The sequence below is a fragment of the Aphis gossypii genome, chromosome 1 (assembly GCF_020184175.1).
Source record: "Aphis gossypii isolate Hap1 chromosome 1, ASM2018417v2, whole genome shotgun sequence".
NCBI classification, from domain to species: Eukaryota; Metazoa; Arthropoda; class Insecta; order Hemiptera; family Aphididae; genus Aphis; species Aphis gossypii.
Genome location: NC_065530.1, coordinates 70,083,834 through 70,155,922, shown reverse-complemented (window position 1 = coordinate 70,155,922; position 72,089 = coordinate 70,083,834). Strand labels below are relative to the sequence as shown.

General features: G+C 29.1%; 3 protein-coding genes across 3 annotated transcripts; 1 reads left to right on the top strand and 2 right to left on the bottom strand.

The window, feature by feature from the left end:
- Positions 1 to 23,302: 23,302 nt before the first annotated feature.
- Positions 23,303 to 36,072, bottom strand: LOC114125143 (growth arrest-specific protein 1-like). Its single transcript, XM_027988659.2, has 3 exons — positions 35,710 to 36,072; positions 26,744 to 27,066; positions 23,303 to 24,654 (listed from the first exon to the last, which is right to left on the bottom strand). The coding sequence occupies exons 2-3, from the start codon at positions 27,050 to 27,052 to the stop codon at positions 23,989 to 23,991; spliced, it is 975 nt and encodes a 324-aa protein (XP_027844460.1). The 5' UTR covers positions 27,053 to 27,066; positions 35,710 to 36,072; the 3' UTR covers positions 23,303 to 23,988.
- A 13,054-nt stretch (positions 36,073 to 49,126) lies between these two features.
- Positions 49,127 to 50,771, bottom strand: LOC126549222 (uncharacterized). Its single transcript, XM_050197800.1, has 3 exons — positions 50,694 to 50,771; positions 50,481 to 50,630; positions 49,127 to 49,642 (listed from the first exon to the last, which is right to left on the bottom strand). Exons 1-3 carry the CDS (start codon positions 50,721 to 50,723, stop codon positions 49,457 to 49,459), a joined length of 366 nt encoding a protein of 121 aa, XP_050053757.1. The 5' UTR covers positions 50,724 to 50,771; the 3' UTR covers positions 49,127 to 49,456.
- Positions 50,772 to 65,345: 14,574 nt separating this feature from the next.
- LOC114125149 (cytochrome P450 4C1-like) lies at positions 65,346 to 71,804 on the top strand. The gene is made up of 13 exons (XM_050198664.1): positions 65,346 to 65,442; positions 66,920 to 67,146; positions 67,217 to 67,326; positions 67,545 to 67,635; positions 68,150 to 68,338; positions 68,436 to 68,505; positions 68,568 to 68,694; positions 70,111 to 70,186; positions 70,259 to 70,365; positions 70,433 to 70,501; positions 70,793 to 70,961; positions 71,026 to 71,211; positions 71,353 to 71,804. Exons 1-13 carry the CDS (start codon positions 65,414 to 65,416, stop codon positions 71,535 to 71,537), a joined length of 1,635 nt encoding a protein of 544 aa, XP_050054621.1. The 5' UTR covers positions 65,346 to 65,413; the 3' UTR covers positions 71,538 to 71,804.
- The last annotated feature ends 285 nt before the right edge of the window (positions 71,805 to 72,089 follow it).

Sequence of the window (72,089 nt, the reverse complement as noted above, 5' to 3'; positions counted from 1 at the left end):
ATTAATGTCCTAATTTGAATAATAAATCAAGAGACTGTTAAAAACGTTATATTATTTTACCTTATCTCGGATGTAGTAGTGATTTATTTGCAGAATTGTCTGTACAAAATAACATTAACATAATCAATCACGAATCAATATTAATTACATCTATTGAAATAACTAATTACTTTGTATTATAATATAGTAGTCACGTTAAAGTATAAAATACGTGAATTTATGTATTTTTTTTTTGTTATCAAATTAATAATTAATATTCTATTAAAAAAAAAAATTAAAAAATAAAATATGTTTATTGTATACAAGCTTGTATATATAAGCTTGTGGTTCCCTAAATATTCCTAATAATCAAAATTTGTGTATTACCACTGCTACGCATGTATTGAATCTGGTCTTTGTTAACTATAAAATATGTATTTAAATAGTTAAAAATTAATTACATAAATTATAACCTTATTTTAGATTGTGGAACAATGTGTGTATTGATTTCACAATTATGTATGTTTTTATTTCTATCTGATATAACCTTTGGAACAATAAAAATACTTTGATATTTAAAAAGGAAGATGGTTTCTGAGTTTCCGACAGAAAATGTAATCTAATTGGTATTTGGGGAGAGGGAGTCAAAAGTAAAAAATGTCCAATACTTTTATTATAATCGAGAAAAAAAACCTAAAAATAATTGAGAAAAAAACAGGAATTTTCACATAAAATCCATTCTTTAATAAAATTGATTATGTTTTTTTTGGACGTAATGCATAAAAAAAATAATTGTAGGTATTTAAAATTTTCATGAAATATTTATACATAATTTCCATTACACGATAAATGTTTGATTATTTTTTAATTATTTTTAGACAAGACAAATTTTTTAATTTTTATATGTTTTTATTTTAATGTTGTTTAAAATTATGAGTCAAAATTCTTTAAAATTGAGTACAAGATCTCACAAGAGTTTTTCTTATATCTACAATCGACATACAATAAAAAAATATAAAACATACGAACATTTACAAACTACAAGTTTAGTATTTTGTAATTAAATATTTTATAAAATCTATAATAATATTCCTCATATGTAGTTTATAATGAAACCATAAAATTTAAAAAAATATATATAAAAAGGCAATTATTTTTATAGACATTTTATTAGGTACTTATTTAATGATAAATAACCATGTTAATTATTTTGTTATAATTTAATAATATTATTCGTGGGAACCTATAAAACCTTTATCATATTGTTATACATTTTATTATATGTAATGGAATTTTCGATTTATTTTTTGATATACCTATCTATATGTTAGGTTAGGTTTTTATTTTAATTTTTTATGGTATTTACAGAAAGATGTTATTAAATTACGAATTGTAAGAATTATTACAGTATGAATCGTTTTTCGTATATAATGAATATTATTGAATTCAAATTTATCACATCGATAATAGTGACCCACTTGATACCTATAATGTACAATAGAGCGATTTTCACTTGTTTTAGGAATTAATACTGCGGAAATATGTATTATAAAAACAAATTTCGCATAACTATTTTTATACATATAATATTCGTGTAGGAATATTTCAATGATTGATAAAATAATATTACACTAAGTGTAATAACTAATAAGTAATAAGTATAATAATTTATACCTTATATTAAACAATATATTATTATTTATCGATAAAGGCGCTATACTTTATAATAGGATATCATATCAAAAATTATAATTTAATTTAATATACATATAGTTTTTAAAATACAATTCTTAACTATAATCTATTCGTTTTTATAACTTTAAAATTTTAGTTTTTAGGCAAAGCCTTATTATTTAAGTGGTTCATTTTAATACTGTAATATCTCAATATAATACGTAATACCTACCTATATATCTCTTGCATATTATGTAAGTATTCAATTTACACAGCTAATAAATCTGTAGGTTATAATTATAATTTATAAACCTTGTCATGCACGTAAGATAAAAAATCAATGGCGTAAGTAATTTGCCAATTATTTTTTCAATAATACAATAGAAGTTTTTTTTTAATATTACGATATTAGTCATTACCATTTACCATGTGTGGCGGTACATGTCATAAAAAGATTTTTTTTCTTTGACGGTAAATGTATTTAGCGACTCGGGTGTTGGAAGTTGTATTCCTAGACGATACCGTGTATAGTATTATAAATCTAGTCAAATGAACGTTTGCGTATTGCAGTGATAAAAAATAAAAAAAATAGGTCTATATGATTTAAGCACGTGCTATTTGCGATGATTTGAATTTGTCTTTTTATATTATTATAAATAAAATATATGGCATATTCAGAAAATCGTAAAACGTTTTTCTAATCGTTTTTAGTATATTACCTATAGATAGTGACGATTATAATATTGCACTTGTACCGAAACGGTGTAACGTCACTCACTCACCTCGGCGGTATTCGAACGAATTAAAATCTGAAACGTTCAAATTCTCTTCTATACGATCATATTATATGCGTCGTATGATGTGCTGTGAAATTTCACGTAGTCCTGCGGGTACTTATAACACGCCGTTATCGAGCTTATTACGGGTAGAGTATATTATTTTACGTACATTTTGTTTACCAACGGATCTCGGGCTGGGCGCGTTTATAATAATATGTGCCCAATAACGTATAGGTAACAATAATAATAATAATAATAATGACTTCATCACACGGCGGCGGCGGCGGCGGCCAAAACGAACGGCGGGAAACGTACACGTATATGCGTATGTGTATGATATATACATAATATATAATACGTATAGGTAATCGAACGGTCGGGGGATGTGCCCCACGAGCTGAGCGAGATAGGTGTTTGTAATAATGTCTTGATTAGTTAGAGTTCGGAGGCGGCGGCGGCGGCCGGTCGATCATCAAAGAGAGACGACCGCCATTTTGTTGCGTTCTGCCTTTTGGCGCCGACAAACATCGTTAACCAATATTTATTGTCGGCGTATACTTACACCGATATATGTAGGTACAGCACACACACACACACACACACACACACACCATTACACGTATTATAAGTATATTATAATATAGATAGTATTTTTCTCTCCACCCCGCACCGCAACCCTCGCTTGCGATCGTTCGCCCCCTTCCACGCGAGAACGCCCCTTCCGCCAGCGCTTAAACTAGGACGACGACGACGACGATAATAATATAAAACTAATATTATTGTCTATATATTATATTTTATAGTATCTACGCATGTTATAATTTATATACGACTGAAGCTCAGGCCTATACCTCAATAATATTATACGTCCGATACAGGCACTCTGTGGCAGCTGCGGGTTTTATGTATTTTAATAGCAGAATTATTATTATTCGTTTAAACAAATATACTATATACGTATATGATATGATGTATAATAAATTATCAAATCAATGATGTATATGGTATACGCGCGCACGTACATCACACATAAATTATAATAATAAACTTGTAAATTATGTTATCACGATATACGTACGGTATTTCGAATATGAGTATATAATATTTTTTTATAAGTAATTGCGTTTCGTGTGGAATCGAATTTATTTTTCTTCGAGATTTGATCTGCACGGAGCACGATATGCAACGGTTTTTTTTTTAAATTCTGATAAGTATATTAATAATAGTATAGGTATACCTAGACGCTTTGCATATCGATTTCGATCTACTTTCCGACCTCTGCAGTATAATGTAAACAGCCGGTTTTATTTGTTTTTAAATACTTTTGCTCTGCGTGTTTTTGAAACGATATATGAGTTGATTACATGTACGTCAGTTAGGAGTAGTTTTTTCTGAGTATTTAAAGTATCATTGTGAACAATAATTGTTCTCGTAGTTATCTTAACGTATTTCATGTAACAAAATAATAATGAAGAAAATACAGAAACTATTAGATTACATTAAAATAGTCATGCTATATACTTGTGAAAAAATATTTAGATGCTGAAGAAAAGCGTAATAACTTAAATAAAACACGGAAAGTACAACTCTTTAAAATTACTTTTTATTCAACATAATTATTATCTAGAACATTAGAGAAATAATTATACTAAATTTAAAGTTATATCTATATATTTTATCGTTTATTAAAGAAGTATTGTGTGAAAAATGTTTTACTTATGGCACATTCAATTATAGAACAAAGCAATTTTATGTGTAATTATCGAATTAAAAATATTTATTATGGATTGACGGATTTTTAAATAATTTAAACAGGTTATTGTCCGATGAAGTAGTTTCACTTGAAGATGGGTATTATTACCTATTGGTAATACACGCGCGTTAGTATTATAATAATATATAGGTGGACTTGCAAGTTAAGTAGAAGGTAATCAAGACTCGTTTTAACACTATACAATACTATACAGTATAGAGAGTTATTCACCTAGCATGAACTCTAATTTTATTCTTTAATAATAAATTAACCTAAATGTTGTATTTGGAATTGTATATCGTAGGTAAGTCTTAAATACAATATTTTTAAAATATTAAGAACTTTTGTTTTATCTAAGAATTAATATAATCCTATACGGTATTATAAACTTTTGTTTTTCAAACGAAAATTCTTCTTTTCAACTTTAAATTATTTAGCTGATATATATATATTTTAATGTTTATGTATTTAAGTCAAAATTAAAATTGGTAATTTTTTAGTTATTAAAATGTATATAATAAAGACAATAGTTCATACAAAAAATGTTATATACATTTTGATTTTGATACATAAAATGTATACGCAGTATTAATGTAAAGTTCTCAATAGAACAATAAAAATTTGTCCTGCCGCCGGACACTCCTTAAGGTAGTACAAAAAAATGCCAAATTTATATGAATATATAATATTTATATATTACCTACTTGTATATTATAAACATTGACAATTCCAAAAATTAGATTTTTTGATATTACTACATTAAAAAAAAAGAGGATAATTATTATGCTTGGTGAATTATTCTGTATTATAGTTGCAAATAAACATTAACGAACGGCTAGTGAAAATAGTTATTAATATGGATAATCAAGGTTCGGTCTGTTTGGGCCGTTTGGAATCCAAATTTTGTCACATCGCAGCACAACACTCGACACTGAACATATGCACTTGTGACGTGAAAAACAAAAAAAAGACTAGAAAATGCTGTGATCTATAGAATTGGACTATGTGAACGGATGTAAAGAACATACGACTGCGAAAAACAAATTTCATAAGACCGACCGACGAAAAACATCACGGATGCCGATTGACCGTAATATATCATAAACGACTTAAATATGCTAGTACTGGCTAGTCACTAGTGTTGTGTTTACCGTGGTCAAACTGTATTGATTTAGAAACTCACTCATTAATATTTATGACGACAAAATATGTCTACTAATCTACAGATCGTCGTTGAATGCCGTCAACCGTGGTAAGCTTGATTTCAAACCGCAATAATTATTATCTATATCATATTATTATATAGTTTTCAGTTTGTCATCAATAGGTTTCGGTATATTTTACTTACCACTTAAAACTTACTTAATACTTACTAGTATTTTTTATTGCGATTTGTTCCAAACACTACAGTAGTCATCAGTCTTTCTACGATTCACGACGATTTTTGATTGATTACTCAAATTATTATCGTTTTGCCGTCCGTAAGTACCTGACATATTTTTCTGAACTTTTGGCAGGACGGTCCTCTACATCATCGACGAAACTCTTCATCAGTGGATTCTGCATCAAATGGCTTATAAAAATAAAGTTTGGCATACATCAATCACTTTATATGTTATTCATATATATCTTTTAGTAATAATGACATTTGTAGTGTCTACAACGTTTATTAACGATGTATTATATATTTAAGTCTTAAGTATAGTGTGTATTTGGATTTGGAATATTATACAAGTACAGCCTTAGTAAAATAGTCACATGATAATTGACAGTATAATATTACAAGTATTAAAAATAATTATTGTAATTGTGCAATATCATCACTTCGTATTACTCATATCATATTATATAAGTATAGTCACATATTCACATGGTATTTAAATTGGTTACTTTTTAAACAAATACCCCAATAGGAAATTATGCATATGCACCATAATATATTGTTTTTACTATATAGTAGGTACCTATAATATACCTCATTAAATTGGTATTTAAAAGAGTAGCACTAATCGACATGTGTACATTACTTTTACGTTGATTTCAATAAAATAGGTAATATGATGTTTAATGTAGGTATATGTTTTACTGCACTTAAATATTACTTATTATGCAATTATACTGTTTAATAACCATAAAAACCACTCAGATTAGTCTATTGCATACTTTGAGAACTATAAAGTAATATCATATTTAATACAAACCAAGAAAATATTGGTAAAAATATGCATATTAATTGTATATACATATTTCTGGTTTTCCTTAGTCTATAATAATTTCCTGAAAATATATTTTTTTTAGCTAATAGTTGATAGTATATTTTTGTATACAATAACAGTGTATTACCTATATAGGTATTCAATACGAGAATTAGAAAAATATAAATACAAAGATACCAAATAGTAAATGTATACCTACCTTATACGTAATCCATCTGATGATGATTACGAATTACGATAATATTATATAGTAAATAGTTTAATATGCATATAATATGTCTATAAATTTCTGTAAACAGATAATAAATAAACATAATATATGTTAATCGGACATTTCCGGAATGCAAATCGACTAAAATAATCACGATACCATTTACGTTAAAAATATGCATTTTTTTTACCTAATAGTTTATGAACAATAAAATAGTAATTTGTAGGTTATTATAATATTTAATATACTTGGTTTAATACTAAATTGAAATTTAATAACTCGATGGCGTCGAGCGTCGGTGGCAAGTTTGTAATATTATGTACACGTCCGCGGGCGTCGGACGCGATTAAACAAAAGGCGTGCATGCTTATATACCGGTCAACGAAATCACGCATCAGTGTGGGTGTCGATAATGATAATTAGGAGGGTGTCACCCCACGCGGATACTGACTTAAAAGACTGGACGACCCAGTGTAAACTTTGACGTTTTTTTACGAGTTTCATATTGTAAGACGAAGTATAAAAAGGTTCACACTTTTTCATTAATTATACCTATAAAAAACATAATTTATAGTTTATAATAATAGATAACAACTTCTCGTATAAAGATACTTTATAATCCTTTTCCTTTTCAAATTATTTGTATTTTATAAATTAAGTTGAAAATTCCATATGTATATACATATCATCATGAAATTAAATTGAAATTAACCTAACGCAGCTATCTGCAGGTGGTCGCAGTACCGTTTAAGTTCTTGTTATTTGTATCGTTTTATCCACATCTAGTTTTCGATAAACCACCTGTCCGTCTTTACATTTTAATTTTTCAAATTCTGTGTTTTTGAATACAGAGTACACAAATAGGTGCAATAAATAATAATATGCGATGTGCTGCAGCATATCCCTGCAAAAATACGGATTAATAGGCACCTAAAATCTATAAGTGCCGATACGCGCGGTTGTGTCGCGGCGAGACTTGCTAGGTCACCTTGCTAGGACCAAGCGAAATGGAAAATAAAGTTACGCGTCGTCACCCGGCAGGGGTCGTGATGAGGACGCGCGCAAGTCCGTTAAAAGGACGCAGGTTCGCATGCGCGTATCCATTCAAAGGGTGGCACACTCATAAATGCACATTAAATACACACACACACACGCACAGCCACACACGACGGTATATAGTGCGACGACTACTACTACTTCTACTACTACGACGGCGACGACGACAACGGCGACGGTGCACGCGACCACCCAGGAGCACGGGCGCCCAATGGCCATTCACCATCCGTCGTCGCCTGCATGTGTGTATGTTTGTGTGTGTGGCAATGCTATGGTGATATAACTAACCCTCCCTGTATCGTCTCTACCGCCCCAAAAGCCTCGGAAAACGCTACTCGCGGTAACCTCGACGCAATAATTGTACTTACTAACTTTCGATTCGGTAGCTGCGGAAGCGCGGCGCTCGTATAGTGTTCATCTTCTCCTTTTCGTAGCCGCCGCTCCAGTCGGGTAAGGTGATGATCCGTTTCTCGTGTATAAGTCCCCACTCGAGATAAAACAGGTAAAAATTACCCATCGGTATATGCATACAAAAGTTCCCGCGTGAAAACAAATTATAACGTAGACGTACATTATTTTCCTCTTCTCTTTATATACTTGGAACTGACAACTCAAATCTTTACAGTTACCTATACTGACTCGGTTTGGTTAAAATTTGTTTGTTTTCGCGTTGCATAAAAATAAAATATTATCCAATTTTAAATTACATCAATCCCATATATATATACACAATTTAATCATATAGGTCCGGTTCACACATCATGTCGCGTTTAAAAGTCAATAACATTAATTATTGAATGTATATTGGTATACTTTTATAGGAACTTACATTATATATAATTGTATTTAATGATTTCTTTGAATTTATTCGGTAAAAATAGAAAACAGGCACTCTTAACGCCTTAAATACTTTTCCATATAATTTTTAACTGGTTGGTGGATTTTCCGCATGGTTATTGTTTTTTAAATTTTAATTCGGTTACACGTATTTTCAAAAACAGAAATTTTACCAAAATTATTCTAGATGACAAGTTTGGTTCTACAAATATTTTACCGTTGTGTAATAATATACACCCGTTTTTATGCTCACTTTACTGAAAAATCGATCACTTGGCAAGACGCGAACAATTACTCAAATTACCGCAACTCTTCTCCGCACACCGCTGTCCACTGCACATCACAAACCGCAATATTGTTATTTGCACACAGTAAACTAGTTAATAATACATTATGGTTATTTATACTTTATAGTCTTATGAATATTCAATTATTTTTCCGCACTAAAATTAATACTTATACTTATTATATTGTCATTGTCGTTATGTAGGAAAATAAATGATATATTAATATCTTTAGCAACTATTATTTTTGTGCAGTTGATGTGTGTTTCTTGTACTCGACTATACATTTTATCATTTATGTATGTATATATTGTATAAATACTTGTAGTTTTTGTCTTAACTAGATACACGAATATAGTGATGAAGGAATTCTCATTAGTATAATAGTATCACTCTTACTCTTTTTGAAACAATTATCCACGAAATAAGAAATACAAAACAGGATAATATCATAAAATTAATACAAATAACATAAACTTACCGACTTCATGAGTTAAAAACTATTTTATTTGTGGTTTAAAACTATTACTAATTAACTGATATGTTATTTTAATGTTACTAAATTTACATAGATTATTTCATCTTTATAATAGATTTTTAAAGCGGTTGAAGCTACAATTTAATAATATATGAGAAAAAAAATTTTAATAATGATATTTTGTAAGTTGAGAGAATGAAAAAAATTATTAACGCCATGTTTTTTTTTTTTATCATAAAATAATCTCGCTGGTGTATACTCTTGAATGATAATATTTAATACTTAGACATAACAGAAAAAAGCTCGACTTGTATATTACTTTTACTTTTATATAAGTAAAGTACGATTGCGTTTATGTGTGTTTGAGTATGTTTTATATTTATATGAATTAGGTACAGTACTCAATTTATGATCTATATATAGGTTTTTTGTTGCATGCTTATATAAAACTAAAACTTATCATAAATGTATATATATATATTTTTTTTTTGTGAATTTATGAAAATTTAAATTTAAATGATTTATTGTTATTTCCATATTAAAAAATGTGAAAATATTACAATATATTATTCAATTTACTGATTAATTAATTAATTATAACATGTTTAAATTATTAGGTGATAGTACATGTACTATAGTAATCAGTATAGGCATAGAAGAAATAGTAGAGTAGTTGCCAGTAGCTAATGGATACAATACATTTATATTTATATTTATTTAATAAAACTTTTTAAGCATGAAATATTCAGTATCACTATGGATACAATTTACCGCGCCAATATAAATATTTACATAAATTACGTAGCGGATTAAAAAATCATTTTCTTTTCTTTTCGTAAGACATATTTAGACAACTACATCACAGTTTGACGATTTCCTAAAACCTAAAAGTATTTAGTAATTTTTTCTAAAAAAAAAAAGATGTAGATGGGTAGCGGTACAATTTTATTGAATAACACTATGAACAACACATTATAATACACATACAACTGAAATGTGATCATATTATATACTCTATAATATAATATTATATAGTTTACAACATTAAATAATTTATAAATTAATTGAAGTAAAATAATTCGATTCGATATACTCGACAGGAATCAAAGTATTTAACCCTAAATCGTTAGAATTATTTAAATATAATTAAATTATTATTACAATAAATAATAAGTATATCATACTAAATATATATTCTAAGAGAAATTACTCATAGAATAATATGATAATTACTAATTATAATTACTTAAATAGTAAAATGTAAAATTTAAGAATGTTGTGCCAACTGTTTAACTCATTAAGAACAACGGAATTTTTTTCGTTTTCACTTTTCATAATTTATAACTTCGTGGTAAATGTCCCTGCGGTTTTGCACGACTGTATCTTACTATTTTATTTTTAACCATAGAAATGTAACAAATGTTTTCATGAAAATATGAAATACGCGCTAATGTTGCTTGTAAATAATATACAATTTATTTAAAATATATTATACAGAAAAGTGGTTGGGTTGATAATATTTTGATATCAACACAAATTTTAAATGAGCAGAAAGAATAATATATTTATAAATTCTATTACTTAAATGGTAATTATAATAATCAAACTACATAATTTTACCTTAGTATGTATACTGTACAAGCATATTGTATATTAACAACTAACCAATAACAATGAATACTAAACTGATCAATTAAAGATAAAATGCTATTCTAGTTCTATATATTTAAGTTATTAATATTTAAAAAAAGTTTGATAGGGTTATGTTATTAGATGGATTTTTCCCATTAGTTTTATTAAAAGTAAACTTTTATGATATACATCATTGCAACTATACACCTGTAATCCAACATATTATTACATAGTGTTCTGTTGGAATTGGATATAATAACTAACTATTCTCTTAATATGTAGCATAGTGTTTTTTAAATTTGGTTAGTACGGTTAAGTCCATATAATGTTTGATTTTTTTCAATTTTTAATCAGATTTTCAGTGAATAAAATATGTACTTACAATTATATAGGTAGGTATATTAAAAATAAAAATAATTTTAATTGCTATAGTATACTCGTTATTCATTACTCATATTATACAAACAAAGTTCGGATATTTATAGTATAATTGCTACAGTATTTTTGAGACGAACCGTGAGAAATGGTCTCAAACTCGGCGACAGCAAGGATTACATTATGTATACACACCAACCTTTTTTTTAGTAGCTGCCGGTGCGTAGGACGATACTTATATATATATATATATAGATATAATATAGTACCTACAACTCTCTTATAATATAGCGGTCTAGCTAAGCCATCTGTTATATTTCCTCTTCACGAGTTAATTTGTTTACGTCAGCGTGAAATTCGGAAATCTGTTCCATCGACACTGCCACATATGACCATAATATGAACCTTTAAACATTTTTGGCCCGAACCGACATTTTTACTTGTCATTAACAAGTCACATAATATATTTTTGCAACATATATATCATGTTATTTTACAAGCAACGCGACATCTGAATATTTTTTGCTCGTGTGTTTTTCTTATGTTAGCACCCTAAAAGAAATATTTTTCACTTGTATTTCAACTCGCCACTTCATTATCGTTAAAAACCCTAAAATACTTCGAATTTTGGTTTTTGTGTAATACTTACTTAATTTAGCCACTAATAAATTAATTCATAAAATGATAAAATGTTTAGAAAAAATAAAAATAAAAAGAATAGGTTAACCTTATATCGATTGTGAAATTAAAAAAAAGAGGTAGTATTATAAATTGTAAATATTTTTTTTTTTTTTAAGATGGAGAGGCTGGTAAAATAATAAATATTTATTTAAACACTGAGCACTTTCAAACGAAGAACATCTCCACTCATAAATACGCCTACGAAATTCACCGTAATTACTCTTACCTGCAGTAGGATTATTAGTAATCAAAAATCGAGAGTTCGAGACTCAGCCAGAGCATAATAATATTATTATATTATGGTTGTTACGTCTTGAATGTTGTCTTATTTTATTTTACTATATAATTTAATAATTTAATAAAAATGTTCAAAGTAAATAAAAATTCTCAAAGTTAAAAACATTCGTCAGTAAAATAAATTGGAAATGTTAAAAATTATATATTTTATAAATCTGTCAATCCAATATACGGCCATCTGTTTTATGATTGCTTGTATATATGTACGCAGTATAACTGTCTGTTTTATGGACAGTCGTTAATATGGGCCTATGCTGAAAATTACATATATGTACACAACGTATTATAAGATATAACACACCAGTTTGACCCCGCCCGAATGTTTTCCCGGTCCTGATTATACGATTTTAACTCAGCAAACGAAAAGAGCAATATTTATTATGCGCGTTTCACAGCAACCTCGTGTTATGGTCTGTTTGTCCATTAACAATTGACATTGTAGGACATCGAATCTGATAGATAAAATTTTACTACCGAGCTATTTTGATTATATTATATACTTATTATACCATTGGTTGCTGTTTGTAGTTCTTCATAGACAATATTATAACCCACTGCAGTGTACCTACTATGTTTAATTTGTTTAGACTTAAGATACATGGTATTAGACAAACGTTACATAATATTCACAATTATAAATTAAATGGAAGAATGATCACCAAAGATGACAACATAATATATAGATTGGTGTGCATTTTTTAAAAAATTAATCTTCTAATTCTTTTATCGAACATAAACCCACTGAAATAAAACGTACTTTTATAGTTCTAATAAACAACTATTATACATTGTAAAAAATAATTTTTGTAAAACTCATTTAACATTTAATTATTTTTAATCTATATTGGATGATATATATATATATTTTACATCATTATGCTATTATAATGGTTTTTTAAAATTGTATGAGTTTATTCGTACTATACACTATATAGATAAAAGATAAACAAACTTCAAAATCACTATTATAACAAAAGTATTACATAATATAATGATGCAAAACTCATGTAGTATTTTATTATAGGTATTTTGTTATACTGCAGTGTAGTTCACTAATATTGTGTGTAACAAAATTGAAAATCGACTTAAAGATAAGACGTATAATACTGCAAGTGATTTATATATTTTTTTGAAATTGATTGTCTCGAATTTTTGAAGTTATAACAGTCGTTATTGTGATTATTTTGAACCAAGATTAAATGGGTTATCTTCAAAAAGATACGCAGTGTGCGACTGTCATCGCAACAGGGGGTTTATGTATTTTCATGTACAATGTATACTGTATATATATAATATCTATGCCTGTAACAGTGTAACGCACTGGGTAGCTAAATTCAAAGGTTATTTGAAAACCATATTTTTTTTTTTTACTTATCATGTTATATTATTGTATTTTAATAATAAATGGTCGTATTTTATGAACACTTAAAAATATGTTCACATTTATTTTAAGTATATTTAGTTTACCAACCAAATAGTTTCGTTGTTTATTGGTTATTGCACGTTGGAAAAAATGTATGATAATCTTATTTCTTATAGTAGTTCTATGCAGTTATTATGTATTATTATAAAATATAAAATTCCTTACAGTTTAAAATCAACTGAAATACATTTCCCGATTTTCCAATGATATATATTATTATGAAGTAGTATACAATATATATATAGTAATAATAGGATGATCAATGATCACTAATCATAATCTCATTTATCCTTCAATAATACAATTATTTAAATTATGATTTGATTCTATTTTAAATTTATGGATACACTATAGGCTATGTTTTTAAATAGGTAATTAAATTATTTATACAATGATACATTTCCAATTTATACATTTCTTATTTCAAAAATATAAAAGCGACCAATGTTTATTTAAATTATAGAACAGATGATTATTTTTGAAAATATTGATGAGTATAAAAAGAAGAAAAACAACAAAAGTATAAAATTATTTAATGTTTGTATTTTTTAATTAGTTTTTTTATTTTAGAAATACAAAAATTTGGCATTTAATAAAATATTATTTTAAAAAGTAATTAGTTTTTGTTTTGAATATATTCTCGACAGTAGATACGAGCATGTCTTGGTTAAGATTTTGTATACATATTAAGTTTAGTTTTATTATAATAATGCTAATAACATAATTATAAAATTACAAAAACAAATATATATAAACAATATATTTTGTAAAATAATTAATCAAAGTAACTTATAATATAGGAAGTACATATGATAGTTTAGCAATTTTATTATGTATTTAAATATAAATATTAATTATTTGAAACCATCATTGTGTATTTAATAACTATAGGTAATCTATTTTTATTCATATGTTTAAGAAATTGCTCGAACAGAAAAAAATATCCAAACATAATACAAAACAGTTGTTTCTCATCCGAAATACTAAAAACAATTTATGAACTAAACTATGCAAAACCAGCATTAAACTGGACGTTTCCATTCTTAATGAGTTAAGTATTTTTACCAAGGCCTTGTGTGTCGCAGTCTAACAATTTTTTTGCTTCCTAATTTATTTTTACAGCACATGTGCCGTCTCACTCCTGTCATCAAATCTTTTGGTTAACAACTGTATATTACACAAAACTTCATCATTAATTTAGGTATATTATTCTCTTCTCGTCATTATAAATCAAACTAAATAACTTCAATGCTGAATATAAATACATCAAGTTTATTATAATATAGTTTACAAATTCTGTGAAAAATATAAATTATTTGATGTAAACGAAAATTATTGCAGTGATTAAAAATTATAAAGTAAAAAAAAAAAAAAAATTATAACAGTTAAATAAACTCATTATAATATTATGTAATACCTAATATATTCACCTTTGAACTTGATTTTGAATAATTTATAATATTTTTTACGTACCTATTGATTTTTAAATAATGGTTTGTCGCGTATTAAATCACTGGAAAACGCTTTGGTCTGCTGAGTTCAAATTTAAACCTTACAGTTTTAGGAGCTTATCGAACTTTCACGTATAAATGTATAGGATTGATAATATACGTACTTTTTTAATTTCACAGTAGGTATCTATCAATTCATGTAGGTATGTAATATGATTTGTTATAATATTAGGGCATACAATTTTAAGGCTCCTAGAAATTCGAACGATCTAACTGCGGTTACCTTTATTAGAGCAATTTTAGTTTTATTTTATCTTATTATAATATAAATATTCTCATGCTTATTATGATAATTGATAACATCTACATTAAGATTTTTCATATTTTGTTAATTTGCTTATTTGACTGTAATAACATGCACCTATGCGTAATATGAGAGTTGTTTCAATTGTAATTACCTGCATTTTCATCACTATACTTACATTTTATGCTTATGTATTATTCATCTGCAGTATACCTCTTTTGTTATCTTTACAGTTGCTATAAAATAATACCAATTTTAAGACATGTATTTTAATGATTGATATATAAGTACGAATAGAATAAAACTCTGTGGTGTGAATTGAAAAACAATCATTTTTAGTGTTAACATGTAATATATTATCTCACCTGCAGTGTAGTAGTAAACCTTTTTATCGAACGCGCTTATGCAATTCAATATTATATTAAAATAATATTGAAAAAACTGTTAATGAAAAAAAATTGTTCCTATAAACTGAAACTCAAAACAGAGTATAAACCATTTGAACTTCAGCGCGCATGTAAATCAGAGATCGGATTATGGAATTTCGCCATTTTGCGGTATACGATATAATAAAATATATGTCTATTATATGAATGACATGTTTTAAACGATCAATATTATACTGATTTTGGTATACTATAATACACTGATACACGTATTGACTTATTGAGGCTGCAACATGTTCTGCGACAAACGGTCTAAAATCACGTACGCGAGTCAATATACATTTTGATCGTGAAAACTGCACGTCTCGTATACACGCGGGTCACGATATCAGCGTGTGTGTGTACTTAGTTGGTACGTCAATTATATATATCTACACACGCACGTCGTTTTGTTTCCCCGAAGAATTCCAACCCCGAAAATTATATGTTTGCGCCTACATAACATAATATTAAGATATGTGTGTACCAAAATCGCAGCGCCCCGCGCGCACGACTGTGTTACAATAATAATATAAAGACGAACATTACCTAAATATGTATGGCGTATATAATATTATGCGTGGAAAGAGAACAACACACCGGGTGATCCATTTGACTGTGGTTACACAGATTTTCAGTTATATAAAAAAAAAATAATCAGCACAAGATAATCGATTAGAGAAATTTGATTTTCTTTATCGGAAAAACGTTTTCACTCTAGACACACTTAAAAATAGTTCTAACCGAATAAAGGCGCGAAAATGTACATAAAAAATCATAGCACATCCGGATAAATCGATCACCCCGTATAACAGTATACTGGTATATAATAAACCGACGACGCGCCGCCGCAACACAAAAAATAATCGTCGCTGCGTTCGTCGGTAAGACCGGAATCGGGCAACAATATAATAATTATACCACTGCACTGCTATAATAATATAATGTACGTATATAATACGCGCTTAGACAAGGGGGGCCAGACGCCGACCGCAATGAAGACATTACGTCTTTGGATTGTTGTTGTTCACTTGTTCGTGGGACATATTATATTATTATAGTCTATTATTATTACTTTATTTTTTTTTTTTTTTACTCTCCACGTGTGTGTATTCATTCGTGCACAGAATAAAAAACAACGAAATAAAAAACAAAACACGACAGTAATAACTGCAGTGTGCCCTTCGCAGCAGCAAGTAGTCTGCGCGTACACATCGCACGCGGTATTAAACGGTTATTATATAATATTATTATTACATACGACGTATCGTGTGTGTGTGTGTGTGTGTGTATATGTGCGGTTTGTGGCCTGCTCGGAGTAATTACGATTTATCGACATGTATATTACGCGCGTGTTATAATAATATGGGCCCGGGTAGATATTATGGAGGACGGCAGCTACCACAGTGGTGTAGTTTTTTTTTTTTTTTTACCAAGACTCGACTAGTCGACGACGACGGCAATATTTTAATCGCGACGCGAGTTGTCGCGCGTAAATTATTATTATTATTATATATGCATAATTTTTTATTTGCATTTCTCCGGTTTCGCCGACGTGCATATAGTCAACGGGGACTGATCTATATTATTTTATATATAGGTAGGTAGCTACACAAACGTCGGGAGATCGCGTTTGATCTCGTTTTTTTCTCTTCTCTCGATTATGGTTGTTTCCATTCAACAATATCATCATAATATCATATTATTGTGAATCCGATATCGCATGTATAGGTAGGTAAATATCCAGACGTTCGCAGACCCGACAGTTCGTCAATGGCGATCGGATCCTAGATAAATGCCCATCCGGTGGTAGTATAGGTATTTATACGTATGAGCGTTATTCAAACGACTGTTTGAAAAAAAATATTCATTGAATGTACACAATCGCTGACTCAGACAAATAACACGCGCACACATCACATATTAATACGTATAATACGAGGTATATAGGTGTTCACAAAATCACACCAGAGACGTTAAAATAATATGATACGATATTAAAATATTATTAGTTTATCGTTGTGCTGTAACCGTGTATGAGGTCTGCATTAAGTGATTTTGGTCAGCGATCGATCGTTTTCGGGGTAGAATGTCGTAGAATGTGTCCATTGATGAATAATATTGATGAATGATGACAATACAACAAAGCTATTTTTTTTTTTTTTTTTTAAATATTTCAGACTCGGACACTCACGTCATTGAGCTGTATGGATATTTTGGATGTCAGCGTTTTAAATATTAATTTCTTAGTATTATTGATACAATAATTCCATAGGTAAGTGATGATAATAATTGTATTTTTTCAGTACAACGTGGTAATCAGTCATCACTTATCACGATCGATTAATACATATATGTAATTTTCGATGATTGATTTCGTGTTCCGTAACGAGTATTGTAATGTTTCAAACCATTTCAGTTGTTTACGATTTATCAATGGGAGTAAGTAATGAAACTCGTCGTAGTAAAATTAGTTTTCATTTTAAATATAAATGATTGAAAACTGCAAAAATTGCAATATTGTATCATTTTTTTGTCAGAAGGTTATTTTTAGTTATTTTTTTTTATTTTGTGTGCAATATATACCTAAGTATTTTAATCAACTTTTTTATTCTCGATTAAAAATAATGAATACCTAATTAATATTACGCCTTTCAAGAAAAAAAAACAATATCTGGTGTGATACTTTAATACTAACTGATGTTGAACTATATATTTTAATCACAATCTTGAAAGTACCTATGCAAAATGGAATAAAAGTGGTTATAAAGTTCTTTACGAGAAAATAGTACAAACAATTAAAAATATACACAATCTAATAAAATAAATAAAACATTATAATACTATATACTGGTTCATTGTATTATAAATTATAATTTATAGAACATATACGATAACACGGAATAAAATTTAAAACAAACTATAGTAGGTCATAACTCATAATAATTATTATTAACGAATAAAAGGCAAAGTGCCAAGCATGCGCCCTTGTGTATATAAGGTTAAGACAGTTAGATCTTCCAGCAGGAGCTATATAAACAGTGAGTAGCAGTGAGGAAAGATAAACTATTTATTTTAAGAAAACTTTACTAATAAAATCAATATGAATATACAATTCATTGTAAGTGTTATTAAAAAAAGTTTTATTAAAAGTTGCGCTGATTATTAAAAATGAAGCAAGTGATATTATGTAATATAGAAATATTAGGTAATATATATTTTTAGGTTATTTTATTAATTAATTATAAAATACTCAAAATAGACATTTTTTCTTACTAAAAAAAAAAAGAAATGTTTATGGTTCCGCACTGTTGATTGTTATCAACCCGATCTTTTTTCATAAGATCGTTAAAACGAAATACTGTTCTCGTTTTATTATCTTGTAAAATAGAGGAAATCTTCTGAAACCGGGACATATAAGCTAGAGTTCTTGTTGTTAATCTCGAGTGATTTGTGTATAGTATATGTGTACTAACTAGTATGTATATTGTATATTATGTATACCTATACACAATATACATATATATGGTAAATAAATGTGTCTGTATAAGCCAAATAATCTTTAAACTGAATCTCAAAAAAATGTAAAAACTAAAAATAATAATAATTAAAAAACTCTATAAAATATTTTTTGAATTAATTGTAAGCTTAATGTACACAAATTACAAATAAAATAATATTATGTTATAAAATTAATTGTGAAAATATAATAATGGTACGAATTAAAATATATTTATGAATATCATACTTTATAATTTATTTGAAAAGAAATAGGTATAATCTAATAAAACATAAAAATTAATAAAATATTTCTAAAACTATTAAGATAATTATATAAAATATAGAAAAATTGTATACAGGACATGGCGCAGTATTCAGATATTTTTCTTAAGGCTAGGGGAAAAGAGGCAAATTTAAAACAAATGTAAATTTTATTTTAAAGTAAATTCTTAATTATTAATAATAGTATCACATGTCTACTAGTGAGTTATTGCTTAGTAATATGTACTATGATAAGATAAGATTTTGTGTGACAGTTAATTGTTTTAAAATTAGTTAGGTAATACGACCATCATAGATAATGTTTTGACAAACATAATTAAAAGCTTAAATGGGTGGAGGCAATTGCCCCATTTTATGATGACCAACTGAGAATTTAAGCAGCTTGGCACATCATGCTGTGTCTAATATGTAACACATATTTCATAAGTTTTTAAAATAATGTTTTAGATAAAAATCTCAATCCTACGTCTCTAACGGTGCTTAATTATGTACATACATAATAAAAGTTTTAGTCTGAAATTTGTAACTAGTTTAATTCTTAAAAAAAGTTAATTTTAAAATTATAAAATGTATGTGAGTGTATTTTTTGTATTATTAAAATAGTATAATTAATTACTTAAGTATTACCTTAGTGTCACAAATCACACTGTCAATCGTTCTTTTACAAAAATTAAATTACAATTTATAAAATAGAATATTCTGTTTTGAAATATATTAACATGTAATTTTCAAAAATTCATCAAACATGTTACTGTGAAATTTAAAAGTAATCAAACAATTTATCGTGAAATTTTCTTACATTTTCAAAAATATTTTTTTTCGCAATAAGTATTTAATGCGTTATATGGGTTTATCTAGCAAAGGCTTCCATAGCACATAAAGTTTTAATAATATTTTTTTTTATTCATGATTAACACAATTAATTTATATTAAAAAAATAGGAATTGGTGTATTCACATAGAAATCATGTTCAAAATTTAAATGATCAATATCAAATGATTTTGATTTTTAAATAACAATTCAGGAAATAAGGAAATAAAAGTATAGGTTAAAAGACAACTGTTTTGGGTGGTAAATCGTAATAATGTATAGTGACTTTATTAAATCCTATTAAATCTTTAAGTTTTTGCCGTTCACTCGTGAAAACCTGAGTACCTATATACTCAGTGTAATGGGGCACTGAACTTTTATGCGTAATATATCTCGCATTACTGCTATGTTAGAGTGTAGGATTTAATTAATGAGAGTTGAGATACATTCAAATAAGTTGATATATCTGTTTAATTTAAAATATTTTAGGTATAACTTTATTCTTATTAAATATTTCTTAGTCTATGCAACGATCACAATATCACCGTAGTATCGTAGTAGTAGATCCTAAAATATACATTTTATTTCACAAACAATTTTTTTTTTGTACATTGTGCATATTAGAACCTAACAAAATATACATAAACAAACGATTTTTAACCGAACACCGATCGTATAGTTTATGATACATATACGAAACATTCAAAACTATTATTTATTGCCAATTTAAGCCCAGCATATAATATATGTATACTATTATAGGTCCTAAATAAATATAAAATAATAATAATGATATAATGATCATCGTTAGACGTTAACCATAGTGTTATACAATAATAATCATATTCGTTAGTATACAACAACGAAATATAAAATGACACTGTTTCATTTTTTTAATGAGTTATTTAAATTCTTTATTTATACCTACATCGCCTGCGCTCTTTTTAAACGGTTTAACCTGTAACGCGTATGGGTCGTTTATAGTTTTCGTGACCCGCAAAAATATTATTAAAAATTATTCTTCGGAAATACGATGCTACCGTATTGTTATTATTATCGTCGTCGTAGTATATGATGTCGACAAATCAAAACACTCTTACGAGTCTCTCCGCCACATCCGACCTTGGACCACGGTGATAGGTGTCATCGTCCCACATAATACGTAAAATATTAAATATACGGAGCGCACATTGTCATATTTTCTACTGTGAATTTCCGTTCACTCATCATTTCGTTTATTAAATACCTACTTAACGTTTCGTTGTTATTGATTCCGACGGAAAAGTTCAAAAGGAGTTTAAAAAGTCACTGAGTTGTGTTTTCCTAATTTCCCTCAGCCATATTGGGAAAAACAACTCGATCCACCCTGTATATACATCGTTTCAGTCCCCTCCCCTTCGATCTACGCGTGGAATAATCATATTATTATTATTATTGCGTCGCCGCGGCGCGACCAGCCCGGCCGTCACTGCAACCTATATAATACCATTGTGGGTGGTCTCTGTCCTCCCCTCTTCCTCCGGCGGTCGCCGTTTGGATCATATATTTAAGTTCGAAAACGCATAACAAACACCACACGGTGCGCGCATCCAGCGGCCAAACTCACTATATACAACAACATATACGTTAATAATATATATAACATCAGTGTTAAGCAAGTTTCTACTCTAATAGGCTGCAACCGAGAGTTAAGTCACAATTGTTTCGAAATTATTAAGTATAAAAAACTTCATCGTTACTTAATGTGTCAATAAAACGTTGACAATCGTTAGTTTACACTTCCTATTGAATTTAAATCTAAAAATGGTTTATATAAGTATAGACACTATATAGGTACCTATATAGGTTACTACACATTCAAAATATTATAACTAAAAGTCATAGAATAAATATATATATGTAAATGAGATGATCATAAATAATATCCGTGGACTTTATGGATTTAAAATAATAATGTCTGATTCTAAAACATCTGGTAGTTTTGTGAATTTATATATTGTACTGTGATATGATAAGTAACTTCGATTTAATTGGCATTATGATGATGATGATAATATTTCATACCACAATTGGGTAAAGGTCTTCCTATAGTGCTCAGCTGCAGCTGCAATCACGATATATTATATATATTATCTGCATCTGCAGTGGGCCATTCGGTAAATTTACGATTTAGCCAGACGCTGTTTCATGTTTTCCGGACGTTTGCGTCATATAATCCTTTAATCCTTTAGACCACCGGAGATCAATAACGAAAATAACAGACCCGCGGGGGAGTGCCGTTGGTTCTCGTGTCAGACATACCATCGTTTCCAATTATATATTATTATAACATTATCGTTCTCGCGGCGTCTTCGGTCTTTACGACCGACTCATGGTCAAAAATGAGGAAACTCATTATATTATGCGTTGTAAATAAACACAGGAGCTCGCTTTATCGTTGATTTTACGTGCTAATTGAATTTATTATCATGCAATAGGTATAACAACTTTGTAACACCGCGACGACAATGGTTTAAACTTAATAGTTTTTGCAGATACGTCTCGTCTATTTTCAAAACGTATAACATCATATTATTATAATAATATTATTAAGAACTCCACATTGCTGCAGCGTACATAAAGATTGTCGGATCAAGATTAATTGGAGAAAAGTATAAAATAAACGCAAGTCTTTTTTTGTCATCAATTTTTTTTCTTTGACTAAATAAAAATATATTTTTTACACAATTTCTAATTACATGTATAATAATAACAGACGATGGAGCGTAATGTAAAAAAAAAAAAAATAAACAATACACATAAAACATAATATATGGCAATTAAACTATACATAAAACGACTTTGTACCAAATAGTGATCGATCGATAATATACACGTAGATTAAAAAATATTTTTTTTAACATATTATATTATAATTATATATATGTACAAATTACAATAATATCATACAAACGCTGAATGACTGATTGTAAAGCGATTATAATATTAATATAATATTATACACACAATATAATCTCCTGAAATTATATGTAATATAAAATATGTACCTATATAGTAAAAGTCTTTAATCACAATTCTTTTATAAAGTTTGATGAACGCATCGTCGGGAACAAAAAAAAAAGTAAATAAATTAAAGATGCAAATTGATAATAATAATCATCGAACAAAAAATAATACAATTCGATGAGCTTATTCGGTTAAATAATTTGATTTCAGTCTGGCAAAAAGCCTGGATAGTAGAGAACAAGCGCTGTTTTAACGCCGTCTATAAATGTCTACCCCCCTTCTTTAATAATTTTTAAATCCAAAAAAGAATCCCCCCCCCAAAAAAAAAGTGGAAACTTGAGTGTCCGATTAAGAGCGCACTCATAAACTGTACGCTTCAGTCGATCCGATCTAGGAATAAATAATAATGATAGAAAAAAAAACACGAAAAATAATGAGAAAATTATATATAACAAAAACGGATAAGCGCATTACGGGAGACCGTAAAAAAAAATGCACGTACCACGCGTACGCTTGATCCGCTGCAAGTGACGATCATCGCGTGACTAAGTAAGCGGATGCTGCCGCCACTAACATCGCTCCCGGTAGCAAGCCCGTTGCAGACCCTGACCCTTCGTCTTCATCCTCCTCCTCATCCACTTCTTCATCGTCGCCACCGACGTCGTCTGAAGCGTTATACCTGTTTCGGACGTCCGGTTGGTAGTCCGCGTTAGCCATCATCATCTCAACTTCGGCTCGGTCAGGGTCCAGGTCGAACATTCTAGGCCGGTGCTTTCTCCGGTTCTTCCGGCCACCAGGCTTATTCCCACCGCCATTGCCACTGATCGATCCTCCCTGTTGGAGCCGCGGGTCCGCTTCGCCGCCGTAGCACAACCTGACCATACGTTCCTTGTTGCGCAGACACTCAACTGCCGATCTCCCGGTGCACCGACACCGGTTCATCTTGGCCGCCTTCTCCTGCCGCCGCAATATTTCTACCGAGTTGAGGCATCTCTCCGTGCAAGCCACGCCAGTCAGCATCCGCCTACAATACGTCTGATAATAGCCCAGTGCCGCCGAACACACCGGATCCACCATGCACACCCAATGGGCCAGCTCACACGGTACTACTGTCTCGTTCTTGGACGCCTCCAACACAAACGGCCGACATACTTCCACCCGGGTTCTCATCTCCTCGCAGTAACGATCCCGGCACTTGCACTGTAAAAATCCGTATATTTTAATATTACAAATAAGTAAATGTACAGCTAAAATATTCGTGGTTTACGGATTATTCACGCTGAAGATACATGGGACAATAATGGTAAAAACCTTATCAATAAGTAAAAAAAAATGTCATCTATTCTCTCGAAATAATTTTTTTCTTATACTGCAGTATAAGTTATACAGCGCCTTTATTATCACCATTAGATACAGTAGTATATTTTAATTCTTACGAAAAAAACCTTTTATGGATATTTATTGTAATATTATCCAAATAAAAATCATAAAATCCCTCAATGAAAAAGTGAAAGACTGTTTTTTTTAAATTTATTTTTGTTCAAAAATGCCATTACATTTTAAGTACCTATAAACTGAGGGATAAGGTAGATAAAAAGTCAGTGTTTCTCAAAATATTTTTTAATAATTACCTATTTTATACCCCCAAATAAACTACTGGTATGGCAATAAATATCATGGGTTAGGTTATAGTTTTATAATATTACAATATTACAATATTATAAATAGTAGACTAGATCTGATGACTTTTTATTCAGAATTTATTATTTTATACCATTTTACACCACTATAGTATAGAGTCATTCACTCTCTAAATTATGTTTGTAATAATATTATGTACAAATGAAATTATAACAAGGTCGAATTTTTTTCATAGTACTAATTTTAAGCTAAAATTTTATTACAATCCTAAAGAGTAATAATATATCATGGGAAACTGTTTTTATCGTGACGACAATGCTATTTATTAAAATTATATATGCCGTTTTATAAATGTATCGATTTTTTGCTAAAAAAAAGATACTCGTGAAAATAAAATAATATATGATGTACCTATGATGTAGAATGTTAAATAATATACATATTGCACTTATTACAGGGTTTGGTGTAATGTTTTAGCAAATTTTTTTTTGTAGAGTTTTTACGGTTCTAAATAGTCGATATGCCGCTGCAGCACACATAAACATATAATATAATAATATATACAATAATGTATATAGACGAGTGTGTTAATCGCCATAAATCATACCCCCTCTCGAAGATAATCGACCCCATAGGCTAAAAGCGCGCATACTATAATGTGGCGGGGCGCTTACTTTTTTTTAAATTGAGTTTTCAAACATATTTCACGAGAATCGCGGCGACGGGTTTCATACCCCGCAATTACGAACTCGACAATACAATTTCATTGAACTATTTTTTTTTCTCTCGCCCAATTAAAATTTCTGTTTCGAAAACATCTGAATTCCGGTTGACGTTAAATTATTCGCGTGTTTTTTTTTTATCGCGATGCGAATGCCGGACGCAAACACGTAGTAGGTACAGCATGAACATTGAACAAACGACTATAATATACCAATACGACTTTAAAATAAATAAGACTTCACCGGTGACTTTAACGAACATCGCGTTGTTTCGCATGTATATGCATGACCATATTATATGGTGTACAAGAAAAAATACAATATCGTATTTTAGCGTTCTCGTGACGACAGTATACGCATAAAATATCAAATCTACCCACACGATATTCGCTCAAAAACGTATAATATTTTGCATCAGATCCGAGACAAATTTTCTGCAGGCGACTTAAACGAAGACATTATTATAATACAATAATATATAAGTATGTATTTCAATTTTGGCGGTAATACGTGAAAAACGTCAATACGAAATTTGAAAATTTTCTTTACTCACATATGCAGCAATATTGTTTAGTATACTTATATAATAATCGGAATAATTGTGAATTAATGGATTTGTATATAGTTTTTTTTGATACTTTTTAAAAATAATTACCTAAGTACTATCAAAATTTGTTTGTTTTTTTTTTTTATCACCGCCATATCTTGTACATATTTTCTGTATTACAAGTTTCTAAATGCAAATATTATCTATATGCTGTAATAATGTCCCAAAAAAGGTAGGTAAGTATACTATTATTTTGTTTATACAAATTATAACTTTTTTTTTATTATTCATAACACGAAATAAAACAATGCGTTCGCATTATTATTTATTAATACATTAAATTGTACGAAACCGTAGAAATATTAATGTAGGTACTCACGTCCATCATCCGCTTGCCGTCTTCGGTGGATATGAGTGCGACTAACGCGAACAGACACGATTCGGGGCACGTGGTCGAGTCGGTTTGGAGGATTCTGTCGCACTTGGCGAAGTAGTGTTGCAACGCCATCGAACAGCCCATGCCAAAAGCGCACTTCATTCGTACGTCTTCGCACATCACTTGCTGACTGTCAGCCACGGCTACGGCGCTGTTGTCCTCCAGCCTTTCTCCGCTGCACAGTACCAACGGCATCATGCCCGACAGCAATAATGCGACCATCGACATGGTGGTAGTGACGTTGGCGGTCATCTTCACCACTGTTCCTGCGTACACAAACGAATCGTAAACGGTCAGTAAAACGTCTGTAACGTGTTTTAGAGCTAACTACAGACTACAGTAACGTTACACTTTGTTGTGAGTCGTTATAATTTTAAATTGAATTTTTGTTGAGTATCGGTGGTATGATTAAAATATAAACATAAGGATGTCGAATAAGGAAATACATTTTTTCAAATCAAAACGTCTCACACCGCTGATCGAAAAAATCTCCATCATTAGGTACGTTTGCAATATTTATAAATACCGCTGTAGCTGAAGCAGTTATTGACGTTAAAATAAATAAAATGGTTAAAACTTTATTATTTGTTCGCAAACAAATAGAGATTGTGCCGGTAAAACATAAAATATCGACGAGAAAATAAAATTTAACAAGGTATACTTTATTTAATACCTCTATTAATACTCAATTCCAAATTGATAATAATAATCACTTAACCCGGGAGCAAAACTATTTTTTATCACAATGATTTATTATTATTTTATAGTTCATTTGGTATAGATACTCTGCAGTACTTATAGTTTATTCGGGCCGGGGGCCATTGAAAAATGTATCAAGCTCTAAATTCGATGAAAATGTGTTTTATTCACTGTAAGGGTATATATTACGGATACCACCTATTATATATATATATATATATATATATATATATATACAATGTCTGTTAAAAATATTGCTCATTCTAGCAAATTTTAAGCGTATCATTAATTGTATGCTACATCGACTGTTTTATAGTCGGCTCACGACACATACGTATTACAACAAGCCGAGACCTATATTAATATGACTAGTTACTAAAAACGTACATAATTAATATTCTAACTAATGTAAATATGTTAAAAGTCAGAAGTATTACATATTATGTGGTCAAGCAATATGGGATTAGTAGGATTATGAGATTTATTAGACTTATTTAAATAAACTGACTATTATTTTTTTTTTTTATTAGGTCTTTTATTAATATCTATCTACATGAGTATATATGCCAAGAGTCATCAAATGGTGGCCCACGGACGGACTTAACCAGCTAGCAGAGAAGAAATTTGTTTTTAAAATTATTTTTTGTTAATGGAGAACTAAAAATAGTTTTATCGATTTAAATGTGTTTATTTTAATTTTGTCTTTATTTACTTTGGATTAACATGTACTTTAAATTTTGATGACCACACACACTTTCTAAATTCTTAAAGTAGCCCTTTAAAAATATTAGTAGGTAATCCATGACATATAGTCTATTCGCAGAGTACATGCAGTTTTAAACCTTAAAATACATTGGATAATGATCATTGATTTACTGTTCTATTTCAAGAATTTCTCGTGTGAAAAACGGTATTAATAAGCGATACCGAATATAAAAATTTGCCACATACGGAAAAAAAATAAAAACTAAACGACTTTGGAACGAATTCGTTTAATTTACCTACCGCACGGCCAAGGCGCGCACGTAAGTCACGAAAACGTTATTATTTTATTATACAAACGTATAGTATATGTATAGTACACTCTATATTAGGTGGTTTGTTAGTTCAGTCTCTCTACACACACGAGAAAAAAAGACGGTCCGAAATCGGGTTGATCGTTGGACGAATAAAAAAAAATTCACGAAATCAATAAAAATGCCAACCGCGCTCTCATCGACGCTGCGCACGACGACAATCAATGTCAAATCGATCGTAAATCGAAACTCGCGCGCATTAATTACAAAACATCGACTACAGATAGGTTTAAAATGTATAATACTATATAGTATTATATATGTATACTAATGTTATGAAATCAGGATGCGATAGGCCAAGAAGCATTTTACCATCATGAACATAAATCTAAAGCTGGAAACTTCAATATAATGTATAATAATAATAAGATATGTACAATTAAACATTAATTTTTCTCGACTTTTAAATTCATTAGTTTGAGTACAATGGCCATCTGTCACTTTTTTATTGACTCCTGCGGGGTAATTTGTTGACGGATTTACATTTTTAATCCGTAAATAGCGATGCTGCAATTTCTATATAGTACCTATCTAGAAATCTTGAAATCGGTCTGGCTACGTATACGTGTATGATGCGCATACCTATTTAGGTATAAATTAAAATGTATTTATAGAATCAAAAACAAAAAAACCAACAAGAAAAAATTCTAAGAAATTGAGTTGAGATACTTTGGGATTGAAATTAATTAGGTATTTAATTACAAGTAGTCAAACAAATTATTCACTATAATGAAGAAGAACATTTTACAGATGAGGTTAAATTCAATGACACCAAATAACAAACCTCCAACTTCCCTCCACCGTCAAATCTAAATGTTTTACAGTCGCCAGAACGGCACCACTTTACGCGCGACAGTTACCTATAAGGTACAAATTTATTTCGTCTTCTTGTAAACAAAAATTTGATAGCCATTTTACTGCATGCCAACTCGCGCGCGCGCTCGTTTCTGTAGATACTACGCATTTTGTGTAGGAATACGTGCGAGATGGACGTGCGCGAGTTTTATTATTCACGTATTGTCTGTCCGACGCCATTGTGCCGTGCGTGTCGCGCATCCCGTTTCTCGTCGACTGCTACCTGAATTATTATTATTATTGTCGTGAGCCGTGTGTGTACATATTTATTATTTATACAATATCTTATATATAGGTATGTATACAGGCGTCGGCAGCTGGACGAGGGCTGAAATATTATATTATATACGATGAGTGAACGGACGAGAGGATGAGGATTTATCTTTCCAAATCATGACGTTATTACTTATATTAATATATACAGGTACCTATACTATACACGTGTGTGTATGCGTATTATATTATATCCGTTTAATTTGTTTGACTTGTGCACACACGTAGGACAGTAGTGTGTATATAAGGGCACTACTTCGCGTTAGTATATGTGTGTGTGTGAATGTGTATATAGTACACATATACCTACTACTGAGCAAACACTACACGCGCGGTGAAATCGAATACACAACATCACGCACGCCACGCCGGGACGGGCAATACAGCAATATTATGCAGTCGAGCGCGGGGGCGGACCTAAATATATATATATTATTATTATTATTACATTATATGTTTGTTTTCGTATAATATACACACAATTTATTTTTCTGTCGAGTACCCATCAGCAGTGCGCACGCGACCCGTCTCGGCGTCCAACTCGTCGTTTTAATCGTATAAAATAATATATTATAAGTATAGGTACTGCAGATATTACTCGGATATACGTAATAATATAATTATATTTATATACCAAATATTGTTAAACGTATTATGCATACACATCGCACAGGCGGATTCCAGAAATTCCGTGTATGTACATATGATATATTATATCAATAGTAATATTATATACTTAATACTTATTGCTTATATTATCTATTTACATAGAAAATCTGAAAATTTGATACGTTCTTATTTTAAAACTTGGATATCGAAGTCCAGTCGACTGGTCGTATTCAAGGGATAGCGTAGTTTTTCGAGTCCAAATTCTACAGACATTATTTTCTCCCGAAAAACATTTACCGACATTCCCGTCGGAATTTTTACGACAATCCCTTTCAGCACGAAAATATTCCGTACATGACCTATACCTATTGGCTATTTGAGTGTACACAAATTATTATGACGTAATCGCAATTATATAGTGTCATTTTTAAACGAAGGCTGATCGCTTTCTCTCCACGGTTTTCAACGGTTGGCGAAACTCGAATGTAGAATAATTATAAAAATATTATAACGGCACATATTAAATATATTGGCTATAATATGAATATTAACTATGCTTATATATTGTGAAGTTTACACTGCAAACGCGAGACTTAGAAGTTCGTCAAAATGTTTGGAGTCATAAAACGTTATAAAATAATGTAGGCAGACATAATATATTTGTTACGATATACAATGGGTACATAAAAAATTATGAACATAACATGAAAGTGCACACCAGCTACGCAACAATGCGTATAGCCGCTTAATATAATAAACTATATGATGTGCTTAAAATAAGTTGTTTTTAATTCACGATGTACCGCGAAACCTACGATGAAAAAATTAACATCACGTGTTTACGATCAGAAAATAATCAAAAAGGTTTAATCCTTTAATTGTCTTTTGCGTTCGTAACATTATTAAATTAAAATTGAGCGCCGACCCACCCGATGGAAACCTTATATGCGATACGGGCGGCGTCTAAAGAATTCTGATTATAAAACTAGCTATTAAAAATTCACAAAATCAAATCAAAGCCCGCATAATTTATGTCATCGAGTCTGATGTACCAACGTACATTATTATGCATACGGTAAAATCTCACGGTGTTATTTTGCATACAATGGATCGACGGCGTCAAAATTTTTTATGTGTATTAAAAACGTTTTTACGATTTTATGACGGGATTTTATTACACAATATAATAATTTTTATTGATATTAAGCGTTAAACAAATTCTATAATAAAAAACAATAAAATATGGTTTGAACATAAAAATAAAACTCGAATTAATTCGATATAATTTATTATAAAATTATCTTGTGTAGTTCCCTTTAAGTCTAAAAATATTTTTTTTAGTGTTTATGCCAATATTTTCCACTTTCCATTAAATAATATGTTACCAATATATTTATACATCAACGTTTGAAAAATAATAGATATATTACGTGTTATATTATTCTTATTTTTAATATTTTTATAAAATTACCTACAATTTATAAATTAAATGTATTAATATTATATTTCAAAAAGTCTAGGCGTTATTACAATGCATATTATATAATACACATTACACAAATATTAATTATTAAAAATCGCGGGATCCGCATGTACAATAAACACTATTGTCATGTATGAATGTTCATAGACTATGTACATAGACTTCACAAGAGTTCTTGTGAATAGTAGATGGAGGTATCGCAGAAAATTGTACGCACACCGTTTTAACGTAATATTATTCGTACACTTATGGGCTAAAAGATGGATTTGGTCGAAGAAACAATACAATAGAAAAGAAAAAAATCTTAAGAAAGAGGGCGGCGACCAAGGGGAAGGGACGGAGCTGTCACGTCACAGTCGTTATAATATAATGTATATAATCTTCCATTCTCCCAAGACGTTTCAGCAGCCGCGCGCGCGGGTTGTGTGCGAAAAATATAAAAACCGCCCGCCGAACGTCCGAGAGAAAAGAATAAACGACCTGCAGACCTACAGTGTACGGAGTACACAGGTGGCACACAACACGGCGCGCGCATTCAACCGTCGTATACCCATATGTGTGTACTTGTCTTATATTATATACCATGGTCGTGCAGAACTGTCAGACCTTTTCACCTGTCACCCCTCCGGGCAACCCCAACCTCCATGTACATGGTATATACGTATAATGCGGTACGCGGTAATCCGTCTCGGATTACGCGCGGAGGGACAATGCCGAGTGGCGAGGGGGGCCTTTGAGTGCGGGCAAGAACGAGCGGGGAATGAAAAGATCACGTCGGATAATAAAAAACCGTGTCCCAAAAAAAAAACCAGCATCGTTTACGACGACGGTTGCAGTTTTATGTTTCGATCGGTTTTCGTTGACTTTATTGTGTACTTGTATATTAAATATTGTAAAATATATTATGTATATTATGTAATATGGTTACAACATTGTTTTGGAAAAAGTATGCTTTTCAGCCAGTGTTTGGTTAGCCAATTTTAACGTCATTAATTAATAAATTTAGTTCTACACAGTAATAGTGCTTTTCCGGTAACAAATACATATTATTTATATCATTGAGTATTACATTTAAACGATATTCTAATAAAAATCCAATCTGCTTTCGACCGGACATGAATAGCAATGTTTTCATGTGCTAGGTGAGTGGGTAGTTTTTGGATTTGACAAACTGCAACACATTTTTTAAGCCTTATGATATACCTAATACGAAGTGATTTCCTTATCGCGGGTCTAAACAATATATATTATTTGGAAATACAAAGAATTTTTAATTTTTTTTTAACGTTTTAAAATATCCTATTTACATTTTCCTATGATTATCAGTAATTGTTTTTAAAATTAAAAAATCTTTTTAAGGTATATAGTTTCCTATAGAAGAATCGTTCTGTACGTGCGTTGCTCGAGGCCGTTTTCGAAAGAACAAAAAATTATACGTTTTGCACGCATAGTATCTACTAATTATTGATCATGCATTTAGACTGGTTAATTTCCAAATGCAATATTATAACTATTACCCATTTACTGCAGTTTGAAGATGTGGAAGTCATACGAAGGGTTGTAAAATTGATTACATTGGTGATATCAACAAAGACATACTTAATAATATTAAATTAACATTCAATACGTAAGTCTAGTGGAATATATATGAGTTTAAAACCAGTTAATAACATTATTTCCGCACCAGATGGATCCAATGCTGATCTCTCATTCAAATGGTCATCGATAGTTATTACGCACTTTGAAAAATCACCCAATGCGTGTTCCGTAAATCGTAAGTACCTACTAACTACTGAACATATAATTAATGAGCGTAAAAAAGTGTGGCCCAACGATTCCTTAAAAATGCGAAACATACATTATAAATTACAATCCTATGTACTAACAGACAACTAATGAAATCACCGCGAAAAGAGTCAAACATTTGTTGTTCATCATAGCATGGTTGAACTATTCGAATCGTATATAATGTGGCTATAGGTAGGTACTTAGAAAATACCTATCTATTATTAATTTAAACATTTGAAATAATCGCATCACACGAGTTGCGCCGAGATTTGTTTATGGTGCATACATGCGGAATCGTTTTGTTTTTGACATTTACAGAGCCTATACACAGCTCGAGACGGACTTCGGAACAGGTTCTATAATATTATATTATTACAGTGATCATAGATCCGTGGCAGGCAGATATAGTGGTAGTATAGGTAGGTATTATTCGTATACATATTGTATAGGTACTATATATTATATAGCAATATCACGTATATTGTGTATAACATATCGACAAAAATCGTTAAGACTAGAAACAAGTTTCAGAATTTTTCAAAAAACCAACCTTCGAATAATATATGGTCTTTCGTTATATATACTTAATAATATAAACACGATAAACTCAAACCCGAATAAATTACTGGAGGTTTTTTCTTTTTTTCTTGACGTTCAATTCAAAATACTAATTAACATGTGTCGTCTTCAATAAAATTAGGTATTTGAAAATATTAGACCCAACGTTAATATTTGTTTTTGTCTAACATGGTTATAATATTGGTATTATTAACATTGCGAGTAAAATTTAAAAATACCTCGCGATATGTACCTACAATAAAATATTTAGCGGACCAATTTCAATTATATTACTCGATATGTTGCGATTAGACGATATCTACATCTGTCGGTCTACGGAAACATTAATATATTACAATGTTTTAATGTTTGTAGAATATTGGTTTGATAGACTTATCGTGGTTGACGGTTAACGATTGCTATATAGTGAGTAAACCTAAATAGTATATTATACATCAGTACAAATGTACGCAATTAGAAGGAGCTCCTCGGAGCTATAAAAATATTTTATACACTCTACGAATAGGTTCATTAAACGGTGTTTTTATTATACTATCGTCATGGTACCTTATATTTATATCTAATATTATTATACTCCGCCACTATACGCAGTCTCCACGACAACGGAGAATGACAGTCGTAATCTATTTTTCGTGTTCACAATAATAACAACCACGGGGTGGGTGGTGGAGCCGTGGAAGAGTCATTAAATTCGGTATTTTCATCTATACATACACCCCCGTTATACGAAATGCATTTTGTAGAATTCAAAGGAAGTGTGCGCAGTGTCGTTTAAATAATGGAATAATAATAGTTGGGGGACAGGTACGGTCCGAGAATCGTAAAACCGTCAACCTCACTGCAGACCCGTCGCTGTTTTATATACACCTATATTTACAATACAACAAATAACAATAATACCTACGGTTAATAACATCTCGAAACGAAGGTAATATCGTTGATGGGCTTAAATCGCGGATGTGGACGGAAAAGAAAGAGTCGTCTGCGCAGACTAATCGCGATTTGGCGACAATTGATTTTATTTCGATACAATACGTATTATATAGATGCTTATCGTTAATTATAATTAGGTAGGTACATCAAATCCCGTTGTAATCATTGAATTGCCCGCCAAAACCTGCAATGAACCGGAAACGTTTTTTCTTTTTTTTTTTGGGACACGGTCGCCGCCTCAGTCGTAAAATGCATGCTGCCACGATATTATATATAATTGCCCCGGAAACATTGCGAGTCTCGCATCTGCAAGATTTCGTTTAAAAATAACACGTCCCGAGCGCGCGCCCGCAGTCAGCTTTGCAGAGTAGATTATAATATTAATCAGTACCTTTGCGTTAACAATCTAATACCTATTCACAACGAAAAAGGGTAAAACTTTTTAAAACTATAAGACGGATGTGTAGTTGTTTCGAGAATAAATACTCGCAATATTTGACTTCGCATATATGCATTCGAATACTCGACACAACTGTTGTTAAACGTTAATAGAATAATAAATAAAAACTAATAATGATCAATTAAGACTATATTATGTATGTATAAGTACTCACAATAATTTTCAAATCGAACGAGAAAGAGCTGTCATTATAATATCATTCCAATAGATTTTTTTTTTTTTTTATTTAAAATTTAAAATCAACGACAAACGGTGAGAAAATAATAATTTATTATTAAATTTTAATTCCGCACTCTCACTGATTATATTCACTCGGTACGCAAAGACCGTCGACCCGTTTTTTGATTATTATTCGGCCGATAGAAAGATTTATAATTTCTACATGCGATATTATTTTATCAAACTAAATACGAAAAACGTAATCCGACGGAAGCGGAGCTCGATGCGACACGCACAATGTACACACACGGTCGACGGCTGACGACTGTCGACTGGCTCCGAAAAACCGAATCGCGGCAAACGAGTGCGTGCGTGCGTGAGTTTCTTATACTATATGTGCGTGTGTACCTGCTGCCGACATCTGCCAGTTCGTTTGCCCCCCTCCCCGCACGATCATCCCATCGCGTTCGAGATCTACCATCCTATCGCCGCCGCCGACGACTAAAATCCTGCGCGTTCGATCCTTCTCATCCCCGTCTTCCAAGCTGTTCCTACTCAACGCAATACCTATACGGCTATACTTCGTCCTTTTCCACGCGTCCTTCTCATAGGGTCTTATACTCATCATCATCCCGTTCGGCGACAAGAATATTTTTACGTTTCACCGCGGCTGTCATTCAACCGCCGCCACCGCCGCCGACAACGACGAATAATTTGTCAAAAATTCACAGACAGCGGATGGTGACGTGTGAAAGACATGACGCATACACCGCGATACATACCCAACGCCTCAACCGCCATCGTATTAAACACGAAGATTTTCTTATTCGGAGGCCATACGTATAACTTACAGGAATCTAAAAGAGAACGACCCCTCCTCCCTAAAAATTAATTTTTACCACATTCAATTTTCTTAACTATATTATGAAAATAATATAAATTAACGATTAAAATTGGTTAAACCCAATATACTAATATGATCACTAGAAAATTTAAAGTGCTTCAAATCTATGCGATATTTATTTATTATTTTTATTTTCTTAAATATTTATATAAATAGTTAAAAAAAAACACGATATTAAAAATAAAATTAGAAAAGTATACTCTTTCAATGGTATGAAAATATTCAATGAGATTTTTTTTTTAAATATAACAACATAAATACAAGAGTGGTTTGAAAGTGTTTAGAATTTATATTTAAAAATATATCTATAAATTATTATTTTATACAAGCATTTAATGCCATGCATTATTAAACAGTATAGTTGTTCTACGTCCCGCTTAATAAAATAGACGCCCAAATTAATTTTTCGATAATAGTTTTCACATATAACCTGCACAGACTCTAATTCGTATGCTAATCGATCCCCATTAACGCATTCTCTCGTGACTTACTGCCAAAACTAACGTCCCACACATACTTAACAACTAACATTTTATTATATTATATTTCTTTTAATTAATTTAAGATTAATTTTTATTTATTTTGAAATAACGTTGTCATAAAAAATATAAATATCTTAAAATAGCATTTTATTTCATTTTTTAAAACTATTTGGCTAATTAATAAATTTAAAAAAAATTTTTCTTCAAACCAAAAACGCTTAATAAACATGTTTTTTTTTTAGAAACTATTATCTTTATATTTATATACTCTAATATTTACCTACGTCTTAATATCCTTATTGATTTATTAGTATCTACAAGTTTTAAACTAAAATATATCTATAACGACGTTCTATACCTATAGCAATATGATATAACAATGACGATAATTCCCTCTGCGTTGAGTTGAGAAGTTATACTAGGTTTATTTTAATGAATTGTATAAGATTTATTAGTAATAACTAAAAAATAATAATATTATAATAATTTAAAAATTAGTATTGAACAAAGTACATATACATATATATCTATTAAATTGTAAAAAATGTACTTTTATAATTGGCATTTTGTCAATTTAATTATACTTACATGAGTCTTAATTGATTCATCTGAAAAAAGTATTGTACCGCATAAATACATATTATATCCTGTGCATTTCTACATTTTGTAATTTATTATAGTATTATTAAACAAAGTTCAAGTTTTGAACAACAATATCGTTATGTATTTGAAGCCAACGCATTCCGTATCTAACGGTTTGTCTTCGTCTTGCAAACGTTCAAATAGCATACCTATTTGCTTTCCGCTGAACTAATTTTGTGTTGTTAGTTTTAAAATTATAGTGATAAGTGAATTGCTTCATTTTATCCGTTAGAAACTTTAAGTTTTTTTTTATCTGTAAGTATTTATATGTGGTTTTTGTTTTTGTATTTAATTTTTTAAGCAAGATATGACTTATAGCTTTATGAGTATAAATAAAATAATACGATTTAAAAATGCTCATAGCTCAAGTTGCAAAACAAGTTTCCAAATAATTTGCACAATAAGTTTTTTATGTTAAGACTACTTGAAACATATTTCGAAAAATATGTATTTTTCTGAAATAGCTATACACAATATACATTATACATATATCAGTATGGTATATAATACATTAATATATACCTACTGCGGCATCGAACAATATATACAATAATCCGATAATGCGAATTTTAAACAGATTTTATGTTAAAGCGACAAAAACACCGCCATCATTTATCGATTTGTCGAACAAGAGAAAAGCTTGACCCGTATATTATAAAAAAGGTTGTTATAATAATGTAATATTTTTGGTGTTCGTGACGTTTTTACACGGCCGTGGACAGACGGTAATCCTCTTAGAAAGACGGCATCGTTTATCTGTCATTGTGTGTTAAGAAGAAAATGTACGCTTATATGCCCATAGGTTATAATATAAGTATATGTATTGAACATTGGTACATCTCACGTGTGCACTCGTATTCTCACCTAAAGTGCCACATCGTAGGTATACCCGAGACCTGAATATGAAATATGAGAGACGTAATATACATATATGATTTTATTAAAGTATGACGTGCATAATACAAAATATATCTAACGGAAATTGTAATGTATAAATTTTATAAGCATATATTATAATAAGCAGCTGATGTCTAGTATTAAATATAGTTAATCGTATAATTTTCATACGCTTGTCGTATAATTTCAAAACTCTTAATATTGAAAAAATATATATGCACGGATAACATTTGAATGATTTTAATATAATTTGTTTTTGTTTTAAGTAGAAACTTAATTGTGCTGACTTCTTAAATATTTTTAATACGCATTCGATATGCCTAATGTTATATGATTAAAATTTACTGAAATAGGTATAGGCATGATAGAAATAAGAGTTTTTAACAAATAATCTATTGCGTAGGTATCAGGTCCATGCTCATAATAGTCATATACTTACTTCACTGCCGTCCTACAATCCTATCGGATCTGACTAAATAATATTATCATATAGTTGTGTTTACGACGAGATGGATTTGATAAAATAACAGTATTATTGACGTACAGAATAAAATATTAATTAGTCAACGTCAGTTATTATTATGTAATTTATCAAATGAACATTTCGTGTTTAAGATTTCTATGTAATATATATTATTTTTATACTCTTAAATATATTTTTTTTAACTTAGGTGTGGGTATACGTGTCAGGTGGATACATACTTTATACTAGTAGTTAGAATAAAAGATTTGTCAGACGTGTGACGTGTCCGATGTAATAATGTTCTCCAAAACAGTGCAGTCTCCGCATTTTACTGTTTGGGAAAATGAGTATAAAAATTCTACTGCTCACAGCATTTATTTTACCTGGTAAAAATGCATATATGTACCTATAATATATATATATATATACTCGTATTAATATATTACATATTATGTATGTATGTATGCGTTTTTAATTGTATTCAGTCGCGCTCACCGTAAAACCCAATAGTGATAAATGCAGTCCATCGCGTTAACGAACACACATTTTACAGTAGAAAATACGAATATATTATGTAATATATTATAATATATTAGGCGTACTCATACAAGCTGTACACGTCTATATGTATACATAGTTAAATAATATTATAAATATATTCACCTATAGGTACCTAATAAAAAAGCATACGTTATGACGTCGTGTCCGACATATATAAAGTGCTGTACAGGGTTTTCGGAATAAATTTATATGTTTTGTTGAAGAAAAAAAAAACCGGGATCGCTCGGAACGTCGTCATTATACAATCTCGATGAGACGCTATAAACGAAAAATTGAGATGTATACGATCGCGAGAAACGTCTTATTATTATCGCGGCAATAATCTCGCTGCAGCAGATCGTATTATTATTATTATTATTATTGTTGTATACATACATAATATTATATTATTATACACCCGTCATGAGGCGGACCCGGTGCTGCTGGAGTAACCGTTGACGGGGGTGGTGGAGCGGGCGCGCGGGAGTCGAGATAGACTGTGGGATACAAACTGTCGGACAGCTGCGTTTATAAAATGCATTATTATCATTACTATTGTCGGAGAACCTAAAGAAAATCGTGCTGGCGGAATAATCGAAAACTGACCCACATGTTGCACCCTAGTCTCGGGGCATTACAGCGTGCTATACTGGGATAATAAAGACTTCTATACGAGATTTCGTAAATTTTGTATAATATATTAAATTATCTTCTCTCACCCGCTCACCCTTTCTCTCACGATTTCTGCTTGTATAGGTGTATATGCATTGTGCGTATACATTATAAGAGTGTGATGTTCGCCTACACCTTTTCACGAACACCCCGCTGTGTCTCGGTGGCAAAGACGGCAGCCACAGCTACATAAAAACCGAAATCGACGCTGTTACCAACCCGAAGAAAAATAAATAATAATACACACATCGCTGCACAGTACAATTATTTTACACACGCACATATAAAATATGTTCGTATATATAGTATAAAAATATAGGGGTATATCGACTCATAGTAGCCGGTTTGGTAACTCAGCGCATTTAACCCTTAACCGCTGTGGTGGATGTGGTGACGAAAACGTGTTCGGATGACAGGACTTTGGTTTTACTTTTACTCGGCAATATAGTATGCATATATAGTACATATTATATCCAATGACTGTGTATACCTTTCGAAAGGGTTGCACATAAAGTATAGGCGGGTTAGGTGTGTGTGTGTGTGTGTGTGTGTGTGTACATAATTGTTGTACATAATGTACATATAGTATGAAAATATATAAATAGCAGTTAAATGCATACTCCCGGAAAAGATTATTATTACATCGAATAAGTATTCCGTGTTATAGGAGTCGTAACGTTGCAATGAAAAATCGAGTGGGTATCTCATCTTCTATAGCAGGTGAACGTTTAATTATTGTATACATAACGATAAATGCGCAGATGCCGTAGATGGTATTATTTTTTTCGGATTATACTTAACGTACTTCGAACGATTAACAAAGGAATTTAACAGTACACTATATAAATTAAAAACAAACCAAAGTATTAAAATATTTATAAACAATACATGGAGAGATCACTACGTGAGCTATTTAAGTTGATTTATTATTTATTTGCAGATCATAAAAAAATAAAAATTACTTGTCATCGTTTACCACAATATATTCTTTATTTACCTACTTTCGAAGATTTATGGCTACTTTTTTCCCTTTATTTTTCATTCTGTCGGAAGCCGATCGAATTTATCTTTCTATATATCTTGGTGGCGTCCTCGTCCTTAAATGTTTCGCACGTATTCTTTACGTTTTTAAAATGTAATCCATTAAAAATACATTTATAAACTAAAATACTTAAATAAAGGTAAAGAAGCCACCCCCGAACACTATTGTTAAAATGATGCATTAGTCGTTTACTCGTTTATCATTTTTACTCTTACTACCTATAAAAAGAAATCAATAGAATGTTTATTCAACATAGAGATCTAAATTAAGATATCTGTATACAATTCGTATTATGAATGCAGTACATAGTGTTTTTACATTTATTACTTATCTCATACATGCCTTTCAAATCATTTAATAAAAAATAAATCATTGAAAAAGCCTCAGTCATACTGCTGACTTCCTAAAGTTAAAATTGTATTCTAGTTCAATATTGAATCGAGAAAATAAAAGGGAAACAAACGAGTAGATATCGATATTGCAGTACACAATATTATATACATAGGTACTATCAAATTCAATACTCAAACAATACAATAATCGTATAGAATACTATTTTGAGTTTAAATGTTAACGTAATGGATAACATATTGTGACCAAATATATTTTGTCACGATGTGTTTAAAAGTTATAACTACAAATTTATCATAATAAATATTGTATAGTTTAACATCGATGTCGGTTATAGGACATAAATTATTATTGTAAAATGCATGATAAACAATCATTTTACGACACTACAAGGTTTCATATATTTAATATTGTTTAGTTCGACCCTAAAGGACAAAACATATTGACTTAATGGGCGTATAATAATATGTAAACATAATACACATGCACTAGGTATGAAATGATTTCAAACGAGTCAACAAAATAACCCTATGAAAATATATTAGTGTTGGGCTATATAATATAAACGACAAACGTGAATTTATGTATACATATTATAATATATAGCATTACAATAAAATCATTTCTAGGAGGAGAATACACACACAAGGGATAATATATGAGTATATTTAAACGTTTCTTTTCCGAAGTCAAGGCCGTGCGTTGAATGTGTTTTTTTTTCACCCTATATAATATATTATGTAGATGCTAGCAGTGGCGGCGACCGTCCGTCGCGGCCACCTAACCTAACCTACCTATAAAAGTGTTTTGTCGCGTCGTTCGGTGTTCGGTCGCGATAATATATTATACACGTTGTATTATATTATTATAATATAAAAGAGGGAATAATAAGACCGAAATGTGTTTTTTTTGTATACTGCATACGTACATAACAATACGCTTTGGCGTCGACGTCAGCATTGTGACTGTGCGTGTATAGCCAGATTATATGAATAATAAGGGGTGCAGTGTGAGCGATGACGATAATATAGTTGCGTATAATACTATATACTATCGCTGAACAACGGACTGCTGCAGCTATAGTCTACCCGACGACGGGACTTATTGCGCACAGGTACCTGCCCCCGCGGAGCTCACAGTGACGTGGTTGTTGAGTGTGATAGAGGGGTATTGATTGGTTGTTCAGTGATGTAATTCAACGGTGGATATTCCATAAGCGGGTTCTCCCGTGTGGGTCCTGTCAAAGCTAAATAACGACCCGACTAAAAATTTACAGATCACGCTCAGACCTTGCCACCATGGGCAGTTGCAACTTACCTAAAGGAATGCAATCTATTATAAAAGATAAAAGCGACTAAATGTTTATCAGAATTGAAATGGACGGTTTGGAAAAAAAACTAGAAATAATGTATTGCTTAGAGAAGATCGAATACTGGGCCAATTATAAAAGTCGGTAAAATCCGTTAAAAGTTAACGGTTATAACAAGTTATAACACAATCGGCACAATTAAATAGGATTTGGGACTTAAATATGGAACCAGGAAAGGTTACAAACATAGACAAGAAGCGGAAAATGAAAGTAAAAGCAAATTGATGGGCAGCATATTATACACAAATTACCCAGAAAAAAAACTTTTGTAGTAACATAACTGCTATAGCTCAGAAAGTAGCAATGATCATTGTAATAGGCGATTTTCGTGTTAACCTAAAATACAACAATACCATCAAAACATAAAGAAAACGTGTATGATAATAAAAACACCTGTCAGTTTAACTTAGATGAATGCATATATTATAATGGAAAAAAATACTAACCAGAACGGCTAAACAAAATAAGTCGTCGGTGTACACTGAGAATAATACGAAATAAATACCTAAAAAAAAGTAATGCAGGCTTATTTAGGATTATTTTTATCCGCATATATTTGTGATCCATCGGTTTTACACGTAATATTGTTTATTATTATTTTCGAATAAAAAGAAAAGTTATACAGAATTTATATCTGAACGTCAAAAGTATACCGTTTATGTATACATATTATGTTACATGAACACTAATTGTCGTAAGTCCGTAGCGTTTTTTTTCCACTGTATATTATCTTCATTGTTATGTGCAATTGAAAATAATAATATTAAGTTTATATAATTTTTTTACGCTTGAAATACAAAGTTTATTGTGCTAGAATGAATGCACTAGTTATTCCTTATTAATATGAAAATACAACAAGACAAGTGTGTACCCATATTGCCATATATATTGTCATATTGTCATTTTAAAGTTTTTAACTCTGTAATATAGCGAATAGTCAATACTCAATATAGAGATAATCTCAATTAGAAATAACTGGTGTAACTATTATATGTTATGTATATTTATTATGAATATATAATATTATCATAAATAACAATATGGCTTAGATTTCTTTCTTAGATTAAGAATTTAAACTTGAAACCACTTTTATTTAAGTACGAAATTATAACACAAGTTAATCAGACATATCACTTAAGGCTTATAGCTTTATATTAATATATTACTTAAATTTTAAATAATATTTTAATCGACTAAAAATTTAAACAAACTGATAAATGTATAAATTATTTTATAATACTTAATCTATATTCACTTATTTAATATTTTGGTGTTCATTATAATTTTAAATGTAGGTATAAGGTAAATGCATTATTAGTGAGCATTACGCAAATAACCGTTTAGATACACCTACATCGATTATAAATTGCTTTTAATTAATCTGAATAGACTTAGAACATAAATTAGGAAGGTATTTTGTAGATAAGTAGAAGGTATAGACGGCATAGTTAAAATACCTTGGAAAAGTAAACAGGGTGGTAATAAATAAACAGTCCCGGTCGGGCAGCACATGATTTTTCACAAAACAAGCCATATTGTAGTGACGAAAGGATTTAACAATCCCACTTTTTTCCCAATAGACATAAATATTTATCAAACTTGTTTAGCTCGTTCAACGAATCATTCCATTAGTAGTATATAATATCGTTAGAAGAAGGTCCTATTTTGACAAACGCTATTGTCACTTTGAGCACGAAAACCGGTGAGATCTTATCCAGCTGGGAGCAAGTTTCTATATGCCCTACAATCTACAGAGTATGGGTCACAGATGTGGCCATGCAACAAGTTTTAAGATTAAAAAACATCCCTTTTTTAATATATCATTATTTTTCACCCAAACACATGTACACTGAGTGTTTATATAATATATATAGGTATAATATAAACGAAATAATAAAAAAAATTAATATTTTTCACCCAGATTTCCATCTATTGGCGATAGTGTGATACTATTGTGATCATAGTAATGAATGGTTAAATTTTATTGCTGATAGACTAGATCTATACTTATCTAAGCTTTAAAATTTACAAACAATGGGTAGACGAAACAAGCCTTTTCTCGCGTCATCAGTAAATTATAAGCTAAAAAAAGAGTATAAATTAACTTTATTTTATTTTTAATGGACAACATACAGTAGGTAAATGTATAGTATAAGTTGTGTAGGTGCGTATAAGTGGATAACTTATGTATAAAAATGTTCAGAGAATTTGTAAATTTAATGCTTGAAAATGATGGCTATATTATGGAAGGCGTTTAGGATTAGCAAAAATCAAATATTCAAAACTACCTATATACTTATAGTATATCTAATAAGTTGCATATTATATTTCTTTATTATAATTGTGTCTAACAATATAGAAAAAAAATGTGTTAATAAATATAAATTTACTGTTAAGGATGTTTGGGGGGAGGGAATCGCCCCTTCGACTTATATTAATACCTACTGTAAGTATTTTGCACCCAGATTACAAAGTATTAAAAATAATTTATATTATTAGTACTATTAAGTTTGAAAACTTTTAATTTTTCAGTAAAACTACTCCATTATAGTTAACTAAGATATTTTTTCATGATATTTATTTCTATCGACAGTATTATATTACACAATATTTAATATCGTTATACACTGTTAATTGCACAGTGTATAATAATATCACTTTAGAGAACACAATTCTATGGACAACTACAAATAACCATGATTATATTATATTCATCAAGTTCAGGGGTTATAATTATTTAATGTTATTGGGTGGTTGATACGGACAGAAACTTATCATGTTCTTTAATTTACTTTAAATTATTACTATGTTTACTATACATTATTGTATAGTAAAAATACGTATAAGAATCAATTTATGTTTTAAGTTATATGATATTTACCAAACGATTATACAAGAATTATCTAATGCTATAAGTATATTCTTTTAAACTATATTATAGTTTGAGATTTTTATTATAAGACATAATGTTAACTATTTGGATTATGCAATAAAATATTATTGTTTTAATTATTATTTATTAGATTGGAACAAATTAGTGTACTAATCTCTAGAATCAGTAATCACACACTAGTTTTTACTCTAATACAAATACCACCTTCTCTGAATTACCGATTGCGAAGATAATAATATTGTAGTAGTATTGAAGCCTCAGAATGCTCAAAGTTTTAACAAAAAACAATAAACAGGCCTCACAAACGATAGAATGGCCAAACTTAGGACGGGTATACAAGATAACCAATCACGGAAGATATTAAGATTTTGCGAGATGATGATGGGTAGTAGTGGGGATAGGAGGCGGATTATTGAATATAATTATATGGCAATTTATTTATTAATTGTTTACGTTTTTTATTCGCATTATTTGATTTACGCCACGGTAAATGAACCTACATAGTCATCAGCACCTTCTGATACGATAATAAACTCGATAATCGAGAACATTTTTAAACACTTGACACTTTTGATATTAATAAAATTAAATATGCAACACCGACCGTTTACATATATATATATATTATATATGTATAATGTATATAATATTTAATAGATCAACCGATGTTCGGACCTATAATATGTAAACATGTTGGTAATTTGTCATCAATGTTATGGTGACTTTATAAACGTATAAGGAAAAACATGTGTATATCATTATATCATATTATTTTACCGCGTCTTGAATTTCAGGCTATCAAAGTGCCGCATAATATAACTATGTATAAAGAAGAGTCGTCGTACTAGGTTCCATCAACCCGAACCGCATAGTTTAATACATGATGACGTAAATTCTACCGAAATTCAAATAATTCTTGAAACTCGAAAAATTCTACAGGCAAAACAACGCAATAGTAATAATTATTTTATTCTATAGAAATAGCCAATAGGATATAAGTAGGACACGATACATCTATTATTTGGTTATTGATATATTACAACAAAATTCAATGATTTCTAAAATTTATAATACTATTTATACTAATTATTCATATATTTTATCAGGTTAAAGATTAATAAGTGAATAGTATGTTTTAGTAAGTTCTGTATCCCCCGCAAATCCGGAGAATCCGGCTACCCCGCCCAGCCTATAGTTATATGCTATCGCGACCGTGCTCGGCCGTGCCCCCTCCCCTCTCATCCATGCCCGGCCATTCCCCCTCCCATCTTACCTATCACACACATACCCCCACACCCCTCAAAAAAATTATAATAATAATACCGTTTGAATAGTATTGAATAAGTAAATAAAATAATATACAATCGTTTAATACATATGATTGAAAGTCCATGGCTATAACTTACATGCCCCCCCCTCTTATCTATTCCTATCATATACATACCCCTCTTTTTATGTATATACCTTCCTTGGCACCCTCCAGGGATCCAGGTACCCCGCCCAGCCTATGCTATGCTATCGCGACCGTGCCTGGCCTTGCCCCTTCCCATCCATGCTCGGCCTTGCCCGGCCCCCTCTCATCCATGCCTATAACTTACGTGCCTAACCTAACCCCGAGACTATGGTATGTTATCACGAACGTGCCCGGTCTTCCCCTCTCCTACATGCTTATCGTATACATATACCCACCCGTACCCGACCATTACCCTCACCGGCCTCACCCAAACCCTCCCATCCATTCATATCTACTATCATATACTACATGCTATCCATCATATAATCATCATATTGTCAAGTTATCACTATCATATTATTATCAAGTTACCACTATCATATTATCAACTTATCACCCACGTTATGAATATATTATATATTAAACACATCATATTATCATATATATAACATACTATCATTCACATACCATTTTATTATATAAAATATACTATATTATTATACATATCCCTCCTCTACAACCCACCTCCCTATCCGATCGATCATACCAGCTCACGATCGTGTTCATGTATAAAGAAATAATATTAAGTATTATTAGCATTTAATTAAATAATATCCAGTATAACATCTATTATACAAATCGAATATAATATAATATAAGTAGGACGTAGGTAGTTGATATATTGTGAAAATGTTTCACTTTTAATTATCCTTTAATAGCTGTTGGACGGCTAATAGCTACCGATAATATTATAAAGTGTGAAATCTAATTTAAATCATATTCGATTTTCTTCTTTCGAAAATATTCCTACCTAGGACAAATAATTATATTTAACTATCATATAAATGTATTACAGTTTAATATATTGTTTAAAAGCACCAACGATTAAACATGTTATAAGGATACTTAGAAATGTCTCTCTATAAATTTTCGACTTTTCTGAGAATTTTTTTTTGAAATGTCGATAAACAAATTTTGGATGGCCAAAAATTCTTGAAAATTTAATACAAGGTTCCTTATGAGTTGTTCTTATTGTAGTTAAAAAAAATTCAAAATCGTTAGTCACATTTTTTTTTTTATAAGCGTTAATAGTTGAAATGTTTACGAAATATGTCAAAATTGCTAAAATATGTAAGTAATTTTGAAGTTGAAAAATCATAAAATTTTTTGTGTTTATATCTAAGGATAAAAAATTCAACACTAAGTTTTCCACAAGTTTTCCTTCATAACGATTTATCCTCAAACATATTTGTCATAATTCAGAAAGTATAAGTCGTAGACACTTGAAAATTTAACTAGTTATTTAGATTGGCATTTTCTTTACATTTACATGATTTAATTTTCAAAATATTTTGACTTTTTTTAAGCTATTTATAGACAACTGAAATTTTCGATTTTTCTGAATATTTTTTTTTGAAGTGCCGATTAAATTTTTTTGGCTGAGTCAAAATACTTGAAAATTTAATACAAAGTTCCTCATAACTTATTCTTATAGTGATAAAAAAATTATAAGAATACATAGGCACGATTTTTTTTCATTAACATTTGAAGTACAAATATTGACAAAAATTCGTCAAAATCATGAATATTTGTAAATTATTTTGTAGTCGAAAATTCATAAAATTTTTTGTATTTATATATAAGGATAAAAAATTCAACACTAAGTTTTCCATAAGTTTACCTTCAAATATCTTTACAGGAAACTCGAAGCGTCATTATAGGAAAAATGTTATAACCGTTTGAATTTTAAATTTTTACGAAATCGCGTAACGATAACGATTTGTCCTTTAATAAGTCAAATGAATTTAAATATTTTTTATAATTCAAAAATTACAAGATGTAGATACTTGAAAATTTCACCAGTTATTTAGATTGGCATTTTCTTTACATGATTTAATTTTCCATATGCTTATGTATGGGAAGCTATAAGATCGGCCATTGCGTCAAGTACCCTGAAATCAAAGGACGCAACAATAAATTTAACAAATTCAACAAATTTAGGAATAATATAGATTCCCATGAATAATAATAATATCACCAATAGTTATTACAATTGTAACCATTCGAAAAATAAGATGTGAAAATATATATATAATTAAAATTAAATATAAAAAAAACTATATAGGTACTTGGCGCAATGGCCGATCTTATAGCTTCCCACACATAAGCATATGGTGAGGATTCATTAGCCCTCGTATTGTTGAAGTCTTCTTTCAATCCCTATAAAAAAAAAAAAAAACATTGAATATTAGATTTTCTCGTATTTTACTAATTTAAAAACGGAGAGGTTCAACCGGGGAGGCAATTTATTTTACTATAAATATAGAGGGAGAAAAGAAAACAGTTTTTGCTATGTATGTGTGTAAGTTTAAGTACCTAGTTTAAATAAAGGGTTTTAAGTTTTTACGTCGTTGCTTATATTTGGTGTCGCCTTGTACGTTTGAGTCGGATCTTAAATCGATTAATTTATTATCGTTGAGGACAAAGGTTTTGTCTAATACTCTAATTACAATTCAATTATTATTATTTGCACATCTAATGTAGACGTGTAAAAATAACTGAGAACTTTTCATATTCAATTAATGTTAAACATAGTTTAATTACCTTGCATATAAACGACAATAAATTACATTAGTTTGACAAACATTGACTTCGCCCGTCTCAAGCAAATACAAAATTTGATCTAGTCGACTATGACACTGGCTGTAGTATTTACATACTTACTTACCCTAAATTCAAATATAAAAAACTCTACACCCGACGCCTTAGCCCACTAGGCCATGAGCCCACAAGTTATTTAATTGATATTTGCGCATATAAGTTGAAATAACGAAGAATAAAAAACTATGATAAAAAACGAAAACTGAGTAAAATTTCTTTTTTAGTAAACATTTTCCCGGGGACGACAATGCCATCGCAAGGGGATAAGTTGTGGATAAACGTTTTTAAATCTCCCTGTAATTTTAAAAACGGGGATAGAACCGAATAATACTACCTACTTACGGGCCTAGAAGTTTGTCTTACAGACGTACGAAATACATTTTCAGTTGTGACTTACCAGTATCATCGGTTCCAATTTTCTGGCATCAAAATCTATTACAATAATAAGTAATAAACAAAATATGATTATCACAAAAACAAAATTCAACATTTTAGAGTACATTTTGAATTTTTCTTTGATTATTAATGTTTGATTATCATCTTCAATCTATAACATAAGAATAGTTATTAATTATTATTATTTTCACTCAAAAACTTCTATGAAACTTACTTGTACGTAACACGATTTGTTCATGTCCATTACTACAAATAATTGAATTGAATTGATATATTTACTTATAGAATAATAATTCAGGTTGCCATGTTCCTAATATTTGTTGTTAGCCAGTTAAATAAGGTTGTTTGAGCAATAATATTATTAACATATTTTTTAATGAGTGTATATTATTTAATATATTTTTTTTCAATCAACATTTTCGAAGAACTTATAAGGTAAAGGTAATGAATAGGACTTGATACACAACGTTATTATTTGAATATATATACATATATATTTTATTTACAATTTTAAATTTTAAACAAATTTTTATCTTCATGTTAATAGAAGTTTATTGAAATCGTAGCAAAGTGATTTAAATTTCATACTAAGGTGTTAAGAAACTGAGCATATCACTCATTCTCTAAAAGGTGTGATGAGGAGTAATATGTTATATATAGTATACTATACACTCAATGTATTACATGTTTTTATGATATTTTAGAAATTATCAACACATATTACGTAATAAAAAGCTTAAAATTTAAAATTATTACTAACGAAATAGTTAATATATATCACATTAAGATACGAGATTTCCTTTGAGGGGGTGGATATAATTATCCAACAGACATACCTGTATATCGAACTTACACAGAATAAGAGAAAAATGGTATGTAATTTTTTTATTTTGTTTTGTTTCATGGTAAGAAATAATTCTATCCCTGTAATTAATGATTTGTAACTACTTTTATGGTTAGAAGAATTGACGGGTGACACCACTCCAGACATTTCGACGTGTATGAAAATCATGAATTCATCGTTAGAGAGCCGGGAGATAAGAAACTCCATAATATTCGATCTAAAAACGTGTAATGGTAAACTATTGAATGACTAAGAGGAGGGAACTATATCGTTATAATAATTATCCCTTAAACTATATCAGGAGTGGTATGTCAACGAATCGATTTGTGTATGAAAAAATGTGCACACGCATCATTAGTACTACAGGTAATAAATTTGGTTGGTCGTTTGCGCATCGCGCATTTTAACAATATAAAGGTGCCTAACCTACCTACTATAATAGCAGGTATAATAACGATCGACCTATATTTCTAGAAAGATCGAACAGTCGATCGCGATTGACTGGTTGCCCAGTGGTTGGCGACCAGTAGAAACAAATATAAAAATAAATGAAGAGTCAACCCGTTTACTAATGAAGGAAATAATAAATATACAATTCTTAAACGAAAATTATTTTAAGTACACAAGTGGGGAAATAAATCGGCAACAATTTTTAAAAATAATGGGACACAGGTTTAATATTTTAATAATTATGTATTTTTTTTTTTTTTTATTATTAATGTAAATAATAAGTAAGTAATGACACGCAATTATAACGAATCTATATTATAGTCTCATTGGATGAACATATACGTAATTTATAAAAATATATAGGAGTTTTAGGAAAACCCCTAATGCCTTTTTTAACAATAGCGATGCGCAAACGGCCTACAAATAAGGTAATTCGTAACAATAGCTATAGGAAATAATCCTATGCCTTTTCAATCACACGTATTAAATGCTCCTATATTATTTAGTTTACTTATTCAAAACTATTTAAACGGTATTATTATTATAACTTTTTTTAGGGGGGGTATGTATGTGATAGGTATAGAGGAGAGGGGGCAAGGCCGAGCACGGTCGCGATAGCATAGAATATAGATCTATAAGGCTGGGCACCCCGCCGGATTCGCCGGATTTGCGGGGGATACAGAACCTACTAAAACATACTATCTAAGTGTATTCTTTGAGAGTCTAGAAATTTAGTTTAAGTCGTTTAGCCATTCAAGGTGACGTCTTCTTAATTATAGTTTGATTTACTTAAAAATTGTATACATATTATACATACTAGTACGAGTGTCGAGTATATTATATTATCTATTATCGTATATTATGTAAACTATTTAAGTACTTATTTAATAACTGAATTTGCCGAAAATAAAAATAATGTATTTTAGCTATTAAATATACAATAATAATTTTATTATGTTGCAGGCGTTTTCGATTGTGGAACATTTAACATTGGTGCTGTCGATCTTTAACATTAATTGTAAAACGCATCTATTTATAATAATATTATGCCTGCGTTTATTTTGCATTAAGGTGAGATAACGAATTTTTTTTTATTATTAAATTAAAAAATATTTTTCTAAATTGTTGTATGATATGTATAAATAGAATATAAAAGATAAAAGGCTCTTATAGAATTTAGTCACATCATATATTTTGTTAATCATATAAATATAATCACGTTTAAATATTTATTTTATAGATATGGATACAAATATATTAGTTATTATGTTAGAACATTTAGAACTAATTTATTTAGAAAACTAAAAAAAAATGTATAATGTACTTATGCAGACCATAACAATAGTATAATTCAAAAAATATAATCTTATAATAGTTGATGTTATCGTAATTTTTAATACGAATATCTTTCTTATTAGATTCATATACGAGATAAGAATCAAACATTTTTTTTTTTTATTGGAGTCGATGTTGGCCATAATTATGGTTAATAAATAATAACATTGCAGTATTCTATACCGTGAGATAGGCAAGTGGTGAATAAATAATTAAAGTAATAAAAACAAATAAAAATAGTAAAATAGTGACGGTTACAACGCACATATTATAAGCTCTACAAGTATTATAATATAGAGTTCTAAAATAGAGTTTAGGTAATCGCGAAAAAGACTTTGTGTAAAGTTGGCCCACTTTAATCGCGAGATATTATTCGTGTGCAGATCTCTCTTGTTCGTGATTTCGTGTACTTGTACGATACGAAAAAATCTTGATTTTCTCTGATGATCACGAGGAAGACATGTGTGTGTGTCCAAGAATGTAGGGCCTGCTGCAGACATTGGCCCCGATGCTTATAAGACATAGGATGAGTCGGTGCAGCGTGACGCAGTCGGTGGTTCAGTGAACTTAAAAAAAAAATGTAATAATAATAATATTAAAAATGATAAACAACTTTACGACAGTCGCTGGAACACATGAAGCGTACCTACACATATATTATATTATACGCTACCTCGCTACATACGCCCAAAAAGAATTCGTGCACTCTTTTCATTTTCGTCTTCGTGACGGTATACAGGGTGTCTCGCACTCTGTTCACCTGTTGTACTCAACCTATTCGTATGCATTATATTCCTACAAGACTCACCCAAAATTATTGGAATACCCAATGAAAATCAGTGAATCGAATTTTGAAATGTTTTTATAAATCAGCTTTATACACGGATAAATTAATTTATACATCAATGAATAAAATAATCTTGGGAATTCGTTTTACCTATTGATTTTAAGTATATAAATATAACGACATATATTACAAATCCGTAGCTCTCCACAGATTATAATATTATAGTTAATCAAAACCATAGTACCTACTCTAAAAATATTACTTGAAAAATAAAGTTATGCTGGCGGTAAGACACCCTGTAGATGGTTCGTGTATACTAGACACTATGTTTCTTTTAAGGGGCACACGTTATACGCGCGTGTTTAATAATGTACACCTATAGTTATGTAATGTAAGCACTCGGGCGCGTAATAACAAAGGCGTGACTTGGAATTTTTTGTCGTGTTTTTTTCTAATTAATTATCATTGCTATAAGGTCATTAGGTATCGCGAGCCGCTTGCAATCACGGTTTAATTGTTCGCGAGACAGTGCCCCTATAAAACATATAATATACGTATCTACATGCAGCGTCCAAGAATATAACATGTTTGAATCCATCACTCGTCGGCCGGGTTACAGGTACCTATATGCCCGTCAACGTGCGCTATATTATAATATATGATGTGCCAAGGTATAATAATAATAATAATAATAATAATAACATTATAATAGTTACGAATATGGCCATTGGCTACACAACCGTGGCTATCATGACCCTTTATACATAGGTATTAGGTACCATACATAACGTTCTGCGGCCGCTGTGTTACAGTTTATTATAACGACAACAGAAATAATAATAATAATAATAAAAATAATAATGATAAAGACTATTATTATTTTATTTTTTTCGTATCATGAACGACCTGCAATACCTAAACTGGCAACTTGTCCAGACAAGTACAGCAAATTACCGATATATTTTATACAATATTTACGTCAGTACATATCGTAATATAATTCACGTGTACAACCGTATTATTTATATAGTTTAATAGTTATATCTATAAAATTGTTCTGCGTCTTGTAATTTACGTTGTTATAGTAACGTATACGCCCGCTTTCTAAAAACTTTCAGTCGGATTTGCAAAGAAATAATAGAATGTTTTGAATAGTCGCGTTTCCGTACACTACTCCACGCGTGTATTATTATTATGCGATCCTCAAATAAGTTTACATTTTAAAATGGGATAATTATAAGGAATATTAAATATAAATTTTATAGACCACAATATATACAAGTATAGATTTTAGATTAAAAAAAAAAACAAGTTGCAAAATTACTAATCTTGTTAAACAGCTATTAATAGTTAGAGAATTGATAGTTGATTTATAAGTTTATAATAATTATAATGATATATTATATATTATAATTTAAATATGATAAACTAGCTGTCCCGACGCGGCGTTGCCCGTGTATTTGTTTTTTTTTTGGCATTTTCGTAGGCCGTGTGTTAGTGTTTACTATAATATTAAAGACATGAAGTATCTACATTGAAATTCGAAAGTGTGTATTTTAATCATAAAGTATTTAGGTATAATCGGTCAATTTATACAAATTATAAAATAAAAATGGATAAATATTTGTGATTAATATGGTTTTCAGACTTCATATGTTTAGGTTTTAATTACAAATACATTATAAACACTATGGCATTATATTGTAACCATTAGTTATTATACATCATATATCTAAATATATAAAAAGAAGTGTACATTTTAAATAAATTTTATAACTCAAGATCCACCAAACCGATTTCGATAAAAATTTCAGGGCATATTAAGATTGACATTTAGATAGTTTCTGTGAAGTTTGTACGCTGTGAAATTATTAATTTCGGAGTTATCACCTTTTAAGTGCAAAAAAAAAAAAATAATTTTTTTAATTTTCGGTAACCATGGTAACAATTTTTTACTATTATTATTTATTTTCCCCGTTTTTGTAACATTTTCACATTTTCCACTGATGATTCGCTCCTACTGATTGCGGGAGAAGGTTCTTATGTAATACAATTTTAGGAAAATCCACCAGAAAAGTATGAAATCTGGATGTAAAAAAACAACAACAATGACTTCACTGTCCAGCAAGAAAATAAACTATATTTTTGTTTATTGTAAGGTTCCTATTGGTTAAAATTGAATATAATAGTTGTAGACCTGTTGTTATATTTTGTCAAAACCTTAAAAAAAAAAAAATTAACGAAATAAGTCAATGTCCACCGTAAATCTCAAAACCACAGTAATAGACTAACAAAACAAGTTATACCTACCAAGTTTTATTGTTTTATCAACAGGCAACAATATAAAAACCACGAGATGGCATATTATTGTAGTTTATCCACCATAGTAAAAAATAAAAAATTGATATAACTTTGAAACTTAAGGGTTAGAGATTATAAACTTACTTACACATCTCGGGGGGTCCGCAATCCACCATGGATGGATTGCCTACGCCCTATTTGTAATTTACTGCTCGTATAATCATAAGAGAGTCACAGCAATGGCAAGCAGAATGAATATAGTATTATTACTTGTGTAAACCGCTGACTGATAAACGTAGAGCCTGAATAATGATAGATCGATGCTTGTAATTTACACGGTACATTCGTTAAATACTTAAATCGTACCACAAATTTAGTGTACAACAAGAAACCATTTTACAAAATTCGCATATTAAAGTGGTGCTTGCACAAATTTTGATCACCGTTAAACCGAATATTAAATAACAAATTAATCAAAACTCGAATCATATGATAGAATCGGCATTTTTTACGGGCAACGAAGAGCACGGGGTCAGCTAGTATACATATATACGTGTATACATGGTTTATTTTGAAATTTATTTTGAGCTGATATAACTTATATTGGATTTATTATCAGCCATCCATGCTTGTAACATGTGTTCTACACCCTGTTAGGTTCTCTCAATAATTCTCTGACTTTGAGGTTGTTTAAAGCAACCATGCACGATAATACATTCTGGCCAAAGGAATTTAAATTTATTAATTACGGAATTTACAAATTCGCGGCTATTCTCACTCTGTGATATTTTTGGAGCGCCAAATGTCAACGATATGGATAGTAATTCAGCTGTTCTTTTAATTTCTAATGATTTTAGAATCACAAATGTTGTTGTATATTCTTGGTAATTTAGTATTCATTTAAATTTGCCATCTGATACAAACTGAAAATCCACTAGATCAATTTGTGCTTTTTCATTGAAATCTACAGCTGTGATTTTATTACTAGCAGCAGGTTTTATTACAAATTTTCTATTCATTGGTTTTTCACAATTGCACGTTTCACATATTGTTAACATTTTAATTAATGGTCTTGGTATACATAATAATTATACGTATCATGTAACGAATTTCATAATTTCACATTACCTCCATGGCCTGTCCCAAAATGATATATATTCTTTAATTTTATTAAAAAGATCTTCGTAACACATCAAATATCTAAACTGAATGTTTTTTTTTTAATTTTGATTTTATAAAATGTAATATATTCAAGGCTTAAATTAAAAAAATATATATATATCGTACAAATATTCTAGATACCTCAATATCACAATATCTCCTAAACTAATATTATAATATTAATATAGATTTCGACAAAATCGTTTTTAGTAGTTCTGAATAATTAACTGATTTAATAATAATTTGAAATATTTTTTTTGTGTTGTGTGCCTTTTAGTTTTTTAAAAAAATTTTAGTTAGTCATAATTTATACTACTTGAAATGATAAAAAAAGAGCTACATTTTGTCGGAAAATATTTTTTGGGAACCGTATTTCGTCGGAAAAATAATTCGTCTAAATACGTGCAGAAAAAGAACATGGTTCTATACAACATTAGGTGGTGCAGACAAAAAAAAAAAAAAAAAAAAAAAAAACCTGTTTCAAATAATATAAGTACCAACGCTAAAATATTATACTAATTTACCTTATTTTTCATTAGCTACATTTCTATTTTTGTATTTAAAACTTTTTTTCTGCAATACTTAATGCTTAATACTTTATACATAAATAGTAGATGATATTGTCGTCGATCTTTTTTACCACTGCTAGAATAAATAATAACAGTAAAAAAGATTAAAATCTGTATCAATTATCGAGTAGTTTTTTATGATTATTTAAACGTGTTAAAATTTATACTTGATATAATTAAGTTAACTTTTTAGATTTTATTTAAGTCTAAAACTACTTAAGTTTTGATTTTAGTTATTTCTACTTCAGAAATCATTTGTAGTTGAGCACATTCAGTGAAGGGTTTTTTTAGATATGTTTTTAGACAATATTCATCTAGCTTTTCATAAAATACGTTTCTTTCTTCCATTTGTATTTAAAATTGCTATATAAAACAGTGGTGTAGAGGCTGAGGGTGCTGCAGTCCTCCCCGAAATTTTAAGAAAATTGAAAAATGATTTTAATGGTCTATAAAAAATTCTAAAAACGTCTAAAATTGTATTTTACTGATTTTAAATTGTCATAGCTTTTTTTATTTATTATATATTAATAATACTTCAGCATCACATTATACAATTCCTATATTGTGTACTTTGTGTAATTATTATAAAACAAGATTGTCCATTTTATGAAATGGATTTCCAATGGACATTGTCCATATTATTATAATGTATTTTCGTCAAAATTCACGATATGGACAAATTTCACTATTCAGATATCCAGTTCATGAAATGAATGATTTCATTATGTGGATGCGACATATTAATATATTATAATATTATCATACTGATTACGGCGTTAGATTATTCGTGTGTATATGACAAGTCACTGCAGTGTTTCTTATCAAACGTATAGCGCGTATGAGTTATTGGTGTATAGTATTTTGGTATCGTAACGAAAAACGACAGGGTGGGCCTTCGGTGGTTAGACAATTCCGACACGTACAAAATAATAATAATGAAACTACGTAATAGAATGATAGTGAACCTTTCTATAGACCGAGTCAAAAAATAATAATAAATAATAAACTTAACGCGCGACAAGGTTGACACGTGCATCTGTTGGCGCGCGAGCTGTCTTATTATGTATAATAACAATATTGTCGTCTGCACGTGGGAGGAAACGCACGTCTTTGGAAAAGTAATAACGTAGGTATTAAAAAAATATCTCCGCTCCACCCTTGTATTCATTTTCTATACATCTATCGTATTAGGTATATAATATATTATATTCATTGATGAGAAATTATGAATTGTAAAACGTATTTGCAATAATTGCTACATTCGTAAGTACCTAATTTATAGGAAGGTGATATTTTCCAACGTGATACTAATTTTTTTGTTTTTAAAATCATATTTTTATTTGGTATAATTTTAATATTAAAATTAGATCAAATAAAAATAGTGTACTTAGTTGTACTTTCTTTTAGTGTACTTTGTGTTGGGTAATACTTAATTGTTGTCAAAAACAAATATCTATTTTTTTGGCTTTCATTATTTTTTTCAAATGACAATTTTATTATAAAATTACATTATATTATTAAGTTACTACTGCTTTTTTAGTTACTTTAAGATAGTTTTTGTTTTAAATAATATTTTAGTTTACAAACTATAATACTATTATTATAATAGGATACTGTGTAATGTTCAAAGCATTTAAAATATAATAGTCAGAATAAAAATAAAAAATAAAAATTATTATCACACAAAATATTTTAATGATTTATAAAAATAAAGCATACCTAATAAATATTTTTGAATTTAAGATTTTATAAAACTCTTTTTCCGGTAGCATAAAGAATTTAACGAAAGTAATTATCAGGATGAAAAATAATAAATAATTTTGTTTGTAATTTGTAGTCATACATGCAGCATGATAGTATGATGACGACCGACCTAATTAATATTTAATAAACCTATAGATGGGAATATATGTATAATTGTTAATATTTATAAAAAGTATCTGATCCTTTAATATAAACGGACACAAAAAACCTCAAACCATCATTTTTAAACCTAATACAAACACTCAAGTTAATAATAATAAATAACATACACAATATACGATTGTTTGTAATATGATGATAATAATAATACGAATTCAATAATATATATTATAACATTATTATACAATATATCGTAGTATGCGTTGTATATAGACATATTATTATATAGTATAAAGTATAAATGTAAAATGATATATAGAATGATGTAGAGATGCAGTGCAAAGCGAGCGTTAAGGTGTGAACCGGCTCCAAAAATAAAATATAATAATAATAAAAATACATTTTATATTATAAATTCGTATACGTACATACCTACCTATATTATACATTATGTATAGGTACGTGTATAGCCGACTGCGTGTTGGTATTCCGTGTCCAAGTATATGGTATTTTACACGTGGCAGGGCACACCACACTACCACCATCATTAATAAGGCAATTTTATTGTCCTGTCACACCGTGAGCGTACAATATAGTAATAGTATTCAATGCGAGCGCTATATTTGATGTTGTAATGTTCCTTTTTTTCTTTATTATTATTTTTTATATATCTGGATTCCAAAAACCCTCTGATAATAAATCGGTTTTACTGTGCACCGTTTGTGTTGGAAGTTATTTTACTCGAAAACATCATCTGACCCAGAGCGGGCCAGAGGCATAGGTACCTACATATATTATTATGTACGTAATAATATTATATATTATATTATTATAAACCTCTTGCGCGGTTGCGTTGTTGGCTTGGGGTGCCTATCGTTATTCGGTACAATAATATATGCTACGACAATACTTATAATTTATTATTCCAGGTCATGGTAAACTGTACAGAACTACTGTAAACTATTATATTTTGTACCTATTGTTTTGAAAATAAATATTTGATGATAAAATTGATATTTTTTAACCCTCCCGATACGTAAATTTTACTGGTAAAAAGTCACAATTGAAAAGATACCAAGTGAAAAATAATGAATGTATATAACAAATATAAAAGAAAATGTCTGTCTAATGGCTTAGTAAATATTAAAATCACCGTAGAGCATAATACCTATAATATATGCGATGATGTCAGCGATTTCCTGTAAACAGTATTGTAATTATTAAATTATTGCGACAATTAGCCATGAACTCTCACTGTAAATAATATAATAATATTACATTCAATTAACAGTATAAATAATTCCAACGAGTGAATTTAAATAAAATTAGCTGTTATTCTAATATGTTAATATATTATAACGTCAAAACGTATTTACAACAAATAATAATAAAGGCGTACCTATAGGGATTTTTATTTTTCATCTTTTAGGGTTTGAGTAATCGATAAACAAAGACCAGTTACGTTCAACAGATTAATTTTTGTAATGTTATTATTTAATAATTGGTACTATGGCGACGGATAAACGACCGACGTATAAAAACATCATCATTGGTTTCGTTTAATTAAATGCTTGTTTAGCTTCAAATCGGTTCTAGTCTTCTAGAATGCTTTATTGGTTACATACTAACATGCATGATTTTATGAATTTTGACAAAAATATGGAATTTAATACAAACAAAAACCTTGGTATGTTGTTTTCAAAAAAAGTTATTTATTAAACTAAATTATCATTATTTTTTTATTGAATCTATACATTTAATAGGAATCTATGCATATACGTAGCAAATTAAAAAAATTGTATGTGACTTGTTTTGCCAAATCGTTTTGTCGTTTAAAATGCGGCTAACACACTGCACAATTAAAGAATATAATTTTACTTAATAATTCAAACGGCTGTTGTATAACAGGTAACTATTGTGCCTTATATAGACGTAACTTAGGTAAACTCGAATTTTTATTTAATCTGCCATATGCGTGTTAAAATATATTGAATGTCACTAATAAGTGTATAACTACGATAATGTATACACGTTAAAATGTATATTAGTATACAAAAAACTTGTAGTTGATAATATTCTGCTTTTTTTTTTTTTTTTTTTTAAAAACGATATAATATTATATATATATATCATATATGACATTATTGTGTAATTGGAATACAAATGTTTCTGTGATATGTATACTTAGAAGTACACCCACAATACAAAATATGGAAATGTCTCTTCCAAATCTAAATATTTATGAGAGAATACGGGAATAAATAAAAAGAATAACGACATTACTTAATAGAATTATGTTAACATCGGTAACCACAGTTCCCTGTCTTTAATGGGACTTATTGTTGTTGAAAAAAATATTGAATGCTTATTAAGTGATTTTTATGTTTTAAAAAGTAGTAATATTTTCATTTTTTATTTCTCAATAATAGGGTTAAAACTAAAAATAAAAACAAATGAATACAAAATATCTCACCTTTCGCAGAATTTTAATAATTCATATTATGTATTTTTAGTGAAAAACATCTTTCATCAAACAAAACAAATAAATAAGTACTAATCATAATATTTAAAAATTTAAAAGTATAGGTTTAATATTTTACTGTATTTACATATACTGATGTTAATTCGATATTTACTAAATTAATTTAGTGAAAAATATTTACCTACTAATCTAAGGTAATATATATATACATATATTTTGAAAGTAATTTGAGAGTCTATAGTGATATTATAATATATCATTAGTATGCAAGTCGATTAAATCGTTTTTTTTAAATAACGTCTACGAACGAGGATGAAAAACTGAATAAATAAATAAAATAACATAGGGTCACACGAATGGGGCTAATAAGATAGATTATGGCACAGGCTATAGATTTTTACACCAAGTCCAGTTTAAGAACGCGTCAGACAATATTAACCTGTAGCCTGCAGATCGGACTATAGTATGATAGATAGACTGTGCATAAGCGTACTATTCGTTGAATATTTTTTAACGTGTGCGTGTTGTACAAAGCGTACCCAACGGTTCGGTCGGTTTGTGTGCGCAGTGCACATGAATAACGTGTTCAAAATAACAGTTCATAAAAAACGTATAGTTGTTATAATAACAACTCACTGCATGCAGTTGTTGTTGCTTAATCAGTGCACTTTTCTCTCTCTTTTTATCGATATAATCACGGCCAAGGGTCGTCAGCGGGTGTAACGACTTAATGATCACGCGTTAAAGGCGTTTAAGCCTATAATAATAATAATGATAATATTGTGTGTACGATATATAATAGTGTACTTATATAATATTATACCTAAACAATGTCTAGTGCTTAACTTGCAACTGCTGACAGCCACTGTTGGAGTAACTACACATATATTTATAAATAGTTCCAGCTTAACTTACATAAAATCATATTTTTTATCATCATACAATTTTATGGAATAATAATAACACATAATATCATGTGACAATATACGGTTATAATTGATATTTTTTCCTTATATTAGCCATATTATAACTATGATATATTTGCATATTATTTTGTTCTTATTACTGATTAAGAAATTTCATAATTTATAATTTTAATAAAAATACAAAATCACATGAATGTCTTAGACGTTTTTAAATTAGTTTATTAAAAATTTAACTTGTATTGTTTTTTATGCAGTTATGCTAAATATAGTAAGAAATTATATTTTTTATTATACAAATTGTTTTTAAAATTTACAATTTGAGAAAAATATCTTCACGTTGTACACAGTTTACCAAAAATAGTCCAAAGTATGAAAAAATAACAATGTGTTTATAGTAAAAAATTCCTGAAAATGAAAAATAAATTTAGTATAATGTGAATCAGGGAAACACTAAACTAATATTTAGTTAAAATAATATTGTATAGAATTACAGGAAAAACAAACTAGTTTCTTTCATGTCCATGCGTATTCAAATTTATTCTTGGATTTATACCTTATATTAATTTATCCAACGTTATGTGAATAAATTAATAATAATATGAAGAAGAAAAATTATTATTATAATAAACAACGCCCAAAAAAATGCACATAGACTACAATAATGGCTCTTAGACATTATAATACCATATATTTTTTACTCCTGACATTTTAGTAATTGATTAAATTAAAATTATATATAATTTAAGAGAAGTGTATGATGTATAAATGTTGTTGTTCTTAAAAATCTTTTTTTTTTTTTGAAACGTGTGATAACTGTATTATCATTTTATTCATGTCTAAATATTGATAAAATAGAATGTTCAAATAATTATCAACTTGATCAACTTGTCGATATTGTTCATATTGTTTCTCTTGATTGTTATATTTATAATATTAATTTCAATATATTAAAAATTTAAGTTTTTCAAAAGTTCTCAAGATAAATTTGTTTGTTTGATATGAGTATTTATGTAATCTTTAAAATTTGTGACAATATCGACCACGATGTGTTTCAATAATTTAAATATATCTATACATTACAGTCAGTACACACACTTAAAATAATTTACTTAAATCTTATTATTCTAAAAAAAAAATTATTTGTTATTTATAGTCGCAGATCGCAAAAAGTTTTTTGAGGCAAACTGCACATTTGCAGTCTAGAGCATAAATATAAATATATAGGTAATATAAAACTTTTCATATACAATTTGTTTCGAAAACATGTTTGGCATTAATCTATATATAAGTATATAATACATTTATACATAGATTAACTTAAAAAATATTATAATATAATTAAACAATGAAAATATAGACAATTGAATAATTATAAAATAATTATATATGAAAATTATTCAAAATGTTGTTTGAAAACATTGACGTGATTTTCTCTGGAGAGAAGCACTTGAAAATGTTTTTATAAAACGTCATAATTCGTAATGAATTTATGATGCTTACCGTACTATCAATAATTGCGATGCATCCAAATTGCACGCCAAAAAAATAAACAAAAATTAGAATGACCAAATTGCATACCATCTCTTTTAATAATGGTTTTAGTTATTTTGTTGTAATTTGAAAATAGTATAACTTGCAACTTTTAAAGTTTTAGCGTACATTTTTATTATTATTTTAAACCTACAATGCCATTTTTTAATTTAGTTTTTTTTTTTATCGAAAATAATGGTTTAAAGTTTAAACCTTAAGTTTAAATTGAATTATATTTAAACTATGTAATGATGTAAATTTGTATTTATTTATTTTATAATAATTTATACACAAAATATAACAATAGTAGCTTATTATACTAATAGAAAAAAATAACACGGAATAATATAAAATGTATTGAACCTAGTTAGATTAGATAATTTGAATAACAAATAATATTATAATTATTAAATTTTGAATTAATTTTGGTTTAAACAATGTCATATTTTATTGCTCATCAATTATTTGATTATTGTTTTATGCATATTACATAGCACCCATTGATCACTCTTAATTATATTTTATGTACCGACAATCGAATTGAAGTCTAGCATAATTATTTGAACCAAATGAATAATTAAAATGTTTATTTACTAATTTGGAGGTAATATCCTTGTAATATAGGTTGTAGGATATTTATACGTATTTTAATATTTTATACTTTAATTGTGTTTGAAACATTTACTATGCGAATTGCTTTATCCAATGGTACAAAGTGAGTACACGTTCTTATTTTTATTTTTTGAATCGGTTAAGATAATCTGAATTTCGATATTTTAGTATCTAGTTAAGAGCTGTTTGTGACATATTTTATTAGATAACAATTCTTCTCGTTAATCAATGTCTCATGTTAAATTAATATTATTTTTATTTTTATTTACTTCACTGAATTTAATAATACTTAAATTGTATTATTTATTGGTTTAATTTCTTAAGATATATTAAAAACAACCAAGAAAAAAATTACATAGCTGTAACTTGTAAGAATTAAAATACTTTAACTCTACAATTATTGATAAATAAGTATGAATAGTTTTATGAATAATTAAATTGTACAAAGCAGTCTTTAAGTACGATACCATGTAAAAAAAGCGAGCAACTTGAATTTAATTCTATAACGCATATTACATGATGGAAGTTATTTTTAAATTTGAATATAATATTAATTTATACCAATAGATAGTGATTACGAGTTAAGCTCTGTAATTATTATACTTTTAGTGTTTATCTTAAGCGGTCTTAAAAATTGAAAAGTAAAAATTTTTTAAATGTCTTGGTTATATATAGTTTAAATAATCTAATAGAGCTCATCAGTAAAATATTCTTATAACAAGTAATCATATTTTATGTATTTTATCAGTTGTTGATTTAAAGTTTTTTTTTATAATTATCAATAACTTTTCCAAATTTAATGATATCGATAAGGTAACACCATTAAAAAATATCACTGTTATTAATTTCACATATAAGGATTTATTAAAGGGTTCATGTTAATTATATATTCTATGTCACTTATCAAACCGTCTTATTGTAGAAAAATGTTATTGATTGTGGTTTTATTTCAATAAAATAATGATATTAAAAACAAAACTACTTATGTAACACTTACTTACTTCCTTTATGTAAAAAAATTATATTGATGTACTCTTAAAAGATTGTGAAACGAGAGAAAAACCATTTTTTTATTATATATATTTATGTAATAGTAGAAATTAAATCTAAAATAATTGTGTTTTCAAATATTATATTAGTCGATAACTTTTTTTCGTCATAATGATCGACGTATACGTGTGACGTCAATGGTCTTCACAGACTTGTACCGCCGTATTATTTAACACAATAGAAGCTCTTTATAAACACTTTTCTTGAAGTGTTAGCATGTAATAGTTTTTTTTAACATCTGATGTAATATTTACTGTTACAGGTAAAATGTAAAAAAATAATAAAATATTATTGATTTTATGTATTCCAAAATATGGAAATGAAAAAAAAAATAATTACACATAAGGATTCTTCTTTAAGCATTTGATGTAATTTTTAATAATTAAAATAATATTTATAGTAGAAATTTAAATAATTCTATTATAATTAAAACTGCTGGTATACCTTAAATTTGAAATATCATTTATAACTTATTTTGAAAATATAAGTATTAAAATTACTAATGAATTTTGTGGTTGCAAAATTTTTAGTATTGAAGTGTCTCATGATTTTCAATCAACTTCTAAACATTCATCGGGCTGGTTTAAAATGACAATTACCGAGTTGACTACTTACGCATTAGTTTCTTTTATTGTGGTGTTATGGTGTTATTTTAAATGGAAAAACAGACACTTCGAAAAAATAGCATCGAAACTGAAGGGACCGCCGTCATATCCAATTATTGGCTCAGCACTAGTGTCTATTGGGACACATCAACGTAACACTAACAATAACAATATTCAAAAATAATTAGTAATAAAATAAGGCTCATGTTCTGTTTTTTTCAGAGTTCTCGGATAACATAATTCAACTGTTCAACAGTTATGGTTGCGAACCGTGCAAAGTGTGGTTGGGACCATATTTTGGCGTAGTCATAAGCAAGCCAGAAGACTTACAAGTAATTATTTTAATAAAAAACCCCATAAAGCCTTATTTAAATGAATTACAGAGATAAATTTGTTTGATGAAAACATAAGTGGAATGAGGGTGTGGGAGTAAGAAAATGAAAATATATGTGATATTTTTTCACATATTATTCGATACATAATTTCTAGAGTGTCAAAACATGACGGATATTCAATAACTACCCAGAATTTAAATCCTAATTTTTTTCAGATAATATTAAACAGTTCCAAGGCCTTGGGTAAATCTAAGTTTTACAATTTTTTTAAGAATACCGTTGGTGAAGGCTTGATTTCAGCCCCAGGTCAGTGTAAAATAGTGTAATCATTGATAATTTACATACCATTTTTTTATATCTTCCATAATAATTTATTTGAAATTTTATTAATAAATTGCTCTAGAAATATAATCATAATTAAATTAAATCGCTGTCAAAAAATTTAATGAAGTGTGAAATAACAAATAAATAACAAATAACAAGTAAAATGGTTAAAATAACGTTATAAAAACATAGTTAATAAATATTAACCATCATTATATAATGTACTGTATGTTCTAAACAGATGTATTTTAATTTTATAAATCAATTATAACAATTATATAATGATTGCTCAGTATTTATAAATTAGTTTAAAAAGGTTAAAATTCAAGGTTTCTAGTAGATAATATTTTTTTTTTATAAATGCAATATACCAACAAAGAATCAAGAAAAACAGAAATATTTAAACTATTTATACATTATTATTAATTATTACTTATAATTTAACTCATAAAACAATCTATCTTATTCAATATAATAATTTTTAAAATGTTTATAGTTCATAAATGGCGAAAACATCGTCGTCTTATTGCTCCCGTTTTTAACGCTAATCTTTTCGATCAATTTTTTCCTGTTTTTAACGAGAAAAACCGATTTCTCATTGAAAATTTAAAGAAGGAATTAGGTAAAACACAACCATTTGATCTTTTGGACTATATATTGAAAATTAATCTGGATATAATTTGTCGTAAGTATTTAAAATATATTTAAAATATGTACAATAATCTTTATTGGTATTTACATTTTATTCACTATCTATTCATGTAATATTATATAATTCCTAGAAACCGCTATGGGTTACAATCTTGACACTCAATCAAATAAAGAGTCTGAATTTGTTGAAGCATTAATAAAGTAGTACAATTAAATGTATAAAATACAAAGAATATATTTTAATACATATTTATATTATTTAGAGTATCGAAATTAGATTCTTTGAGACTTTACAAACCATGGTTATATTCCGATATAATATTTTCGATTTATAGAAAAATTATGGGGCTACACAATGTCTACAAAACATTTCACAAACTTCCAAATCAGGTAATTTAATAATTTAGTATATTTTGGGTGATTTCTTTTATCATTGAACACTCATTAGTTTAAAATGAATGAATTTTTTAAAATTTTTAGGGTTCCGTACCGTAAAACGGGACCCTATTACTTTGGCTCCGCTGTCCTTCCGTCCGTCTGTCATCAAGCTGCATCTCATTAGCCGTGATAGTTAGACAAGTGACATTTTCACAGGTTATGTATTTTGATTACTGCTATAACAACAAATACTTTAAAAAAGTGATAGGCCCAATCCGGGGAGGTGCTCAAACAGAAATTTTGAGATTTACAATTGGAATTTTGGTTATTTTGGTTGCTATTAGTTACAATAATAGCAATAATTTTGGTTGCTTACAATAATAATAATAATTATAATTAGCACGAAAGAAAGTATTATTATTTGTTTCTATAGTAATCGATGAATCAACACGATGTATCACATTGCCAATAAATTTCTGTAAAATAACAGCAAAGATCAAAAAGTTAATTGAAAAAGTTTATTACCAAAAAATTATAGAAATGGTATAGAACTCTTCGTGTGTGAGTCCGACTCGCACTTGGCCAGTTTTTTAAATATATTTTTTCCTACTACAATATACATTTTTACTTTTATCACTCTTATGTTAAATAATAAAAAAAAAAAAACTATTAATTTTCGATTTACAAATGGCAACTTATATTAACAATTTCACAAACTGATAAATTAATTTTCACTTTAGTTTTTAACTTTTGTTGATCCGTTGTCATGTTATATAAACGCTGCTCAAAGTTAGGTGGTTTTTAATGGTTTTTAGGTGTAATACGTATAAACTAATTACCTTTTAGCACCGTCGGAACTACGATTTCTATTCGTACCCGTACACAGTGTGCGTGCGCTGTGCAGGCCTTAAATTATAATAAGTACAAATTTTAAAGTACTAAATACAATAATTATCAATCATGAATCCGACAATACAAAATTCATTACTATAATTGTAGCTAATGGTATTTGCAAATAAAAATCCTAGTCCCAACAGTGCTGTTTAGTAGTACCTATGTATTCTATAACACCTAAAAATCTTCTAAAACCACACAACTTTAAGCCGCTAACTCGTCAATGAATTAATAAAAACAAAAAAAATTCTAACAAGACAGTCTGTGAAAAAATAGCTTTATTAATTATGCCCTTATTAATATAACTTTGGCATTTGAAAATCAAAAGTTGATAGTATTTTTATTATTTAATATAAATGTGAAAAAAATAAGAATTTTATACAATTGAATAAAACATGAATCTAAAAATTTGAACAAAGTCTATACTTTTTGAAATAATGGGTGTTCACTGATGAAAAAAACACACTTTATGTAAATAAATATATTTTATTTTTAGAATTAACATATCTTAAAAATTATTTTTTACTATTTTAGGTGATCAGAGAAATGAAAGAAATATACGCACAAAGAAAAATGGGAAATAAAAATAACGCTATGGATGTCAACGATGGTGATAATGAATAATATGAAATAAAATGAAATTACACAGAATGTTTAATTATTTATTTTAATTATATTTTAGAAAAGCCTTTAAAAGTGTTTCTAGACACGTTATTTGATTTGAATGAAGGCGGTGAAAACTTTTCCGATGAAGAAATTAGAGATGAAGTTGTGACTATGATGATGAGTGTAAGTGTAACTAAAAATGGCAATGTGTGCAGACAATTTTTAAGTACCATTGATAAACTTATTACAGGGTAGTGAAACTAGTACTGTCACAGTATGTTTTTGTTTATTGATGTTAGCTATACATCCAGAAATTCAAGTGAGTGCTTGCGTATTATAATATTTAAAAAATTTAAATAGTACCTATGGTGTATTACTATTATATATTATATTAGTTTTTAAATAATTTACATTTAAATCATGGTAAATTATAGAATAGTATTTTTTGTGTGAGTTTCGGGAATATCGACAATGTCAATGTACCTATTATAAATTTCATGTTCGGAACGAAAATAATATTTTTGATTTTTTTATGAACTCTCAAGCTTTGATCATATTATCCAAATTAAAAATACACTATTGTACTGATTGTTACTTTTTAATATTATAGGACAAGGTTTACGATGAAATTTTTGAAGTATTAGGTAATGGTGACCAAACAATAACTATTGAAGATACTACCAAATTAGTTTATCTCGAGCAATGTATACGGGAAACTCTTCGATTATACCCTTTAGTACCGTTGTTTCTTAGACAACTTGATGATGATGTTAAAATTTGTAAGTGAATAATAAAATTTCTAAAATATAATAAATTGCACAATTTAATAAATTTTTAATTAAGTTTCCGATGATCTCATTCTGCCAAAAGGAACAATCTGTCTTATATCTCCACTGACCACTCACCATATGCCTGAGTTGTATCCAAATCCATGGTCGTATAATCCAGATAATTTTGACGCTGAAAATGTTAATAAACGCCATAAATATAGTTTTATAGCGTTCAGTGGTGGTCCGAGAGGTTGCATAGGTAATGTATAATATAATTGCTTATAACTTATAAGTTGAAAGATATATCTCATAAATGTCATATATTAACGAAAAAATAGTATATAGTTCCCATGTATGTTTGTACGTGTATTTAATTTATTTAAATTTATTTAAATGACAGGATCCAAATATGCTATGCTGTCAATGAAGGTTCTAATATCAACATTTTTACGAAACTACAGTATACACACAGATATGAAATTAACCGATATTAAATTACAAATAGATGTATTACTGAGAAGTTCTAATGGTTATCCTGTGACTATTCGACAGAGAGATAGAAGACCTACATATAAAAAAAAATAAGAATGTTGTAAGGAAAATGTACGATAGATAATATTATTATATTTTATCAATGAACAAAAACAAGATTAAGCTATAGTGGGTAGTTTGTATTGTTTGTAAATAGTCTTATAAAAGAAGTGTGTTAAATACAATTTTAAGTCTCTGTTCGCACTGTGAACGACACACGTCACACACTTTTTTATTTTACTTCGCTAAATTCGTTGTTTTTCTAGTTCGTTGCAACTGATTATGAATAATTTAATATATATATATATTGCTAATGTCTAATTTATTCTAAATTGTATAATTTAAATTTTTCCTGTAAGTTTTTTTTTCTTTTCCTTACAAAACGTAGTGTCTATTACGTATTTTGCTTGTTATCTTTAACTGCGTTTTTCTATCAATTGTCGCGTCACTCCTAAGAAACGCGTCGCGTTATCGCATTGTCGCACGTGTCACTCGATGTTCCGTGATCTTATACCATATTATAATAATGTTAATACCATTTTTACTTAATTGGTACATGATTAAAAATTATTGGTTTATTTTAAGAATCTATATAGGTAATATAAC

What these genes read in the sequence shown, in the direction of transcription:
- LOC114125143 (XM_027988659.2), bottom strand. Translation starts at nt 27,052, where the DNA reads ATGACCGCCAACGTCACTACCACCATGTCGATGGTCGCATTATTGCTG. An exon ending in ACGGCAAGCGGATGATGGAC is followed by an intron (nt 24,655 to 26,743) that starts GTGAGTACCTAC and finishes GGATTTTTACAG; the next exon opens with TGCAAGTGCCGGGATCGTTA.
- LOC126549222 (XM_050197800.1), bottom strand. Translation starts at nt 50,723, where the DNA reads ATGGACATGAACAAATCGTGTTACGTACAA. An exon ending in ACAAATCGTGTTACGTACAA is followed by an intron (nt 50,631 to 50,693) that starts GTAAGTTTCATA and finishes CTTATGTTATAG; the next exon opens with ATTGAAGATGATAATCAAAC. An exon ending in AATTGGAACCGATGATACTG is followed by an intron (nt 49,643 to 50,480) that starts GTAAGTCACAAC and finishes TTTTTTTTATAG; the next exon opens with GGATTGAAAGAAGACTTCAA.
- LOC114125149 (XM_050198664.1), top strand. Translation starts at nt 65,414, where the DNA reads ATGCGAATTGCTTTATCCAATGGTACAAA. An exon ending in TTTGTTGAAGCATTAATAAA is followed by an intron (nt 68,506 to 68,567) that starts GTAGTACAATTA and finishes TATATTATTTAG; the next exon opens with AGTATCGAAATTAGATTCTT. An exon ending in TGATGATGATGTTAAAATTT is followed by an intron (nt 70,962 to 71,025) that starts GTAAGTGAATAA and finishes TTTTTAATTAAG; the next exon opens with TTTCCGATGATCTCATTCTG.